This window comes from Camellia sinensis, unplaced genomic scaffold (assembly GCF_055761805.1).
Source record: "Camellia sinensis isolate YWXY unplaced genomic scaffold, ASM5576180v1 Unanchor3, whole genome shotgun sequence".
Taxonomy (NCBI): Eukaryota; Viridiplantae; Streptophyta; class Magnoliopsida; order Ericales; family Theaceae; genus Camellia; species Camellia sinensis.
Genome location: NW_028129178.1, coordinates 19,064,508 through 19,136,596, shown reverse-complemented (window position 1 = coordinate 19,136,596; position 72,089 = coordinate 19,064,508). Strand labels below are relative to the sequence as shown.

The following is a 72,089-nucleotide window of genomic DNA, read 5'->3' as shown; positions in this document are numbered from 1 at the left end:
ATTTTGGCTCTCTAGAATGGGAGAGAACCGAATTTGAGAGAGAGAGTGTGGGAAATTGAAGGTTTGCTCAAGAAGCTTGAATAAATTGAAGACTAACTCAAGATTTGATCAAAAATTGGGAAGATTAAGGCTCCTAGATGAGTAATCAACTCTTGACTCATGAATTTTTGTTTGTAAATTGTAGATTCCAAGTTGAATGATGATAAGGAATATGAGTTAAGTTGGTTTTGTTGAATTGGAAGCCAATATGTACATGCATGTAACAAATTGCTTCGAATTTTCATATTTGAGCATAATATGTGTGATCCATGTTGAATTTTTGGTTTAAGTCCATGTATTTGATCATCTCTTCACTAATTAAGTTGAGAATAGTGAGTATCTCCCACATGCATATGCAAATCATGGAGGTGTGAGCTTGAATGTTTGAATTTAATGTGTGGGTGATGAGTTGGGTCAATTTGAGGCATGCATGTAAGTAATTCAAGGAATTAAGCTTCATTGTGTTGTAATTTGGTGTTTGTACCATGTTAGTACATGTTTATATGAAGTTTGAGCCATTATATGCAAGAAATGTGGGTTGGAATGTTGAATTTGAGCTCAAGAACCATTCTAGAAAACCCAGAATTTTTGATGTACGTTCGAGCGGGAAAACCGCCGCTCGAGCGGGAAAAAGGGCTCCCAGCATTTTTGCAGACATGGACGTCTGCTTGAGCACCAGAATTCGCGATCGAGCGTAAATATGGCATAACCAGTACTTTTGCAAGCCTTAAGGGTCCGCTCGAGCGGGGACCCTATTTTTGGAAATTTTGAAAGTGCGTTCAGTGTTTCGTTTTCCATTCTTTTTCACTTCTAAGTACTCTTAGGCATGCATTAAGCATTGTAAATGAATTAAAGGGATAAGAATAAAGCCTAAAAAGGAATATATGAATTAAAGAACGGATTGAATCATTTGTGACCCGTATGTGTTATGTGATGTGTAGGGTCAAGCTCCAGGGCAAACCAACCAACCGATCACTGTGAGCAGTATCTTAATAAAGATATATGGAATATGCTAATTGTCCAATTGCTTAGCTTCCTATAAGTCTATTAATTTGAATGGTGGACAAACGTTTGCTATGCCTAAAGAGCGAATGGTCCAAAGGCCAGTTCGATACGAAAATGTGAACGGGCCGAAGGCCAGTTTGACATGAATGAAAATATGAATGGGCCGAAGGCCGGTCTGACATGAATGATAAAGTGAATGGGCCAATGGCCAGTTTGACATGCATGACATGAATGAATAGGCCAAAGGCCAGTTTGACACGAATGAATGAGTGAATGGGCCAAAAGCCAGTTTGACATGTATGACATGAATGAATGGGCCAAAGGCCAGTTTGACATGAATGAATGAATGAATGGGCCAAAGGCCAGTTTGACATGACAGAATGAATGGGCCAGAGGCCAGTATGATCTGAATGGTAGAATGAATGGGCCAGAGGCCTGTATGATTTGAATGATAGAATGAATGGGCCAGAGGCCAGTATGATCTGAAAGATAGAATGAATGGGCCAAGGGCTAGTTTGACACTAATGAACACTAATGAAAGTATGAATGGGCCAAAGGTCAGTTCGACATGAATGGATTGGGCCCGACGCCGTCTTATAAGTTTGGAACTACAGTCACCTACCTATGTATACCTATATATATATATATTAGATAGAATATGAATTGGGCCCAAGGCCGTTTGTCGTATGTTGTTCTAATGTACCTTCTTTATTCGATATTGTTCACTGAGCTTTCGCTCACGCTCATTCATGTGTATGTAGGTGAGCCAAGAGCAGTCCAAACCCAGCCTCAGTGAAGTCTCTGTGGAACAACGAAGGTTTTGAGGAGTCAGCCCTTGCGTCTCACGCACGAGACACGTCTTCGCCTTTTTGCTATCTTGCGTCATTTTGTCATGTTGGCGAGGACTTTGGATACGTTGTATATAGTTTTGATTGGCTGACCTAGATTTGAATGATCCTGTCTGTACAGAACGTTATGTCACTGTATTTTGATGTGAGTTATTAATATGTACATGTATAGTCCGTTATGATGTGCCATGTAAGCACAGCTCTATGGACAAAGTTTTAAATTCTGCTTTCGTTTGGCCCCTCTACTCTGTTGAGTTATGTCTGACTTAGTTTGAGGCCGTAGGTAATCCCTCAATTACTAGCCGGTTATGTCCTCAACCCATGGGGGCGGGTTCGGGTCATGACAGTATCAGAGTTAGGTTAAAAACCTAGTAATTTTGTTTCACCGACGGGCAGCAGCCTGGCCTTGGCCGCCCACCGGACCTCAACTTATTCTGCTGTCATGTTTTCCTTTCAGTATCACTTCGTAGTGATCTCTTCCTCTATCTGCTGGTTTATTCCTACCCCAAATATCTTTATAATATATTTTTTTTTTACTCGTAATATATTTTTTTTCCTCCACTTTATCTTTTCATCTGCTTCAACCTCAAATTGGTTTTTATCTTCCAACCTATTTGAGTTTGAGGAGGGTATTATACTTATATCATGGTGAATATGGTTATACACCATGCAAACCCCCTAACCGCCTCCTTTGGCACACAATCCAAGCCGCACTCTCTGACACACAACCCAAACCGTCTCTCTCTGGTACACAATCCAAGCCGCTTCCTCTGACACACCACCAAACTCGCCCCTGGCATACCATCCAAGCCGCCTCCTAGCGCACTCAGTCATCTGTTGCCATCATCATTTAGCACCACATCATAAGTTATGTGTGTGCCATGCTTGCTGGTTCAATATCCAGTCTCTACAATGGTCCGGCATCACCTTGTAAACTGTCCTGATATTGATTCCGGTTAGCCAGTTTCTATATCGGTCCGGCACGACCTTAAGTTGTCCAGGCATTAGTTTCAGCCAGTTCCTACAATGGTCCGACACGACCATAAACTGTCTCCCGGCTTTAGTTCCGGCCTCTGATCTATTTCAAGTGCTCTTGTGCTCCCGTTCAAATTTTGCAATCTATTTGCTTTTTATTTATTTATTATTTTTTATCAGCAAAGAAAAAGGAAACTTCATTAATGAGAAGAGCAAAAACAAGCAACAACATATACTAATAAATGAGGGAAGTGCAAAAAATATCATAACTAACACTCTACAATCCCAACTAGGTTGGCATTAAGGAGGAAGCACAATCATCTACTAGCACTAAACCCACAGATTGGCAAGAAACCAATCCAAAACAGAGAAACAAAACGAAAAATAGAAAAAAGACTACCCAACCACACAGCAAGGGTAACCTTCCAAATCTGCCAACTCCTCTCCTAACAAACTCGAGCAATTTATAACCAATACACCAGCCAACTCCATAACCTTCCAGCCAAAACACTATCACAGGCCTTACACCAACAACAGACAGCAGCAGCAGCATTCTGCACGCAGCATACAACAGCAGATCAAAAGAACAGCATGCAGGTTTGCGACCATAGACCATTATACAGCAGCAGCAAACAGCATTGAGTAATTCATTCTTATAATATTTGGCTTAACCCAAGAGCAATTCTAACTTACACACCACAAAACACAAAAACATAGCAGAGCACCCACATCCAATTGTTTAGATTCTACTAAAGGCAGCAAGACAAAGCAATACTCATCTCCCCTGCCTAATACAATATTGAATCTTCCTTAGCACCTATTCACTCCACCTAGCTAACAGCAACTCACCAACATTTTATTTCATGTTTTAGTTTCTCACTCCAAACTCAAGATGTTTATTCTCCTTGCGTTTGAGGGGGGATGTTAATATATATATATATATATATATATATGGTATATATAACTACATATATTAGGCATTCATTTCCTAGCTATATTAGGTATGGCCATAATTAGATCTCTTAGAGGATAAGCTTTTTCTCATAATTAGATTTCTAGTACAATATTCTTTCTCAACCTATATATACAGGCCTTCTATTATATAAGACAATATTATTCAATACAATATATTCAATACAATACATATTATTTCTCTCTCTCTCTCTCTCTCTCTCTCTCTCTCTCTCTACTATTCTAACAATCCTTAATGCATTAAAATTTTATTGTGGGGAGAGGTTTGACAAAATTCCCGTATTTTTACCTATATGTTCAAACATATATGTCCTTATATTTGAACATATCTATTCAAATTATTTTAATAAATCTCTCCCAATATTTCTAATCTATTAGTTCAAATTATTTTAATATTTTCAACCTATCTATCCAAAATTTATCTATCTTAGAATTATTACTTATCTGTTCACATTATTTTTATCTATTTGCCCCCATAATTTGGACAGAAACTTACTCAATTTGGACAAACAGATACCATAAGCTTCAATATATATATATATATATATATAATTTATGAGGTTAAAACTTGAAAATATCATAATTTCACTGTAATATCCCAAAATAAGTAGATATACTACTCCATCATAATATCCTTTAAACATACAGAATCATAACTTCTCATGTAATTATCTGACATGCACACATGCGGTTCTTTTTGCTTAAAGAGAGTTTAACTACTTGTTTCATTACATTTCTTGAGTTTACAACATGAAACTAATTAACATAATGGAGTCAAATCTTTTCTTCATCTTTTTTTATGTTATTTATTTTTTATTTTTCCAAAAAAAGAGACAGAAATTACATAAACAAAAACAGTGTGTTTGGTAACGTTTACGTTTTCAGTTTATATTTACAAAAATTTTATAAATTGGTTTTTGTTTATTTTTTGTTTATTTTTAGAAAAACATAAACTACAAACGCGTTTGGTAATTAACAAAATGTTTAAAAAAATTTCAAAATATAAAAAAGAGTGAGAAATGGCAAGTGGTGGCAAGTGGCGGCGAAAGACGATGGTGGAAAGTGGTGACGGTGGGTGGTGGGTAGCTGGTGGTGATGGGTGGTGGCGGGTGGGTGGTGGTTGTGAGTGGGTGGGTGTGTAACGGTGGCAGGTGGTGGGTGGTAGCGAGTAGGTGGTGGTGGCAGGTGGTGGGTGGTAGCGAGTAGGTGGTGGTGGCAGGTGGCAGGTGGTGGGTGGTGGTGGCAGGTGGGTGGTGGGTGGTGGTGGTGGTGGTGGTGGTGGTGGTGGGTGGGTGACGGTGGCGGGTGGTGGGTAGTGGTGGTAGGTGGTGGGTGGCAGGTGGATGGTAAGTGGTGATGGTGGGTGGATGGGTGATGGTGGCGGGTGGTGGGTGGTAGCGAGTGGGTGGTGGTGGCGGTGGCAGATGACAGATGACCGGTGGTGGCGGGTGGTGGTGGTGGTGGTGGCGGTTAGGTAGGTGACAGTGGCAAGTGGCGAGTGGTAGGTGGTAGCGAGTGGGTGGTGGTGGTGGATGGTGGGTGGTGGTGGCAGGTGGATGGTGGGTGATGGTGGTGGTGGTGGTGGTGGCGGCGGATGAGTGGTAGGTGGCTGGTGGTGGTGGGTGGCTGGTGGTGGTAGGTGGTGGATGGTGGTGACAGGTGGCTAGTGAGTGGTAGTGGCAAGTAAGTGGTGGTGGTGGCAGGCGGTGGATGGTAGTGGTGGGTGGTGGCAAGTGGATGGCAGGTGGGTGGTGGTTGGTGGTGGTGGTGGTGGCGAGCGGTGGGTAGTGGTGGCGAGTAGGTGGCAGGTGGGTGGTGGGTGGTGGCGGCGGGTGGTGGGTGGTGAGTGGTGGTGGCAGGTGGTGAGTGATGGTGGCGGAAGACGGTGGTGGAATATGGAAGCGGGTGGTGGCTAGTGTTGGGTGGTACAAAAAAAAAAAACTGAAAACTCAAAATAAAAACACATTTTTTATATTTTCATTTTTTGGCCAAATTTATAAACTGAGACCACTGATTTACAAATTAAAAATTTTGCCAAACAAATTTTTATTTAAATTTTTAAAATTTTTATAAATATAAAGAGAAAATTAAAAACGTAAATATTACCAAACGACACCTCATAATTAATGGCGGTGGCAGATGACGGATGACCGGTGGTGGCGGGTGGTGGTGGTGGTGGTGGCGGTTAGGTAGGTGACAGTGGCAAGTGGCGAGTGGTAGGTGGTAGCGAGTGGGTGGTGGTGGTGGATGGTGGGTGGTGGTGGCAGGTGGATGGTGGGTGATGGTGGTGGTGGTGGTGGTGGTGGTGGTGGTGGTGGCGGATGAGTGGTAGGTGGCTGGTGGTGGTGGGTGGCTGGTGGTGGTAGGTGGTGGATGGTGGTGACAGGTGGCTAGTGAGTGGTAGTGGCAAGTAAGTGGTGGTGGTGGCAGGCGGTGGATGGTAGTGGCGGGTGGTGGGTGGTGGCAAGTGGATGGCAGGTGGGTGGTGGTTGGTGGTGGTGGTGGTGGCGAGCGGTGGGTAGTGGTGGCGAGTAGGTGGCAGGTGGGTGGTGGGTGGTGGCGGCGGGTGGTGGGTGGTGAGTGGTGGTGGCAGGTGGTGAGTGATGGTGGCGGAAGACGGTGGTGGAATATGGAGGCGGGTGGTGGCTAGTGTTGGGTGGTACAAAAAAAAAAAACTGAAAACTCAAAATAAAAACACATTTTTTATATTTTCATTTTTTGGCCAAATTTATAAACTGAGACCACTGATTTACAAATTAAAAATTTTGCCAAACAAATTTTTATTTAAATTTTTAAAATTTTTATAAATATAAAGAGAAAATTAAAAACGTAAATATTACCAAACGACACCTCATAATTAATATGTTTATATTCATTAACGAGGTAACAGCTTTACAACCACAGTGATCTAATGTAGACAACATGTAACATGATGATGATTAGATTAGGTGGTAAATTGAAACACATATATCACCCACGTACGCAGTAACCTAGAAAGCCCATCACATGACAACGCTACTACACCAAAAAGAAAAAAAAAGAAGAGGAAAAGAAGAGTCTAATAAATAGTGAATCCCCATCTGGAGGCATATTTGACGAGGTTGCTCATCTCGTCCTCAGTAATGAATCCGTCACCATTTCCATCAGCATGGTGAACAGCGCATCGAGCTCTCAAGCCGCTGAAACGCAAACCCAGTCTTCGGAAGGCTACCGTCAGCTCTTTCCTGCTGAGCTTGCCATCTCCGTTGGTATCATATCTCTTTAGGATACCCTTCAGCTGCTCCTCAGTCAGGGGAAGACTGATACCTTTTGGGTCATAGATAGGCATTTTCTGACTTGCTAGTTTCAGTGTTTGTGGATGGAGAGGTGGGTTTTGCTGTGTTGTGTTGTGTTGTGCAACTAGGAACCAAGAAAGAGTTGTGTTCTTATAGTGAAACAAAGTAGTGGGTGTGGGACAGATTGAAGCCAAAATCATTTTTACTTAAAAAATAAAAGTAAAATGAAGGGGGGTTTTACCCCTAAATCTTATTTGTAGTTGTATTCCGAGAATATGGTGTCGTGATATTCTGAAAGTATTTAATAATTTTTCCTTACATATATAGTAGATATTTTTTTATAGGTTTCAAATTTTAAAATTTTATAACTTTCGATGTACACATTTGTTTTTTATAAAAATTATATTTTAAAAAATTACCTAGCGATATCTATCAAATAAGATTTTAATTGAATATAAAATTATGCAAAATGAAAAATATATATCAAAACGTCACACTTTTTTGAATTTGAAAATGCGACTTTTGAAATTTCACATTTTTAGAAATGTTTTTAATATTACAAATAGTTTATGATTTGAAAAAATTTTAAATTTAAATTTCTAATGTCAAATTTCACATATTTGAAATGTAAAGAAATAAAAATAAATTTCACAGTTCCATATTAAATCCTAAAGATATTTCATAAATATAAAAAATCCTTAAATTATCTGAATTTTCACACTTGTTATGAATAAAACTAATGTGATTTTCACACTTGTTATGAATAAAACTAATGACATTTTTTTTTTTTTTAAAGTGTGGAAATTTATATCTTCAATGAATGAAAAAAATTAGAATATTTGAAAGATATGAATTTTTTTGAAAAGTGTGAATATTCATACCAATTTTTATTCTTTTTTAAAAAATCACAATATTTAATTTATTGAGAATATGAATATGAATATTTATAATAATTAAATATTTTCAAAAATTCACACTAAAGAGATTCCAATTATAATCTAACTATAGTGATTTATTTCTATTTTTATTTTTATTTTTTGAAAATGTAGAGTTTGATATAATATTATATATAACAGAAATAAATAAATCATATTGTAGAAGATAAATTAAATTTGCAATTCTAAAGAAATCTTCTCCTATAATTAAGTTGCATGATGGATCGGAATTTTTTATTGCCAAATTTAGAGACACATTAAAAAAAGATTTTTTTGCTCCTTTTGAAAGCTATGAAATTATAAATTATGAATAAGATCAAATGGGATACAACTTTAGTTATGAAATTTATATATAAAAATTCCAAGAAAAAAATGTGAAAGAGAAAAGTAATTAATTGGAGAAAAGAGGAGCTAACTTTGTTCGCTCTTTTTGGTGGACAAGTGCTCGATAGAACCACATCTCCCTACTCTAGTGTGAGCATCTTATGCAACTATGTGCTTAAGAGCATTGCTATTAAAATTTAAAATTTAAACTTATTTTTTAAATTTAATAATATGACAATTAATTAAAATATTTAAGACAGTACTCTCTATCATATTTTTTTTTAATTATTAACTAATTAATCATATTATTTAAACATCATTAAATTTAAAAAATGAATTTAGAAAATGAGCTTACATGTCATTTTCCTTATGGTTAAACTAAAGCAAAAAGCTAAAAAGAGATAAACTTGATTCAAAAAGTTGAAAGTTAATCTATTTAACAAACAATATCTTGAAGGATATAATCCGGTCAAAAGATGCAAATATAAAGATGATACTTTTGTAAGGATAATTATTTAATAGTGCCGAAGTCTATTAAATATAAAGATGCAAATATAAAGATGATACTTTTGTAAATATAAAGATGATACTTTTATAGGGACAATTATCTGCAAATATAAAGATGATACTTTTGTAGGGATAATTATTTAAAGATGATACTTTTGTGGTTTTATATTTATGGTATTTGCCGTAATTTCTCATTAAATAAATATATTATGTACACATAATATTTCGAGAGTATCAATTTTGTCTTTTCCTTTTCTAAAATGCAACTTTAGTGGTGCAACATGAATTGTGATCCTCTCTATTATAAAATTATAATGATAGATCTCCATTGTATTAAGGGTTTATAATGATTGTTTCTAAATTTAAAATAGTAACATATTAGCATGATTATTTCACAACCTAGGAACGATGTAATAGAAATCATCCATTACAATTATGTAATAGAAATGATCTTAATCTGCCTACACTGACAAAGTTTTTAATTTAGTTTTGTTAGAAATAATTTGTTTTGATGATTATTTATTCATTATTTTTATTTATTTTGTGAATTAATAATATATTGAAATGTTATAAATTGATTAATCTTTAAATGAATTTATTGAGATTCAATATAGCCAAAATAGAGCTTAAACAGATAAAGGATCAGCCCAAGAAGCAACAGAACAAAGCAGCAACAAAAGGAAGCCAAGCCACCCAAGGGGCGGTTGACTAGCCAGACGTCTGGGAGAACGAGCGGCAGTGGAATTTTTGCCTAGTTCGCTTCAATTTGCTCTAATTTTGCTTCGACTGTTAGATCAACAGTATACTCAACGATCGCGACTGTCATCCTTGACGACCGAGACTTGACCGGACGTCTAGGAGGACATGTAGGCAAACGTCTGGGCAGATGACCATCAAGGGTAAAACGTCATTTGGGACATCCGAGTAGATGACCACCCTGTTAAATCAGTTCTGCTACAACAGTTAAATTTCAAATTCAACTTCGCAATGATTATCTGATTCATGCCCATTCTTCAATGAACAAATCTCACATGGATAGAAAACATTCTCAGAGATATTCTTCATCGTTTATTATACCCACCGGTAGCAAGACAAGCGAGGAGCGGAGTACTGAACCCTGCTATATATTGAGCTGTAAAGAGAAGAACCAAAAAAAAAAAAAGAACAAGCACAACGAAACAGAGCTACACACTATCTTATTCTTCATCATTCTTCTATTTTTTGTTTTTATTCTCCTTTAGAAAACATATTCTGAGCTTAAGCTTTAGGCTTACCCACTTTTGAGAGTTTACACAAAAAAACACTAAGCTATACATTTTTGTATCTATCTGAGAGAGAGAGAGAGAGAGAGAGAGAGAGAGAGAGATTCACTTCAGCTTTCTTTGAAAGAAAACACATTCATCACTATCTTGTAAGAAGTCACTAGCTCTCTAGTAAAGTTAGGAAATTTGTGGAGGATTGCTTCATCTGTATGAGGTTGCTAGTATCCTTGTGAAGCTAGAACATTGAAGATTAGTGAAAAATTTCAAGTGAAGCTTGGAGAGTGGACATAGAATTTCTTTAAGCCGAACCACTATAAATCTTGTTTGCCTTCTCTTCCCTCATCTCTTTAACTATCATAGTTACTATGATATTTATTTGTGTTAATTATCTGGTAAATTAGTTGTTAATTTTTATTAGGTAATTATTATTTTTAATTTATAGAAACCCAATTCATCCCTCCATCCTCTTGGGTTGCCTTTTGGGTAACAAGTTTGTACAATTTTAAATTTAACTTGGAATTTAACTAAATTTTGTAAATTTAAATTAAAGTCAATTTGAGATTCAACAAAACTTTTCACAACAATCTAAATTCTATTATTAAATTATACATTTAAAAATTTAAAATCCTCTGAGATTGTGATTTCTAATTAGGATTCAATTTTAACAATGAACAACAATTCCCAAGCAATTAAATATAGAACTAATCTAATTAAGAGAGAATTGAATTAGATCTACTAACAAGTAACAACGAATGGACACAATGATATAATGTGGAAAAATCACAATTGGTTACTCCAATTGTGATAAAAACCTATGGGCCAAAACCACAAAACAATCCACCAAGAAGACAATGAATTAGACAAGAGAACTCTCAATTACCTAGCGAATCCATGCCCAAAATGAACCTAACTTATTGTGCCTCTTCCAACACTATCTTTCATCTAGGAATTGCTTTGCCCAATGTTGAATCCACAATATCTCGAATCCATGACAAAGAGTCACTTCAGAATCCACAAAAACTTCTAAGCTAAAGTTCTCTAAAATCTACCGATGAACATCTCTCTAGAACATCTCCTCCTTCTGATTGGTGATGGCAATGATTTTAGCATTGGCTGTCACTAAACAAGATCACTGACTTTTCGCAGACGGCCTAAACGAGTCCACTGAACCTAGGGAATGCCAGATCTATCTGAAACAATGGTGCTAAACCTTCTAGCAAAAGGAAAGAACAAAGATCCCTCAATCAGACAGCGACTTTGTAGAAACTCACTAAAACTAGAACTCTGTATTCAAACAACATCCCCAAATTGATCTAACAAACCTCTGTACTCAAAAAGAACCTTTGTACCTATCCTTGTATATAACACATAGCAGGTAAATGAAAACACCCCCATCGGGAAAGTTACCATGTCCTAGAGAGAGTATCATGTCTTAATTTTGAAAGGTTCTATAGCTCACTATATGCAAGGGTAGGATAAAGTCAAAAAGGGTACCTTGGCATGATCACCTAAATGCCTCTTAACGCATTTGTTGAGTAGTAAAAGGAGGATCAAATAACAGGCGATGATCAAGATCTAAGGGTTTACATTCCCATCCTGACAAAGCCCATGTCCGACAAGCCATCCTATACAACAAGTCGTCTACGAGTGACAGGTGACGAATGCAAGGGATTTAAGTGAACCAATACAGATGCAAATGTAATAAACATATCATAAAGTTAGTAAATCTAATATCAAAACTTTTGAGTCAAACTCTCTTAGTTTTCCCAATGGAGTCGCAAGAAACTATGTGACCTCCTCGGAGGGCATCCAGTCGTGCTCGATTGTTCAAAATGCCCGGTCTGGTTTCACGAGTGCAGCCTAAAATAGAATGAGAATCCAAATCCAACAAGTTTAGAACAATCCACTAATTCACAAGAAATGCCAAAAATGGAATACATCACCAAACTTGAAGTTGCTACCTAATCTTTTGGGAAAACTATGAAACCCATGACTCGTGCCAAAAGCTATAGTCCGTCATAACCAAAATGTCTCAGCTTGGGAGTTTAGGTATAGGGGGGAAGGTCATGAATTGAGCACCCCTACTCACCATATCAAAGGTCGGCTTTTACTAGTCCTTGATATGAGAATTGTTATCATGATATGATTATATAACCCAATTATTATTGTTATCCTTCTTACTACATGAAGTAGACAATTATAGGCTAAATCACTTACTTTGGGATGTTCTAATCTCTAGCCATTTGAAAAGCTTTGAAAGCGAAAATCTCATGAAAATTTGAGATAACCACCATGCGAAGAGATTAGAGCAAGTCCAACTTAGTCAATAAGGCCTCCATACAATGCAACGATGGAGCTGTATCACATAAGCACTTAGCCTCTTGGTAGTATACTAGACATAATAGGAAACAATTACACACTCAGGATGCAAAGATGAAAGAGGCTCACCGAGTACTCCTCCGCACCATGCCATGAGCATAAAGGGTTAGAAATCAATGCATGATCCTAGATGCCAGACTAAATGATGTGTAAAGGAAGATAAAAGAAGACTTACTGAGTACTCCAGCCAAACATAACAAAAACAACCAATTAAGAATATGCATGATCCTAGATATGGTAGCTAATATAAGATTCGCACACAATGAGTCCTAGGAGCTCGGATACTAGTAAGATGACATGTGCATCATTGAAACTACATAACACGTAAATACCAAAATATAACGATCCGAGCCCAAATGCATGATTATAGACTAAGCATGTGAATGGTTCCAGGACTACCTAGCAAAAGAGAGAACAGGACTACCTAGCAAAAGAGAGAACAGACAGCACCTCAGCCTGATTTCACCAAAACAGATATGAGCACTAGGATAACTGTGCCCTCTACTGAATTCTGCCCCAAAATTTTGCCTATAAACCGATACCCTCAGGTAAACTGAATCCCAAAATACTGAACTGGTGCCCGCAGGACTGATGCCCAAACTTGCAAACTGATACACGCATTCCCTGTAGAGACGCACTCTAAAGCACATAGCAGATAAGTGAGAGCCAAAAACACCCCTATGTTGGGGTAGGGTTTCCCTGTCCTATTTTGTTAGGAGCTAGGGTTTCACTACGCACGCAGCGGTTTCAAACAACTTAGCATCGGGTAAGCAACCTGTTCTAGTTTGGAATGGTCACTATGGATTCCGAATATGCACTAGGTCGAATGGTCAAAAAGGGTGCCCCGGTAAAACCGGGGTCTGTGTTCCCACACTGTCAGAGCCCACAACCGGTCAGCCTTATGGTCATGCCTTGACAAGACAAGCCTCCAGAAACCGTTCAGGAATGGCAGATGGCAGAAACTATGTTCCTAGGCGCACCAATGCACATGCAATGCAAAGAAACACATAAATGAAATCAAAACAGGATATCACGAGTTCGAGTCAAGCTCTTTAAATCCCCAGCAGAGTCGCCAGAAACTGTAACACGTCCGCGGGGGACCCCGCTACAGTTCGGACTTGATTCGTGTCACGATCCTTAGTCTGAACCAAAGAGTCCAAATCCGGCAAATCGTTTTGAGAAACAGATTTTTGAAAAGAAGTGCCAAACATGGACTGCTTTGCCAGATACAGAGTCGCCACCTAAATATTTTTATATGGGGGAATTTAGGAAACCCTGACTCGGTGCCAAAGGCCACGTGTCCATCATCACCAAAGTTGCCTCGGCTCGGGAGCTTGGGTACGATTGGGGAAGGTCAGCTATGAGCACCCCCTCTCGCCCGATCCGAAGATCGGCCTCTACTAATCGTGATATCTTGTTCTGAAAGCATTATGTGTTCTTATTCTAGTTATTAGCCTAGAATTACTATGTTATGCGCACAGCAAACAAGTATAGACCAAATCGCCTAAATTGGAACAAAACATTTCATGTTTGTTTTGAAAATGGTTTGCTACTCGCAAGTAGGCTAAAATGCAGGTTTTGCCACCCTCAAGTGGGCTTTTAGAAAAGATGGTTTTGCCACTATCTAGTGGGCTTAAAATTTACAGTTTTAATGCGTTATCCCAATTTAAGCAATTCGACCTCCATCCACAGGCATTCAAGCAGTTATATCACATAAGCAGCTAGCCTCATGGTAATCATGCAATTATGGCAACACTCACACGCATGCGGCATGCTAAAGCATAAAAGCTCACCTAATACTCCAAGCCAAAACAGAAACCAGTTAGTAATCACATGCATGATCCTAGTTCATATTTGAAATGGCTAATGCAACACATGCAAAGATGTAATCCAAACAGGCTCGATTATCCTAAACATGGCATGTGAAATGCTGCAACTAACAAATACTCAACTTGGAATTGAAATACGAGTGCAGTTAGCATGATGTACCGAGCCTGGTGCATGTAAGACAAATGTATGGATGCACGCATGCTAAGCATAAGGTATGCTAATTTAAATATGCCCTAGTCTACCATCATAAGCGGGTAAATAAAATGGAAGAAAGACGTGGGGTTGGAAGACATACACACACTCACGCACACTTATTACACAATTGCCCTCACTCGGAGGGTCCGAAAGAATAATACAGTCTGAATAACAAATCAACTATCCTAGCTAATTAATTATTACAGACCCTTAATTAATTAACAAAATAAATGCAGAAAGAAGGTGGCCGCAATCATGCCTCAAAATGCGCGAATGATGCATGTTTGACTCGTCTTGCCCAGAAACTCGCTGCCATAGCACTACTACCTCTGTTCACATTGCCCTAGCTCCTCTAAAGACTGCACAAGTCTTGGAATAGGTTCTCTACACACTTTGGAGCACCACCGGCCAGGAGGAATGGTCACCGGCCGCGGGGAATGGTCACCGGCCGCGGGGAATGATCACCGGCTGCATTTTGATATATCGGCTGCAAATTCCTGGCCGGTCGGCACTATATGTAGCCGACCGGCCAAAACTTCCTGCAGAACCTGCAATTGACAGCAGCAGAGGGCAAGCAGTGTATGGCATGGAATTTTCAAAGCAATGTATGCATGGCCACTCTCCTAATCATGTAATGGACTCAAGGGAGTATGCCCCTCGACCCTCGGGCCATCAATCATGCATTTTGATGCGTGATGGCCTAAGGAGCCAAGGTTGCGATTCAATGAAAATGCATGCAACACACGAATGAAGACCAAGACCCTATCATGTCAAGGTCAAGGGTCTCGGTGACTGAGAGTTAAGGCGTGTTACATCACTTGTAGTATGAACACTTCTTAACCCTCACACTTGGTTTGACACCCCAAACCAAGCAATGCAATGCATGTTATGCAAACATGGCTCGAAAATGCAACATATCACAAAAACAAAATGCAAGGCATGCCAAATGTAATGTAACATATCATGGCAAGCATACAATGTTCCTAATATACAATGCTACAATGCAACTCATCACGTAATGCTAATATGGTACAATGCACGCATGCAATTAGAGGCAACAAGTCAAACTTACAACCATGTCCAAGAAGGGACTTAGACTGAAATGGGAGGCCTCAAACACCCCCAAAAACAATGGCTAAAAGTGCCTCAAGTGATGGACAAAATGCACTACAAACATGCAAGCCAAAAGGGGGGCCAAAGCTAAGGCATAACAAAGGGCATTCTACCACCACTAACCCAAACAAACATGGCATGAACTATACAACCAAAAACAGAATTTTAGCATGCAAAAAGAGCTCCAAAACCCACACATATGGCATCCCAAATGAAACAAACACCTAGGCATACACAATGCACGTTTCAAGGCATAAGAGGGTACAACTTCAAAGCATGAGAGAAGCGATGAATGCAAATATACAAGCATGGTTTAGGGACTGAAATGATATGCTAAGTGATTCCAAATCACCAAAATAACCTAACCAATGCATGTCCATGACCCATACCCTTAAGGCTCTCAAGCTAAAATGCAAAGAGGTGACACCAAACATGGCAAGCATGACTGAAACAGTGGCCAACAGATCTTGAACATGGCAAAATGATGCTAATACCTTCATAATATTAGGCTAGATCATGCGAGAATCAAGGCCTTAATGTATGGCATACCTCTAGGCAACCTTGAGGAGATATAAAGTAAGTATAATATGCATGAAAGATACCAACAAACCCACATGATAAAGAGGTAAAACATGTTGTATAAACACCAAATAAGCTCTGAAATGAAGCTAAACAAGATTAGACATGCATGCTACCACATTGAGCCAAATATGCAAACAAGAGAGAGACCAAGGGAGAGGGGTGTCCCTTCCCTATGCAAGACCTCAAACCCTCTTCTTTACCACTGAAAATCCATTGGATTTCAGTGGTGAAAAGAGCCAAACACTCAAGCCAACAAATCCTAACAATGGAAGCACCAAAAGGGCCAAACAAGGCCTAAGAGGGTGAGTTCGACCCCAAACCCCAAAACACCCTTAATGAAAGTTCTTAAGCAGGAAAATATAAGACTTTTTTATGTTATACTCAAAGCTTGAATCAGCATGCAAGACAGGTCAAGAACCAATGCAAGATGGGGGATAATAAAGTGAAAGTCTTACCCTTGAAGAACACTTCAAGAACAGTTGGTCCAGCCACACTCTACTGAGCAAAATCAGTCCAAAATCTCAAAAAACAACCCTCAATGCCTCTCAATCTCGGAGCAAGGTGTAATGGTGTGTGTATTAGTGCAAAAGTAAGGTCAAAATGCACTTTAAGGCCAAGAAAACACACACAAGGGAGGAGAGAGAGGGAAATATAGAGAGAGAGTATGTATATATTAGATGTATATGTATATAAGCTCTAGTTTTTATGTTCAAAACTCCAACCTTTTACGATGGAAGAAGAGATGTGCTTAAATAGGCAAAGGGAAATGATTTAAGCTTCTCAAAGAAGCTAAGTGAAAGAGGCAAAGGGGGCAAAGGAGTCAAGGCTTCTTGAGGAAGCTAGGACAGCTGGCCAAGCTTGTTGAGGAAGCTTTGACAAAGGGTCAAGCTTCCTCAAGAAGCTTTGACCAAAAGGGGGCAAAAGGGGCAAAACAGCCACTTCATGCACGGGGAGGAGTGTTGGTGCATTCCAGCTGGCACAGCTGGCATGCACCAAGTCTGAAGGGTGCAAAAGGGCCACACCAGCCAGCAAAAAAAAGGTCACCGGCCAAATAAAGTGCCGGTCGACAAAATATAGTGCCGACCGGCCATTGGTTTTGAGAAACCACTGCCGGTGGCACCAATAAACGGCCGGTGATGTGAGGGGACAGCCAGTGGGGTGTGGGAATGGCCAACAAGCCATTCCCTACCTTTCAAGGCAAAAACACAAGTGTTTGGTGCAAAACCAGACACCGAAAAGTCGAGTCGAGAGATCCTGAGGCGAGGCGCGCAGCCGAGACCTCCAGGAACTCGAGAGGAACACAAGTACGGATGATCACCGAGTGTTCCAACGGTGACGTCCAAGTCTTGAGGACGGTCAAAAATGGGGTGTCTACAGTTACATACATATACATTTCAAGTTTGGTTTTGCACAATTGACATGCTTTTGGGCTTTGATTTTGCGAAATGGCTTCCAATTCATGAAGTCCTATGAGTTTACAAATGTTTTCTGGAGTTTTGGACCCAAATGATGTGCTTTGAAGCTTTAAATTCGAGTTTTGGAGCTGGAAGTGCAATCTGGAAATTCTAGAATTCGCACTCTTCGCTCGAGCGATGGAGTCTATGCTTGAGCGAAGAATTCAAGCTCCTAGTACTTTTGTAGAGTTTGGGAGTTGGCTCAAGTGGCAAAATCTGCGCTCAAGTGACCACCCTTATTTTTGATTCTCAGCTTAAGCGTAGGAAGTTGCGCTCGAGCGTAAAATGAGAGCTCCCAGAAGTTTTGCAGAGTTTTACAAACCGCTCAAGCGACTAAAGTTGCACTCAAGCGAAGACCCTTTTTTAGCAAATTTGACTAAGTGTTTCAAATTACATTTTGGCATCCTCATTGCATCTCAGGCATTTCTAAGCCCTAATTAAGACATAATAATGAGGATAAAGATTAGAAACACGCCAAGATAGAAAAGAAATAAGTTAAGTATTTTCCAAGCTAGTGTTTCAATGTCTATCCATTATGTGTTTGTGTAGGTCACACGCTATAGACTATCTGATCTGTCTGCTCTGTTTGTTCTGCTACAGGAGCTATCTGTGAGTAATAACTCTGTAAAGTTATGCTTAACTTAATTTATTTTCTGGTGATATGAAATGATCAGTTTTCTGAAATGTTATGTTTTGTATGAATGAATGATTGTCCAAGTTTCTGAAAGTATTCGTGGCATTCTTAGCGTCATGTGATATTTTACATCCCTTTATGGGTCATCAGGTCCCTTTATGGATCATCAGCTATGAACATTTTTGTGCACATGAGTCATCAAAACTGTCTCACATAATTATGGGTCATCAGATTTGTTAGCGTTAATGGATGTACCACATATGATCATTTGCAAAATATGGATATGAATATGAATCTTGTTCTAATCTGAATTCTGATTTCTGAATCTGTTATGGACATCATTCATGAAAATCCTTTACTCTGTTATTATTCATTGGGCTTCAGCTCATTGTATTATTTATGTATGTAGGTGATCAGGTGTGTGACTAGGCTCAATGATGATCGCCTCGAGGTCTGTTCCTATGCGCCTCCCAAGGAAGTTCCTGGAGTGCTTCTTGTGGTCAAATTCTGTGAACCAAGTTTATGACTTTACTATTACTTTTGTTTTTGTCTGAACAAGTTTTTGTATGGTCTATATATGTGGATATAGTGACATAAGACCAATGTGAATATTACGTCACGTATATGTATTTAAAGTTTTAAATTTTCTGTCCCATGTATGTCTGCATAGCTCTATGGACATTATATGTTTGTATTGGCTTCCGCTAGACTCTGTATTTTGTTTAATTTGTTCACAGGCCTTTGTTAATCCCAAGATTATTGGCCGGTTACGACGCTAAAGCTATAGGAGCAGGTTTGGGTCATGACAGAGTGGTATCAAAGCACTTGTTATACCGTACACATAGGTCCATATGAGCTATAGGATGTCCTAGAAAAGAATTAAGGACATTATATCTGCATGTGTGAGTATATGTGTGAATTATCTGGACATATCTAAACTAAAGTGAAATGACATGAACATATCTGAACTGAATGTGGCCATTGTGAAACTGTAAAGGTTATTTGCCTATGTTTATTATCGTCTTGTTTACCCATAGTAAATGGAAACTACAAGAAGTAATAATGCAACCGAATCCTCTGAGGCCTGAATAAATCACATGGAATGAATGTTAAAGGCCTTAACAGAATCAATGATGTAATAACAAAGACAACAACCTCTGCATCCTCCGCCCCCGGTAAACAATGACATTATCACATTGACTCAAAAGTTCAACAAAATGAAGCCACCGATTTTTCTGGGTCGTATTGACCCACTAAGGGTCGAGACTTGGATGTTAGAGACTGAAAAGCTGTTTGAAGTCTTTCCATGCACTGAAACTCAAAAAGTGCTACTCGTCACCTACACTTCAAAGGAAGAAGCTCACCGTTGGTGGATGCTTATCTAACATGGCAATGAAGCCATGATCTGGGATCAATTTAAAGAAATTTTCTACGAGAAACACTTCCCTTAGTGCTTCAAAGATAGAAAAGTGTCAGAATTCTAGCAATTGAAGCAAGGTAATATGTCTGTGGCTGGATATGAAGCCAAATTTACTGAATTAGCTCGATTTGCTCCACATATGATAGATTCAAACTACAAGAAGGCTTAAAAATTTGAAGGAGGCTTAACTTTATATGTGTTTGATAGGGTCAGTGTATTAAAAATGCCAAAATATGTGGATGTGCTAGATAGAGCTCTGATGACGGAAGCCAACCTAGTTGCAATGAAAGTGACGAAAGCTCTAGCAACTGAATGGAGAGGTAAGAGATCGGGATTAATTTTAGAAAGGGTCGGTCATTCTCAAAGAAGCAAAATACGGGATCCTATAGTAGCTTAAGTCAAAGTAGTGAATCTGCACCAACCTGCCCAAAATATGGTAGGAAACACAAGGGTGTTTGTTATCGAGCAACGGGTGCCTGTTTCAAGTGTGGTGAAGCTGGCCATATGATGAAAGATTGTCTATTGGGTCCGAAAATGTCAACAGTCTAGCAACAAGCTCAACCGGATTCGTTTATACATCAAGAGCGAATACGAGAGCTAACACTGGAAAAGAAGCCTTAAGGTAGGATCGAGTATTTGCACTTGTGCTCAGTGATGTGCAGAACACCGAATCGGTGGTCAGGTATACTCCCTAGTTGTGCCCAAAATGCATATGTTTTGATATATTTCGGATCTATGCACTCGTTTGTGTCGCATGCTTTTCACAAAAATTGACTCGACCTCTAGAATCTATGAATTATTTATTATCTATGTCTACACCTTCTGGGGGTTCTATGATGTGTGCATGTATATTTGGCATGTGATATTATGATTGGTGATGTGTTATTATATGTTGATTTGCTGCCTGTGAACATTGATCATTTCGATTGTATATTGGGTATGGATTGATTGACAAAGTATCATGTTATTGTGTTGCTAAATTTGTTATATTTCGGCCACCGGGGTAGCCCAAGTTTGTATTTTGTGAAAATGGCATGGTTCCTCTCCCGTACTTGATTTCTGCTATGAAAGTTGTCAACTTGCTTAGAAAGGGATGTAGGGGTTATCTGTGACACCCCTGTTCCGTAGTATGTTAATTGGTCCTTAACATGATGTGATTATGTATTTTGATATGATTTTGTGTTCCACTATGTGAAAATATGTGGTTTGAAATTTTATCTGTTCATCGTAGGAATATCTGTTTGAGTAGTCTGTTTTGGAAATTTAATTGAGGGCCTTATCGGCCACGGAACCCGAAATTGATTACGCCATTGTGGTTGGCATAATTTTTTAGGGCCTACGGTGAAATTTAATTGAAATTTGATTCTGGTCAATTTAAACTGATTAAATTGAGAAATTAAGTACCCCATTATTTTATATTAAAAAAATTTGTTAGTGGGGCTTGTTGTATATTTGTATTGCACTCTCCTTTAGCTCTCTTAAAACTCAAAATCTGAGTTAGACAATTGAGAGTGAGAGAGAGGCCGGCCATGGAGAGAAAAAGGGAGAGATTTGTGTAATTTGGGCTCAAGACTTGGGAATTTGAAGATCTAGCTCAAGATTTGGCTAGGGCTTGAGTGTTGAAGCTCTTAGGTAAGTGATTTCATGAACTCTTACTTGTAATTTGTAAGTTCAAGGGTTGTTTGTGATCAAGAACATGTAATGAGTTGATTTTTGTTGAGATTGAAGTCTTAGAACTCATGCATGTAAGAAATTACTTTGAATTTGCATGTTTGAGCTTGAAACACATGATTCATGTGGAGTTTTGGGTAAAGCTCATATTGTAGTCACCATTTGTACCATCTAAGTTGAGAATGATGAGCATCTCCCACATGCATGTACAAATCATGGGAGTATAAGTCTTGAATGTTGAATTTGAGCATGTTGATGATGGGTTTGAGACAATTTGGGACATGCATGTAGATAATTCATGTAATTGAGCTTCCTAATGTTGTAATCTGCATTAGTAGCATGTTAGCATGTGTAAATGTGTAATTTGAACCATTGCATGCAAGAAATGTAGATGGAAAACTGATTTGGAGCTCAAGAACACGATCTGGGAAACCCAGATTTTTGAGGTCCGCTCGAGCGGGGTAATGGCCGCTCGAGCGGGAAAATCGTGCTCCCAGCATTTTTGCAGAGTTGGATGCCCGCTCGAGCGGGACATTTCACGCTCGAGCGTGGATTTTTGTAGACGGACCTTCAGCTCGAGCGCATCTTTTGTGCAACCAGTACCTTGCAGGCCTTAAGGGTCCGCTCGAGCGGAGAATCTTACGCTCGAGCGGGGACCCTGTTTCCTGGAATTTTGTTCATGCATTCTGTGATTCGTTTTCCGTTCTCTTTCACTTGTAAGCACTCCTAGGCATGTGTTAAGCATTGTAAATGAGTTAATGAGATAAGAACAAAGCCTAAAGAGGAATATGTGAATTAAAGAACGGATTGAACTGTTAGTGACCCTTTTGTATTCATGAAATGTGTAGGGTCAAGCTCCAGGGCGCATCCACAAGCCGATCACTGTGAGTAATATCAATATCTGAAAACTTGTCAATGTCCAATTGTTATTCCCCTATAAATATTATGAGTTGTTAATTGGGATTGTGGACAAAAGTTCGACATGAATGAATGGGCCAAAGGCCGTTTGACATGAATGAATGGGCCAAAGGCCGTTTGACATGAATGAATGGGCCAAAGGCCGTTTGACATGAATGAATGGGCCAAAGGCCGTTTGACATGAAGGAATGGGCCAAAGGCCGTTTGACATGAACGAATGGGCCAAAGGCCGTTTGACATGAACGAATGGGCCAAAGGCCGTTTGACATGAACGAATGGGCCAAAGGCCGTTTGACATGAACGAATGGGCCAAAGGCCGTTTGACATGAATGAATGGGCCAAAGGCCGTTTGACATGAATGAATGGGCCAAAGGCCGTTTGACATGAACGAATGGGCCAAAGGCCGTTTGACATGAACGAATGGGCCAAAGGCCGTTTGACATGAATGAATGGGCCAAAGGCCGTTTGACATGAATGAATGGGCCAAAGGCCGTTTGACATGAATGAATGGGCCGAAGGCCGTTTTGCCATGAATGGAAACCCGGATGGGCCAAAGGCCAGAATGTTTGGAACTACAGTTACTTGACTTGCATTTCGTATAGTTATATATATATATATTTTGCTGTTAAACAGAAGTATGAATTGGGCCCAAGGCCGTTTGGAGCATGTTGTTCTACATATTGTTATGTAACTGTTATATTTGATATTATTCACTGGGCTATCGCTCACGCTCATTCATGTATTTGTAGGTGAGCCAAGGGAAGTCCAAACCCAGCCCCAGTGAAGTCTGCTAGGAACAACAGGAGTTTTGGGAGAGTCAGCCTTGTGCCTCGCGCATGAGACCATCCTTGCCCTTTTACTATGTACCTATGTTTTGTCTTGTTGGCAAGGACCCAGTGCATGTCTGTACATAGTCTGTTATAGGTTGACTCGTTTTGGACGATCCTGTCTGTAATGAATTTTGTGAAGCTGTACTTTTGATGTGAGTTATTAACGTATTTGAGTATGGTTTGTTTGATGTGCATATAAGCACGGCTCTATGGACAAAGTTTTTAATTTTGCTTCCGTTTGGCCCCCATTAACTCTGTTAAAATACGTTTAGAACAGTTTGAGGCCGTAGGTAATCTCATGATTACTGGCCGGTTACGTCCTTAACCCACGGGGGCGGGTTCGGGTCGTGACAGAGTGGTATCAGAGCACGAGTTAATAACTCACACACTTGTCCAAAAAGAGCAATAAGCGTCTAGATAAGATCTAGGATGCATTCATGTGATAAATACGAGTTTGGAAGCATTGATTATATGCTTAAATGTTTTGTTATGAATAATTATATGTGTAAGTTGTGAACTACTTGCATTACGAATTATCTGGAAATATGTGCTCCTTAGTGTATGTGTACTTGTGTACCTTTGGTATGGAATATAATGCAAGCTTAATTAGATGGTGAGAACCAGAGGTGATGAGTTAGAGGAATCCTCTGCTGCCAGACTGGACAAAATGGAAAGACTGATTCAGGAAATGGCAGAAGCTTTGAGACAGCAACAGGAGTGGCAACAACAGTGGCAGCAACCACATCCGCCACCTCCACCTCCGGCACCACCTGTGCCAGATAATCAAAATGATGATCGGATAATCGCCCTCACCAAGGAATTCAAGAAAATGAAACCACCACAGTTCCATGGTGGACTAGATCCCTTAAAAGCCGAAGCTTGGGTACTTGGGATTGAAAAACTGTTTGAGGTGTTTCCGTGCTCGGATACACAGAAAGTGCTTCTAGCCACCTTTATGCTAGAAGATGAAGCGAGAAGATGGTGGATGTTGATGAGGGAAAACTACAGAGATATTGATTGGGCGAAATTTTTGGAAATCTTCTATGACAAGTACTTCCCGCAGTGTGTCCGGGACAGGAAAGTGGCAGAGTTCATGGAACTCAAACAAGACAGTATGACTGTAGCTGAGTATGAGGCCAAATTTACTGAGTTGGCCAGGTTTGCACCACACGTAATTGACACTGATTATAAGAAGGCAAGGCATTTTGAGGGTGGGCTCCGGAGTGACATCCTAGAGCGGGTGAATGTCCTGAAATTGGAGACCTACATTGGAGTGCTTGACCGGGCCATCATATCAGAGGCTAATATAGCTAGACAAGCTAAGCCAACAACCGAATGGAGAGGCAACAAAAGACAAGGCTTCTTTTTGAAGAAGAAATTTCTGAAAAAGCAAAACACGGGCTCCTCAACTACCTCAAGTTCTTCCCGAGACACGACTCCCATGTGCAACACTTGTAGCAAAAGGCACCGTGGAGTTTGTTACCGTGCATCGGGAGCCTGTTTTAAGTGTGGGAAACAAGGGCATATAGCCCGAGATTGTAATCAGAATAGTGGGAAGATAGCTGCTAGCTCCACTGCATCGATCCCGAAGCCGGGAAACACTTTGAGATCTGCTACTACTGGGGATACAGTGAGACAAGGGAGAGTCTTTGCACTCGTTCCGGGCGATACACGGAATGCCAATGCCGTTGTCTCAGGTACTATCTCGATATGTAATCAGGATGCTTTTGTGTTAATTGATTCTGGATCAACGCATTCATTTGTGACATATGCATTTGCATCTAGACTGAAAAGACCCCTAGAATTGTTGCCATATTTGTTATGTGTGTCTGCTCCATCGGGGGAATCTGTGTTATGTGACTATATATATCGGTTTTGTGACATGCATATTGAGGATGCTACCCTGTATGTAGATTTGTTGCCCTTAAACTTTAGACACTTTGATGTAATTTTGGGCATGGATTGGTTGACCAAATACTGTGCCACTATAGATTGTGTGACAAAGAGGGTTGTATTTAAACCACCAGAACAGAAAGAAATTGTGTTTGTGGGAAATGGGGTGGTACCTCCACCATATTTGATATCTGCAATGAAAGCATGTAAATTGATCAGGAAGGGATGCCAGGGTTATTTGTGTTATGTATTGACTGAACAATCCGTGGATGTTGAATTGAATGATATTCCCATCGTTAGAGAATTCCCAGATGTGTTTCCAAATGAATTACCAGGGGAATTGGTAGACAGGGAGATAGAGTTTACTATTGAAACTGTGCCAGGCACCCAACCTATTTCTAAAACTCCCTACAGGATGGCTACAGCCGAAATGAAAGAATTAAAAGAACAGTTGCAAGACCTTCTTGATAAAGGGTTTATCCGGCCCAGTACTTCGCCTTGGGGCGCACCAGTGTTATTTGTAAAGAAAAAGGATGGTACCTTACGCCTATGTATTGATTACCGGGAATTGAACAAGGTAACGATAAAGAATAAATATCCCTTACCCCGTATTGATGACTTATTTGACCAGTTGCAGGGATCACAGGTGTTTTCTAAGATTGATTTGAGATCCGGGTATCATCAGCTGAAGGTTAAGGCAGAAGATGTTGAGAAAACCGCATTCAGAACGAGGTATGGTCATTTTGAGTTTCTTGTTATGCCATTTGGAGTGACTAATGCTCCGGCAGCATTTATGGACTTAATGAATAGAGTTTTTAAAACCTACCTTGATGAGTTTGTTGTTGTCTTCATCGATGATATTTTAATATACTCTAAAGATAGACTTGAACACGAACATCATTTGAGGACTGTTTTACAAATACTTCGGGAAAGAAAACTATTTGCTAAGTTAAAGAAATGTGAGTTTTGGTTGGATGAGGTTATTTTCTTAGGGCACGTGGTCAACAAGGAAGGAATTTCAGTGGACCCGCAGAAAATAGAAGCAATTGTGAATTGGCCTACACCAACTAATGTGACAGAAGTTCGCAGTTTCATGGGCTTAGCTGGGTACTACAGAAGGTTTGTAAAGGACTTTTCGAAGTTAGCTGTGCCTCTTACCCAATTGACACGTAAAGGACAACCATTTGAGTGGAATAGTGAAAGAGAATCAGCCTTTCATGAATTGAAGACAAGATTGACCACTGCACCAATTTTGACACTACCTTCAGGTACGGAAAATTTTGTGATTTTCAGTGACGCATCTTATAAGGGTTTGGGTTGTGTGTTAATGCAGAACGGAAAGGTTATTGCTTACGCCTCCCGACAGTTGAGGCCACATGAGAAGAATTATCCAACACATGACCTAGAATTAGCCGCAGTTGTTTTTGCTTTGAAAATCTGGCGGCATTATTTGTATGGGGCAAAGTGTGAAGTCTACACAGATCATAAAAGCCTAAAATACTTCTTCACGCAGAAAGAGTTGAATATGCGTCAGAGAAGATGGCTAGAATTGATAAAAGATTACGACCTAGAAATTCAGTATCACCCCGGAAAAGCTAATACAGTGGCTGATGCCTTGAGCAGGAAATCAACAGGGAGTATGGCTTGCTTGCTTACTGAACAAAGGGAGATTTTGCAAGACTTTGAAAAGTCTGAAATTGAAGTGGTAGTGTGTGAACAGGGCGGATTGATAGCCGCTATTACAGCCGAGCCGGCAATTGTTGATGAAATCAAGCAAAAACAGAAAGAGGATGAGTTCCTCAGAAAGGTAATTGATGAATTTGAAGTCAGCCCAAAAGCAGAGTTCAGTATCGAGAATGGAATGTTGAAGTTTCGAAACCGAATATGTGTTCCAGTTATTCCGGAGCTAAAGAAGAGGGTCTTAGATGAAGCCCACAGATCCGTATTTGCTATGCATCCGGGTAACAATAAAATGTATCGGGATTTGAAACAAACCTATTGGTGGCCTAAAATGAAGAAAGAGATTGCAGAACATGTGTCCAAGTGCCTTCAGTGTCAGCAAGTTAAGGCTGAACATCAGAAACCAGGCGGTCTACTTCAACCTCTCCCCATTCCTGAGTGGAAGTGGGAACATGTGACCATGGATTTCGTTGTTGGCCTACCTCGGACTTCCCGCGGTATGGATTCTGTTTGGGTTGTAGTTGATAGACTGACTAAATCTGCACATTTTCTGCCTGCCAAAACTACATTTACTGCTTACAGGTTGGCTACTATTTATGTTGATGAAATTGTCCGCTTACATGGAGTTCCAGTATCCATTGTGTCGGATAGAGATCCGAAGTTTGTATCTAGATTGTGGAAGAGTTTGCAGGAAGCTATGGGAACAGAACTAAGGTTCAGCACTGCATTCCACCCACAGACAGATGGGCAGTCAGAACGAACAATACAGACTTTGGAAGATATGCTTCGCATGTGTGCTTTGGATTTTCAGGGGAGTTGGGGAGATTACCTGCCACTTGCAGAATTTGCCTATAATAATAGCTTCCACTCCAGCATCGGTATGGCACCATACGAGGCTTTGTATGGTAGGAGGTGTAGATCACCTATTTGTTGGACAGAGGTCGGGGACAGAGCTTTGCTCGGGCCTGAAATTGTACAAGACACCTCTGAAAAGATCAAAACTATTCGGCAAAGGCTCAAAACAGCTCAAGACCGACAGAAGAGTTATGCAGATGTCCGGAGAAGACCTCTTGAGTATGAGGTCGGCGACCATGTGTTCATCCGTGTTTCTCCAATGAAAGGCCAAGTCAGGTTTGGGAAAAAGGGCAAGTTGACGCCCCGTTATATTGGGCCGTTTCAAATTTTGGAGAAACTTGGTCCAGTTGCTTATAGAGTTGCTTTGCCACCGGGATTTGAGCAAATCCACAATGTGTTTCATGTGTCAATGTTGAGGGGTTACCTCCGAGACCCGTTGCATGTGATTGATTATCACCGGATTGCTATTGATGAAAATATGGAATATGCTGAATGGCCGGAAAGAATATTTGACCGACAAGTGAAAGAATTGAGAAACAAATCCATTCCAATGGTGAAAGTGGAATGGAAGGAACACTATGGGACAGATGCTACATGGGAAAAAGAGGAGGAAATGCGTCTACGCTATCCACATTTGTTTCCCGACGAAGGTAAGTTAAGTTTGGAGGACCAAACTTCCTAAAGGGGGGAAGACTGTGACACCCCTGTTCCGTAGTATGTTAATTGGTCCTTAACATGATGTGATTATGTATTTTGATATGATTTTGTGTTCCACTATGTGAAAATATGTGGTTTGAAATTTTATCTGTTCATCGTAGGAATATCTGTTTGAGTAGTCTGTTTTGGAAATTTAATTGAGGGCCTTATCGGCCACGGAACCCGAAATTGATTACGCCATTGTGGTTGGCATAATTTTTTAGGGCCTACGGTGAAATTTAATTGAAATTTGATTCTGGTCAATTTAAACTGATTAAATTGAGAAATTAAGTACCCCATTATTTTATATTAAAAAAATTTGTTAGTGGGGCTTGTTGTATATTTGTATTGCACTCTCCTTTAGCTCTCTTAAAACTCAAAATCTGAGTTAGACAATTGAGAGTGAGAGAGAGGCCGGCCATGGAGAGAAAAAGGGAGAGATTTGTGTAATTTGGGCTCAAGACTTGGGAATTTGAAGATCTAGCTCAAGATTTGGCTAGGGCTTGAGTGTTGAAGCTCTTAGGTAAGTGATTTCATGAACTCTTACTTGTAATTTGTAAGTTCAAGGGTTGTTTGTGATCAAGAACATGTAATGAGTTGATTTTTGTTGAGATTGAAGTCTTAGAACTCATGCATGTAAGAAATTACTTTGAATTTGCATGTTTGAGCTTGAAACACATGATTCATGTGGAGTTTTGGGTAAAGCTCATATTGTAGTCACCATTTGTACCATCTAAGTTGAGAATGATGAGCATCTCCCACATGCATGTACAAATCATGGGAGTATAAGTCTTGAATGTTGAATTTGAGCATGTTGATGATGGGTTTGAGACAATTTGGGACATGCATGTAGATAATTCATGTAATTGAGCTTCCTAATGTTGTAATCTGCATTAGTAGCATGTTAGCATGTGTAAATGTGTAATTTGAACCATTGCATGCAAGAAATGTAGATGGAAAACTGATTTGGAGCTCAAGAACACGATCTGGGAAACCCAGATTTTTGAGGTCCGCTCGAGCGGGGTAATGGCCGCTCGAGCGGGAAAATCGTGCTCCCAGCATTTTTGCAGAGTTGGATGCCCGCTCGAGCGGGACATTTCACGCTCGAGCGTGGATTTTTGTAGACGGACCTTCAGCTCGAGCGCATCTTTTGTGCAACCAGTACCTTGCAGGCCTTAAGGGTCCGCTCGAGCGGAGAATCTTACGCTCGAGCGGGGACCCTGTTTCCTGGAATTTTGTTCATGCATTCTGTGATTCGTTTTCCGTTCTCTTTCACTTGTAAGCACTCCTAGGCATGTGTTAAGCATTGTAAATGAGTTAATGAGATAAGAACAAAGCCTAAAGAGGAATATGTGAATTAAAGAACGGATTGAACTGTTAGTGACCCTTTTGTATTCATGAAATGTGTAGGGTCAAGCTCCAGGGCGCATCCACAAGCCGATCACTGTGAGTAATATCAATATCTGAAAACTTGTCAATGTCCAATTGTTATTCCCCTATAAATATTATGAGTTGTTAATTGGGATTGTGGACAAAAGTTCGACATGAATGAATGGGCCAAAGGCCGTTTGACATGAATGAATGGGCCAAAGGCCGTTTGACATGAATGAATGGGCCAAAGGCCGTTTGACATGAATGAATGGGCCAAAGGCCGTTTGACATGAACGAATGGGCCAAAGGCCGTTTGACATGAACGAATGGGCCAAAGGCCGTTTGACATGAACGAATGGGCCAAAGGCCGTTTGACATGAACGAATGGGCCAAAGGCCGTTTGACATGAACGAATGGGCCAAAGGCCGTTTGACATGAATGAATGGGCCAAAGGCCGTTTGACATGAATGAATGGGCCAAAGGCCGTTTGACATGAACGAATGGGCCAAAGGCCGTTTGACATGAACGAATGGGCCAAAGGCCGTTTGACATGAATGAATGGGCCAAAGGCCGTTTGACATGAATGAATGGGCCAAAGGCCGTTTGACATGAATGAATGGGCCGAAGGCCGTTTTGCCATGAATGGAAACCCGGATGGGCCAAAGGCCAGAATGTTTGGAACTACAGTTACTTGACTTGCATTTCGTATAGTTATATATATATATATTTTGCTGTTAAACAGAAGTATGAATTGGGCCCAAGGCCGTTTGGAGCATGTTGTTCTACATATTGTTATGTAACTGTTATATTTGATATTATTCACTGGGCTATCGCTCACGCTCATTCATGTATTTGTAGGTGAGCCAAGGGAAGTCCAAACCCAGCCCCAGTGAAGTCTGCTAGGAACAACAGGAGTTTTGGGAGAGTCAGCCTTGTGCCTCGCGCATGAGACCATCCTTGCCCTTTTACTATGTACCTATGTTTTGTCTTGTTGGCAAGGACCCAGTGCATGTCTGTACATAGTCTGTTATAGGTTGACTCGTTTTGGACGATCCTGTCTGTAATGAATTTTGTGAAGCTGTACTTTTGATGTGAGTTATTAACGTATTTGAGTATGGTTTGTTTGATGTGCATATAAGCACGGCTCTATGGACAAAGTTTTTAATTTTGCTTCCGTTTGGCCCCCATTAACTCTGTTAAAATACGTTTAGAACAGTTTGAGGCCGTAGGTAATCTCATGATTACTGGCCGGTTACGTCCTTAACCCACGGGGGCGGGTTCGGGTCGTGACATTATCTGTGTTGTGTCTTGAACGTGACTACTGTTAGTCTTGATGTAGACAATATCCCTGTAGTGAATGAATTTCCTGATGTCTTTCCAAATGAACTACCAGGTGATTTGATTGATAAAGAAATTGAATTTACCATTGATGTAGTACCTGGGACACAACTTATTTCCAAAACCCCATACAGAATGTCGATCTCTGAACTGAAAGAATTAAAAATTCAGCTTCAAGAACAGTTGGATAAGAAGTTCATTCGTTCGAGCACTTCATCTTGGGTGCTCCAGTTTTGTTTGTTAAGAAAAAAGACGGAACGTTGAGATTGTGCACAGACTACCGAGAATTGAACAAAGTGACCGTAAAAAATAAATACCCACTACCCATAATAGATGATTTGTTTGATCAACTCCAGGGAGCCCAAGTATTCTCTAAAATTGACCTTAGATCCGAGTATCACCAATTAAAAGTTAAGGCAGAAGACATAGAGAAAATTGCATTCCGAACTAAATATGGACATTATGAATTTTTAGTAATGCTGTTTGGGGTAACCAATGCAGCTGCTGCCTTCATGGACCTCATGAATAGGGTTTTCAAGTCATATCTGGATGAATTTGTTATTGTGTTTATTGATGATATATTGATATATTCTAAAAGCAGGAAAGAGCATGAACATTATTTGAGAACTTTGTTACAAACTCAGAGAGAAAAAAAATTGTATGCAAAACTGTCCAAATGTGAGTTCTAGCCTGACAGTGTAACATTTTGGGGGCATGTAATTAATAGAGATGGCATATTAGTTAATCCACAGAAAATCGAAGCCATTGTAAACTAGCCGAGACCGACAAATATGCCAGAAGTTAGAAGTTTTTTGGGGCTCATTGGCTATTACAGAAGATCTGTAAAAGACTTCTCCAAACTTGCAATACCATTGACACAATTGACATAGAAAAATGTACCGTTTAATTGAAATGATTAAAGAGAGTCCGCTTTTCAAGAATTGAAGACTAGATTGATGACTGCACCAATTTTAACTTTGCCTAATGGTATTGATGCGTTCCAAATCTACAGTGATGCTTCGTACAAAGGCTTGGGATGTGTGCTAATGCAAAATGGAAAGGTATTGTCTATGCTTCTCGATAGCTCCGCCCACACAAAAAGAATTATCCAACGCATGACCTAGAGCTTGCAACTATAGTGTTTGCTTTAAAATTTTGGCGCCATTACTTGTATGGGGCAACTTGTGAAGTTTATACTGACTATAAAAGCCTGAAATACTTCTTCACTCAGAAAGAACTGAACATGAGACAAAGAACTGAACTTGTTTATTTGCTTATATCGTTAAGCATTGATTTGTTATCAATCTCAAGACAAAGTTTATCCTAAATCCATGATTATCACTATTTTCTAATTTTTCTAAAAATTTAGGATGACTCCCTCAAGATTTTCATATTCTTCTTTTATTTTTATTTTTATGAATACCACAATAATTTAATATTTGTAGAACTATCAAAAGGAAATAAAATCTAAAAGAGTATACTTACATAAAACCTTATGTTGCTATGAAACTCTTCACCAAGTTTGTTACTTAGGCTCTGATACCAAATACTTAGTAGATATATTTTCTAACTAATTGTGGAAGTAGTAATATGAGTTGTAAGCAAATGATGAGAGAGTTTTTGAGAATTTACAATGATACATTATGTTGGCTTCAATGCCAATTTATAGAATACAACTTGTAGATATAACAAAAGTCTAAAAAAACAAAAAGTCTTCAAGTCTAACTGTAGGCTTCATTGTTTTTATTACATATACAGTCTCCCTCCCTCATTTTTGAAAAAGAAATACTGTTGCGGATAAGATCTGGACTAGAACATAGTAATATTTTTGGAATAATATTACATAATCTTCAAATTGATAAGTATTACATAGTTCTAGTTTGGCTAGAGCAAAATTTGCATCTTCTTGCAAATTAATTTATCCCGGATAGCCACACATATTTTATTTAATTATAGTGACAAAATCACTCAACATTTTATCAAAACTTAAAAAGTTTAAGAAAAGAGCAGTTTTCTGTTTTTTTTTCCAAAATCAGATTTTTCCCATTGTCTTAGCCATTGCAAACAATTTCCTTGCTACAATATAAGCTAAGAATCTTCCCTTATTTCATGTTGACTTATAATTTTTTATTAAAATAGACATGGATTGTGCTCAATCATCAATTGTTTTTAATTGAGCTTTAAAAGCAACATGTGTTAAATCCAGATAAATACCATGTTGGGTTACTAGATTTTTGTTTAAATCATCTTTTCTTTGGTAAGATGGTTTAGGGTCACTAGGTTTAGTTTCACTAGTGGATGTGTCTGGTACTATTTGTTTGGTAGTTTTTATGAACTCATAAAATTCCGGTTTTGCTTCAAATTCTTTTAGATCTAATGGTTCATCCATTCTTCTTTTACCTTTACCTGTAGTTGTGGGTATGGTTTCTTCATCAGAAATTTTAGAGTTTGAAGTTGTAGATTCTAAAGTATGTTCGTCTTTGATCACCACGTTGGTTGTGTTGATGAAATGGGAAGATGAATCATCATCTATAGTAAAAACTTGAACCCAAAATGAGTACACAAATTTTCATTTTCTAGAGTAATCAACATGTTGTGTTCTTCAACAGTTGATGTTGAAACCACACATTTTCCATTCCTTTCTTTGTGCGTATCATCCACACAAAAAAATTAAGTCAATTCGATAATCGTAGTCTATTCAATTTATCGCATTTGTCTAAACGAAAATATACATGTGTAGACGTCCCCAAACGTCCCGGGAGGGAATCCCCCCCCCCCCTCCCCCGTTTTGTTCATTAGGCTCACTACAGTTCAGGACTCAAAGTCACGGTCCAGTATCTAATCTCGCAGAGTGCAATGCAAGACCGATGAATCATCAAAGAGTCCAAATCTGACAAATCGTTTTTGAAAACAGATTTTTTTGAAAGAAGTGCCAAACATGGACTGCTTTGCCAGATACAGAGTCGCCACCTAAATATTTTATTTTGAGAAATTTAGGAAACCCTGACTCGTTGCCTAAGGCCACGCATCCGTCATCACCAAAGTTGCCTCGGCTCGGGAACTTGGGTACGATTGGGGAACGTCACTTCGTGAGCACCCCCGCTCGCCCGATCAAAGATCGGCCTCTACTAACCATGATATCTAGTTTTGAAAATATTATGCGTTCTTATCCCGATTATTAGCCTAGATTTACTACGTGATGCGCACAGCATACAAGTATAGACTGGGTCGCCTGAATTGGAACAAAACATTTCATGTTTGTTTATTTGAAAATGGTTTGCTACTCGCAAGTAGGCTAACATGTGGATTTGCCACCCTCGGGTGGGCTTAGAAAACAAGATGATTTGCCACTATCTAGTGGGTTTAAAGCTCACAATTAATGAATTGTTCTAATTCAAATAACCCAACCTTCACCCACAGGCATTTAGGCAGGTATATCATATAAGCAATTAGCCTCATGGTAAGCATTCTATCATGGCAGTCACTCACACGCATGCAAGGATGCTAAAGCATAAAACCTACCAAGTACTCCAAGCCAAAACAAAAGCTATGTTAGAAATTCATGCGTGATCCTAACTATACAGAAATGCCTAATGCAACACATGCAAAATGCAACTAAGATAGGCCCGGCTATTCTAAAGATGGCATATGAAATGCTACAACTAACAAGTATTCAACTTGGAATTGAAATACAAATGCAGTTAGTATGATGCGCCGAGCCCGGTGCATGCAATATAGATGAATGATGCAAACATGCTATCATACTGTATACTAATTGAAACATGCCCTAATCTAACCATCATATGCTGGTAAATAAAAGGGAGAAAGACGTGGGGTTGGAAAACATACATCACACACACGCACACTTATTACAATCGTACCCTCACTCGGAGGGTCCGAAAGAATAATATAGTCCGAATGAATAGTACAGTCTGAATAAATAATTAAATATTACAAAACCCGAATTAATTAACAAATTAACTAGGAAAGCGATAAATCAGCATGCAAGCCTATGGACTGCCTCAGCTCTGTTCCGAATGATGGAAGATGCATGCTTGAGTTGTCTGGCGCGGAAATCCATTGCTATGCCCCGATTCGCCTCTGTTTGCAATTGTTTTCGGAATGCTGTGTAAGGCTTCGGAAAGCTGCTGATTTCTGATTTGCTGCAACAAAGAGCAACAAAGGGGCATGGCAAAGTATTTCACATATGTATGCATGACTACTCTTCAGGGAGTGTAGTCCTCGATCCTCGTGCCACCAATCACGCATATCGATGCATGATAGCCGAGGAGTCGAATTGCACGGCTCAATATGAAATGAATGCACATGAAACACAACAAGACCTAAACTCCATCATGGGTAATCCGGAGTGTCAGCGACAGGGAATTGAGACACGTTCCGTCACTCGGAGTACGAAACATCCCTCGTTTCCCGTGCTTGGGCTAACTCCTATCCCAAACACAATGCAAATGAGATGGCATACACAATGCGAGCAACATACAACTTAGCATACGCAATGCTATGAGATGGAATACACGATGCTTGATGTAACATGGCATACACAATGCACTAACACGCAACCTAGCATACACAATGCTATGAATTGAAAGGCATACACAATGCATAATGGACTTACACCAATCATGAGTGGACCTTATCCACACTCACATCAGTGGCCATAAGATGAAAATGAGATGACCGAAATGCGTGCACACATGCACGCAAATCGAGGACCGAACCTAAGGCATTGAATGCCACTCTACCAAAACATGGCAAGGATGAAGCATGGTATTCAAACATGTAATTTTCAGCACTAAAACATAATGCTAAATGGTCCCGAATCATGCAAACATGGCACCCGATGCATGGAGTAAGCCCCGAAATTCAAAACTAGGCACATGTATTGACTTGTAGCTATACAAAGCATGCATTATTTGACCATGAAGCACAAAGACAGAGCCAAGGCAGTCCTAAAACATGAACATTTCTAGTTCAAAGCATGACCAAAAGATGCTAGCATGATGGACTAAAATAGCATGCAATTTTGACTAGCAAACATGGTTTACATGGCATGCATATGAAGCATATGAAATCTCACCAAACCAGCAAAAATCAGTGAATTAAATATGCCAAAATATGCCTAGATAATCATTGAAATGCAGCCAATGCATGCAAAAATGAGGGGCTTCTTTGGAAGGGCATACAAGGGGTAATTAAGCACATGCACCAAGGACAGTTAGCATGGCACAACCAACTCTGGAAATCAAATATGACAGCCCTAAAACTCACTAAATTGATCCTGAAATTGGTCTAGGGAACATGCAAAGAAAGGCCTCTTTGAAGGGCCTTGAATGGGATTGGTCGACACATGCAACATAGACCTAAAATATGGTTAAAAGGGCCTTGGACAGACCTAAGGCAGACCCTAAAACTCATATAATGAGGTCTGTAAAGTGACTTCGATGCATGAAAAATGGGGTCCCTTTGGGAGGCCCAAAAAATCCCCAAACAAAACATACAGAGAGGGGTCACCCCCCTCTAATTTTGGCCCTCAAAAATGCATCAAAGCCACTGAAAATCCACTGGATTTCAGTGGCTAAGAGGCCAAACCATGGCCAATGCAAGTGCTCTAATGCATAGCCTTAATCATGAAGGAATGAAGCATGCATAGGGGAAGATGATCCCAAACAGAGAATAGACCTTAATCAAACATAAAGATGATATCAAAACAAGATTTTTTTCAGTTTAGGTCGAGGTCTAAAATGGCTCACAAATAAGGCTAATGTATCATGCAAAAACAGCCCTAAAAGAGAGATTGAACAAACAGGGTAGTAAAAGGCCTCAAACAACAAAGAGCCCTTCAACAAAGTTGAAGAGGGGCTAAAAAAAAGATACTTTACAGTTTATGAAAAATCTCGAATATGCTCACAAGTAAGGCTAAAACATGATGCAAAAATAGCTCTAAAAGAGAGATAAAGGGAAAGGGGCAGTAGATGGCCTCAAATAGTAAAGATCCCTTCAACAAAGTTGAAGAGGGGCTCAAAAAAAGATACTTTACAGTTTGGCTCGAAGCCCAGAAATGCTCAAAAATAGGGCTAATATATCATGCAAAGTAAGCCCCAAAAGAGGGATAAAGCACAAAGGGGGAGTAGAAGACTTTAAACAGAGAAAATTCCTTAATCAAACATGAAGATAAGCTCAAAATAAGACTTTTTCTAGTTCAGGACGAAGCCCAAAAAAGTAAGCAAAAGGGGCTAAGATATAGAACAAAATAGTGCAAAAATGGGGAAAATAGGAGCTTACCCTTGTAGCCTAACTTTCCAGCAGCCTTTGGTCTAAGGAAATGAGCTTTCAACCTCTGCAAATGACTTCCAAGGGGCTGGAATGGATGATGGTGGCGTGGTGCTATGGGTTGTAGTGTAAATGGACCAAGGAAGTTAGGGTTTTAGAGCTTGGAATGGTAGCAATGGAGGGAGAGGTGTATAAGCCTTGGTCAAAAGTGTCTAACCTTTTGATACAAAGAGGAGGGCCTCTCTTATAAAGAAGAGAGGCCAAAGCTTCCCTTAGAAGCTTGAAAGATCCTCCATACAGTGTATGGAGGATGCCCCAAATGATCTCCAGCTGGCACAGCTGGATTACACTCAAAGAGAGGAAAAGCAATAAGCAAGCCGGTCAGTTCAAGTGGCCGGCCGGCCACTCCCCCTGGTCGGCCGACCAGGGGTCAAAAGGTTCAAGAACAATTGCTGGTCGACCTACCCAGAAAGGTGGCCTCCCGATGAGTAGAACACAGCCCTGTGGAGAAAAACCAGAAAATGTGACCCAAGAGAGAGAAAAGCTAGCTTTTTAACAAGGTTCAAAAGGGTCAAGAAGAATTACTGGTCGGCCTACCCATATTGGTGGCCTCCCAGATGAGTAGATCACCATGGTGGTATGAAAAGCCAGAAAATGTGGCTCAAAAGTGGGAAAAACCAGCTTTCTGTCAGAAAAATCGGGTTTTGGAGAGAGAAAAAGAGAAAACTGGCTTTTCAGGGAAATAGATGGCCGGCCACCATCCTACCACTTCCCTAACAGTGAGAATAGGGTCTCTACCAAAAATGGACCAAAACGGATGCAAAACGAAGGTTCGGGGGCCAAAACGCGCGGTCTGAGGCCCCGAAAACAAGCTGTTAGGCACCGGAAGTGGCGTATGACCACGAAGGTGGTCTCTTGGGCCACAGTGTCCCTCTAAAGGGAGAAAATAAGGTGTGTGCCAAAAATCAGAGCAAACGGGGGTAGTTAAGCGATCCCGAACCGAGGCACACGGCCGACGGCTCCGAAAACCGAAAACCGGGCTCCAAACAGGAAAAATGGCCTACGACCACAAGACGTAGCCTACGGCCACTGAGAGATGGTCTACGAGACCTCTCCCTCCCTTCGGGAAGAGAAAACAAAGAAAACAGGACCTAGTTCGCAAACCGAGGCAAGGCACAAAAAGAGCCCCGAAGTCTGGAGGCAAGGCTCGCAGCCTAGACTCTGAAACCTCAGGTCGAGTACAAAATGCAACATCACCGAGCGCTCAACTGGTGACGTCTAAGTCTTAAGGTCGGTCAAAAATGGGGTGTCTACAACATGCATTTTTAAAAATTGACCATCAACTTTTTTAGTGAAAAACGAGATAAACTGAATAGGCTATAAATATCAAATCAATCTAATTTTTTGTGTGAATAATGTACACGAAAGACTTTATAAAATAAACAATTCAGATTACCTTAACAGAATTTGTGATGAACCTCACAAATCTAAATAGCACCCTTTAAGCTAAATCATAAACTAGAGGGTGGTCCTTTTTCTTTTTATCCGAGAGAGAGAGAGAGGGGTTGGTTACATTTCCATTAATTTATGTATATAAAAGGAATTTAAACCCCAAAACACACATGCACATGCCAAATAAAAATAAGGGTGGGCTGGACTGGATGGTATTATTCAGATCCATAAAGCAATACTCCGTTTTGATAATTTAAATTATTTATTTTTTAGGGCATTTGTGTATATCACCCAAAAAAATCAATTTGATTCGTTGAGTTCTTTTATCCAAAAAAATAAATTGTTTATTTTTAAAAATACATTTGTTGTCTATTTTTTTTTTTTTTTAGAAACAAATGCAATAAATTGAATATGCTACCATTATCAAATTGATATAATTTTTTTTAGAACAATATAATTAAGAACCATACAATATAAACTATTCGAATCATTAAAATGGAGCCCATAGTGAGCTCCATAGGCCCGAATAACACATTCCAATTTAGATCTTGAACCAAAGGAAACCACAACCCAAAAAACAAAAACAAAAACAAAAACAAAACGAAGGACAATAACAGTGGCAGTTATTTACTAATAAAAGGCTTGAAAAAATATAAAGTTTAGTCAATGGTGAATCCCCATCTTGAAGCATATGTGACGAGCTGGTTGAGCGCCTCTTCTTCATTGATAAATCTATCTCCATTATCATCAGCATTAGTGTCACGACCCAAACCCGGCCCTATGGGTTTAGCACCGTAACCGGCCAGTAATCCGAGATTACCGAAGGCCTGCTTAACAGTAATACAGTAAAACAGAGTACAGGGCCTGGCGGAAGCCAATACAGTAATTAAACAATGTCCAATGAGCTGTGACAGTCTGTATGCCAAAAAGATTTTTCATGCATTAATACATAAACAGTACAGAACAGTATGCACAATATTTACATTCATTCAAACTAGGGACTCTACCCTAGATAGCGGTACAGTGGACAGTCAGTCTATACAAAACAGTACGGTCTATACAGAATTTACAGTCACTCAGTACAGGGACCTAATCCCTTTATAACAGTACAGTAGTCCAAACAGTATGGAAACAGACGGGGGAAAACAAACAAACACCCCCAAGCCATAGCATGGCAACTCGGAACCTCGCAGTGAGGCACATAGGCTGGCTTGACAAAACTGGAGTTACCCTGACGCTCCTAGCTCCGATCTGGTGCCTGCACACCTACATATATATATAAGCAGTGAGCTAAAGCCCAGTGAATAACATAATGCGTAAAGGGGTTTAGAATGAATGTCCTTACAGTGATGAAAACAGTTCAATTCAATCAGTATTTCAGTTGTTCAGTACAGTAAACAGTCATATGTGGTACATCCATTAGCATAACAGTAACAGTAGGTCTTAAAAGACCGAACAGTAATGATGGCCATCAGTCAGTAAACAGTAGTGGTTCCACGAGGGAACCGACAGAGAATTCTGTCGCAGTAACAGTAACAGTAAACAGTAAGTACTAAGGATGCCACAGTACAGTTCAGAAATAAAGGACATACATTCATTCAGTAAATAATACCAGTTCAGTAAACAGTTCAGTTCAGTATTCAAAAGATAATCAGTTGAACATATCTTTACACAATTGTTACTCACAGAGTTCTGGGCTACAGTATGCTAGAGCGTGTCTCCCCAGTTGCCAACCCTACACAGTTAACAGATTGAACACACACTAAGCTACACAGTTGGGAAATATCATAACTTAATCCCTAATTTGCCTTGGTGTGTTCTACAACGATATCCTCATCTAAATGCCTTAAACTAGGCCTAAGAATACCTAGGATGGGATGAGGATGCAAAAATGCACATTTAAAAGCATTTTCAGGATTTTCAGAAAAACAGAGTCCCGCTCGAGCTCAGGTTTCCCCGCTCGAGCGTACAGGCAAACAAAGGTACTCGCTCGAGCGCAAACTTTCCCGCTCGAGCGTACTGTAAAGGTACTGGATGGGTGAAATCCCCGCTCGACGCCCGCTCGAGCTTGAGACATGACTCCGCTCGAGCGCCCAATCCTCCGCTCGAGCGGACTGTAAAACAGTGCAAGATGCTGGAAGCTCGATTTTCCCGCTCGAGCGGCACTTCCCCCGCTCGAGCGGACGACGGAAATCTGGAAATCCCAGATTCGAGCTCCAGGTCCAAAACCAAGCTCAAAAGCATCAAAACCAACCCTCTTGGGCCCATTTTCTGGAAAACATTTATAAACACATAGGATATCATGTTTCAAAGCTCAATTTTAAGAAATCAAAGCCCAAGGGTGTTTAATTCAAACCCAATTTAAACCATTTTTCAAGCACAAGATGAACATGCAAACATGCATGAATTCAAACCATTTTGAAGCTTCAATTTGATGCTCTCAGGAGCCAATTCTTTTCAAAACATGGTGAAATCATGGACTTAAACATGATTATGAACATGCATGTAACCCTTTGCCATGAAAACAACTCAAACATCTACAATACAAACATGCATGCATGAAATGAGCTTCAAATCAACAACAATGAACCAAAATATGACTTAGTTCTACAATGAAGCATGACTCATGCAAGAACTAGCTCAAACACATCAATAAAGGTTGAGTTCCCTTACCTAGAGCCTCAATTCCAAGTGTAGGACCACAAAGCAACAATCAACCTTCAATTCTCTTCAAATTCTAAGCAATATTGAAATGAACTCAAGACTCTCACTTCCTCTCTCTCTAAATTCGGCTAGAACAAGAAGAAATGGCTGAGCAAATGTGTTTGGCTCAAGTATAATGAGCTCAAAGTGTAGAGGTAGTGGCCCACTCAAGGGCAAAACGGTAATTAAGTCCAACTCTTTAATTAGCATATTTTAATCTAATTTAATCATACCTAATCAGTTTTCAGGTAAATACACCACAAAATCACATAAATTATGATGATCATTAAACATCAATCAGTTTCTAATTCGGTCGCCGATACGGCCTTCAATTAGCAGTTTAAACATATAAGCATGAACAGATAATCATACAGTCAAACAGATAGAATAAAATTTAACTAACATATACTCAATCAATTCGGTTTCCAATTTCAGTCAGTCAGTTCAGTACTTTTAATCAGTTCAATTATCAGTCAGTTATCAGTCATTATCAGTCTCGTTTAACAGTAATCGGTAATCAATCGGTCATTAATCAGTAAACAGTATGAGGGTTGTTACAATTAGCATGGTGTAGGGCACGTCTTGCTCTCCAACCACTGTTGTTCAACCCCAAGTCTCAAAAGGCTAACTTTAGCTCCTTCTTGCTTAGCCTTTCATCTCCATCGGTATCTATGGGAACCGAAATTAAGTAGCCCAACACAATTTAGCCCAATTGGAGGTCGGCCCATTGTGCAGATCTATTGGGCCCAATTAGAGTCGAGTAAAGTGGGATACAACAAATCGACAAATAATGGGCCCCAAGCCTTGGTAGTCGAGCCGAGTAGTTCAGGCAAGTTGGCGTATCGCCAGTTGCCAATTCCTCTCCATAAAGTGCAACGAGGGAATGGGCCCTGATGGGATGCATAATAGGAGATAAAAATTGAAAAGAGAAACTCTACAATGAAGGAGATGGCTTAGGAATGAGGTAGGTTCTAAATAGTTTACTTAAGAAAAAGAGTAATCAATATATTTGAGAGGTGAAAACTAACTAGATTGTCGGAGTGCTAATTCTGGCACCCCGATCAGAGTTGTTCTTCTTTTTCAAGTGACCATCAAAGGACTACTCCAGAATCTGCTTGGATAAAGGAGTATCCCAAATCCACTCCCCCGCAATTAGCGTCGTCTGTGGGAATACTCAAACTTATCCATAACAGACCTAGCGCAGGATCTTTCGCTTATTAAAGATAACATTCCACCAAGAATAGTATTGGGGCTAGAAGATACTCCTGCACGAAAAACTCTGAACTTCGACCTATTGACTCCTTCTTTACCTTCGTCCTCAGTAGAGAACGCCATACAAACCCTGATCAACCAAGCAAAATGAAATGAACAGCGAATGGAGGATATGGCGGCTGATAATGAGTGCTTACGCCAGGAACTGGCCAAATCCCAGCATGCGCCACAACGTGATTGGGGTAGGTCACTGAAGAAGAAAGCAACGCAACAAAGTTTCCTCCGAAGGCACGGCGAGGATAGTAGTGACTTAGGATCATTGGACAAGGAGCCAAAAAGTGGGGCCGCACAGACATCTTTGACTCATTTAACAATAGTCCATGGGTACGACACAAGCGTAACAAGAGGAATGATGACTCTGACAAGAAGGATAAGCATGACCTCTTCGTACGACGTATTGCCAAGGCCACTTTGCCTAAAAAGTTCAAAGCGCCATCGTTTACATTGTACGATAGGAAGTTAGACCTTACAGATCATGTTCGACACTACAAACAAGCGATGACATTGCACGCAGACGACGATTAACTTATGTGCAGAATATTCCCCAGTAGTTTGGGACCACTCCCTGTCAAATGGTACTACAAGCTTGAACCTAGATTGATCGGGAGTTTCCATCAACTCCAGAAATCCTTCATAGCCAGATTCATCACTAATGAAACTCAGCCAGAGCAAGCATATTCTCTTTAGGCAATGAAGATAAAATAGGAAGAAGCCTTGCGCGAGTATTCGGCATGTTATTAGGAATGCTTCAATCTCGTAGACGATGATTGCAACAATGCCATGGCAATTACAGCCTTCGAGATGGAACTGCATCTAGACAGCCTGCTCCGAAGCTCACTAACTTGGAGACCTCCTAAAACAGTCTAGTCCCTGATGAAAAAAAGTCAAAGAATATTGCAAAGTGAAAGATGATGCAATTAGGGTTAAAGCTAGCTTACAAGCCGAGGAATCGGCAACACCCGTCATAGCGCAACCGTTAAACTATGTCCCACCAAAAAGAACTCCACTGAGGAAGAGCCCAGACACAAGTGACTGATCTAGAAGGGAGAACCGTCAGGATTCGCAACGAAGTGAGGAATATCAACTAGAGAACAGGTGCCCAAAATTGCAAGATAAACAACACATAGAGTTCATTGAGCTTGTAAGCAAAATTCTGAGCAAAATTCAACATCATCCTTTCTTCAGATGGCCGAGTAAAATGTTCAGGCCGCCCGACAAGAGACAAAGAGATCAGAGATGTGAGTATCATAAAGATCACAAACACACGACTGACAAACATTATGTTCTAAAAGATCATCTGGAGGAGTTGGTACAATGAGGCAGACTAGCCAAATACATTCCAAAGATGGAAAAAGCACCTAGTGTGCTCACCGTACGTCCTGATTCACCACCTATTGGCGTAATCTATGTAATATACAACATATTCCCATCCAATGACGTACATTCGGTTCAGCTACAATCTTCTGGCCCCAACCTGGAGTCTGGCAAGTTAGTCAAATGACATCATCTGTCAAATGAGATCAGTTTTTCTAATGCTGATCTTGAGGTAGTCAACACGCTGCACGATGACACCCTCATAATCGAGTTGCGAGTTAACAAGTTTGATGTTGAACATGTCCTAATTGACCAAGGAAGCACTTCAAAGATTATGTATTACAAAACATTTCTCAAACTTTGCCTAAATGATGTAGACCTATTGCTAATCGAGTATCCTCTTTTTGGCTTTAACGTCAATCCGGAGTACCCTATCGGAAAAATCGTGTTACCAGTGCGTGCAGGCACCAAAACATTGTAGGTCGAGTTCTTGGTCATCAAACTCCCATCGCCTTATAACATAATCATGGGCCGAACATGGTTTCATGCAATGCAAGCTGTACCAAGCGCTTATCATTAGTTGCTTCGTTTTCCAACACAATATGGAATTGAGTAGGTCTGTGGCTCACAAGGGTCTTCGAAGGACTGCTACCTTTCAACCTCGATCAAGAAGCCCAAAGATTTGGAAGTGAACTCAATCGAAATCCTGAATCAAGAGAGTCTAGAAGATGTCGGAAAGACCTCGGCCGATAAAGTTACGGAGGACCTGGATCAGATAATGATCAATGGGGATCCTAACAAATTCTTTTTAATCAGCACATGCCTCGACGCCGCTGAACGGCAGGAGCTGATATCGTTTCTTCTCGGCTATATCGATATCCTTGCTTGGACGCCCTATGACATGTCAGGCATCGATTCAAAGGTCACAATGCATAACTTGAATGTCGACCCAAAGGCTAAACTAATTACCTAAAAACGTCACCACTCAAGCGCCGAACATGTCGCTTCCATAATCAATGAAGTTGACAAGTTACTGGAGACTGAGGCAATTTGGGAAGTCACTTATCCCATGTGGCTGTCTAATACTATTGCAGTGAAAAAGAAGACAGGCTTGTGGTGTGTCTGCATGGATTTTACAGATTTGAACAAAACTTGTCCAAAAGATTGCTTCCTATTGCCACAAATTGACCAACTCGTGGATGCGACCACCCAACATCAACGTATGAGTTTCTTGGATGCCTACAAGGGTTATCATCAAATTGCCATTAATCCTACCGGTCAAGACAAGACGGCGTTCCTCACACCAAGAGGAACCTATTACTACAAGGTCATGCCTTTTAGATTGAATAATGCTGGGGCAACTTATCAAAGATTAGTCACAAGCATGTTCAAAGACCAACTCGGTAGGACTATGAAAGTCTACATCGACGACATGGTAGCGAAGTCCAAAGCAAAGAGGACCATTTAATTGATCTTGCCATGACATTTGATATTTTTCACAAATACAAAATGAAACTCAACGCATCCAAGTGCGCATTCGACATTAGATCAGGAAAGTTTCTCGGCTACATAGTGAATCATTGGGGGATAGAGGCAAACTCAAAACAAATTAAGGCTATCTTAGAACTCGGTTCAAAGAAGTTCAAAAGCTCATAGGAATGGTCGTAGCTCTCAATAGATTCATCAATCGGTCTTCAAATCGATGTAGACCGAGCATCCATGTCCCCGAGCCTCCTACTATAAATGTCATCCAAAGAAGTCTGAGTTAGATGGACCCTATTGCGGCATTGCTCTCTGTAGAACAACTGCCGGAGGATAAGAAATCTCTCACAAGCTACACAATAAGGCCTTGAGGTATTATCTGGATCCCTAAGGAAAACTCTATAAGAAATCTCTCTCCAGGCCCTACCTGGAATGCATCCATCCAGACAAAATTAAAGACTTTTCGGCCGAAATCCACAAAGGCAATTGTGGCATTTATTCGGGAGGAAGATCATTGGCTCATCAAGCCATCACTCAGGGCTGTTGGTGGTCGACTATGTGAATCGATGCCGAGGAGTATGTGAAGAAATGTGGGCAATGCCAAAAATTCTCCCCTCTAACACATCTATTCCCCGATGCATTAAATTCTATGAGTAGTCCATGGTTTTTCGCTCAATGGGGGCTAGACATCGTCAGGCCATTGCTAAAAGCTCTTGGTAACAAATGAATCCTGCTAGTCGCTACTAACTACTTCATAAAATGGATGGACGTCGAACCATTGACACACATCAAGGACATCAATATCAAATGTTTTGTATGGAAGAACATTATCACCCTCTTCGGCATACCCAGGGCACTTATCTCCAACAATGGCACTCAATTTGATTGTGGAGTCTATCGAGAGTTATGCAATATGTATGGAATTCGGTCCTACTTTTTGTCACTCACTTACCCCCAAAGTAACGGCCAGGCCGAAGCCTCCAATATGGTAGTCCTGGACAGTATCAAAAAGCGCTTGGAGAAAGCTAAAGGCAAATGGGTTGAAGAGCTCCCAACTGTGTTGTGGGCCTACTATACTACACCACGAAGGTCTACAGGCGAAACGCCATTCGCTCTGTGTTTTGGTAACGAGGCCATTATCCCTCTTGAAATCGGTTTGCCAACTCTTCGCTCAAGGGCTTTCGATACTGGTTGTAACGATATGATGCTGGCTCTGGATATAGACTTGCTTGAAAAGTGTTGGGATCAAATTGTTGTCGCTATGGCATGTTATCAACAACAGCTGGCCAAGTCATACAATCAACGAGTACATCCGTGCTGCTAGGTTCCTGGTGAACTAGTGCTTAAAAAAGTCCTACCCGTTACCAAGACTCTGTCTGACAGGAAGCTCGGCCCAAATTGGAACGGTCTATATCAAATTAATTCCATTGCTGGGACAGGGACAGGGCATACCGACTCTCCGATATGAGCAGCAGGAAGTTATCTCGGCCTTGGAACTCAACCCATCTTCACAAGTTTTATCACTAATTTTTGCCGAATATGGCTCTTTTTGCACTTACGATGTAATGACAGTGTTCTGTTCGTATCTATTTACCCTTTACTCATCTTTTGCCGCCACAACGAAAGTCTCTGAATTCGGAGCGCCCTTCGTACTCGGCATGCATGCATATTCTGCACGAGGGGCCAACAAAAGTCTTCAAATTCAAAGTGCCTTTCATGCTTAGCATGCATATATGTTCCGCACAAGGGGCCAACAAAAGTTTTCAATTTCGGAGCGTTCTTCCTACTCGGCATGCATGCATGTTCTGCACAAGGGGCCAACAAAAGTCTCTGAATTTGGAGCGCCCTTCGTGCTCGGCATACATGCATGTTTGGTGCGAGAAGCCAATTAAATCATGATTCCGACGAGTGATTCTTGGTACAAATAGAAAGGAGTTGGATTATGGGATCGTAATCAAATTTGATCAGAATACAAGAAACTAAACTTGACATTCTGTTTACAAAAAAAAATTTTGCTAATTAAAGTAGAAACAACGACGCCGACTAAGTCTTCTCCGGACTACCAACCTTTTCCTCATTGTCAGTCTTCTCGGTGTCGTAGGCTTCAAGCGGCATTGTGTATCCTTGATACAATAAGGATGTCGAATTTACCCCTGCCACTTGCAACGCCTTGAGCCATCCGTGTTTAAAGCCACGGTTCACGTAATAACACACGTCATCAGCTAGCTTCTCCATTGTCTTATCAATGTCGACCTTCCGCCCTTAAAAAAAACCCTTTATTATAAGCCCAAGTTTCAATGGCCTCGCGCGCAAAAATAGCTGCAATATCTCTATCAGCTATGGCGTGATCCAAAAGGCATTATGTGAGTGCATCTTTTGAAGGGTGAGCTGCATCGCCGTTTTGAGTTCGACAATCTTTGCCTTCCAAGCTTCATTCTCGGCTTTCTATCCTGCCTCTTTTAGTCGGTACTCTAGGTTTCGTATACGACCATCCTTATGATTGATTTCTTTACGAGCAGTTCGAAGACGCATGCCGATCTCATAGAAACTGTACAGTCCCTTAATAGCTCCATGAATGCCCTCTCTAAACACCTCATAATCAGCATAAGTCGCCACTAGCTGGTGAACTTCGGGAGGAAACATTTGCCGAGTAAATTCAAATGTCCCGTTTGGATCATGGACAATTGAATCAGCTTCGATCATTGGTTTGTTTCCAATAAAAACTGAAAAACTTAGAGGACGAGACGACCTACTGGGCTCATTGCGGATTGCAGATTGGGTTCTTGTGGCTTTTACACTTCCCCTCAGTTGCATCTAGGGAGATCTGTTGCGTTCATCTCTCCTAGGAGAGTTATTTCGTCCTCCAAGCAACTTACACCTGTCCTTTCCCCCCTTCAGCTCCTGCGCCATCACCATCCCTGGGAGATTCTTGGTTCATCTCGACGTCAAGATTTGCTAAAGTTCTCCCCTCTCCTCTGCTGTTGTCGAAAATTATGCCCGACATAGGCGCCCTTGACCACTTTGGAGAAGAAATTACTTTTTGAACAATTATTCCTTTTCGTAGGACGCTACAGCTCATTTAAGATACTTACGGATGGTTGCAGACACCGCATGGCATTAACTATATGCGCACCACACCCAATGCCCTATTAATAATGCCACACACACAAGGGTAGGCATACTCAGCTTTGACTCCGCATGCTCCACCTACGGTATATTCGGCGTATCATGTAATCAACTAGGGCAGGGCAGATATATGAATCTATTCAACATTACATCCATTTGGGAAGCACATGTTGCCGAATTAATATGCATCACCCGACTTGAGCATTGATTACTTGGTTCCAAATTATCATGTGATGTTGTTGCCGATCTGACATATAGTGCCCCACTTGAGCGCTTATGTGGTCGCTGCGCCGACTCCACATATCCCCCAGCCTTGTATTAGTCAAACTATCATGTAGTCAACTGGGGCAAGGGCAGATATATGAATCTAATCGATATTATATTTGTTCAGCATTATATCTATTTAGGAAGCAGTACATCTATTTGGAAAGAAAATGCTGCCGAATTGGCATGCAATGCCCCATTAGCGCAAATTATGTGATGCTGGCCAAATAAGTTAAGCCATTTATACCACTTAGCATCATTTTCTAATTAGCATGTAATAGTTCCTTTTAGAATAATTTAATTCATGGTTATGCAAGTAGAACATTTTGGTGCGCGGCAAGCTGTTTTCATTAATAAACTAATTCAGTATATCTATTTCACTTTATACATGAAAATGACCCACTTACATTAAAACAACAACAAAACAAATCAAAACAAAACAAACACTAGCAAAACGCATAATGATTACAAATCAATTAAACTAACTATTCTAATCGGACCACTGAAGACTCCACACTGCCGACAAACGGGCTTCAGATTTCCTCATGGTCTAACTCCAGAGGCACCACTTCTTCTTGCTCGTAGGGAATCGACATTTCAAGCGTGACTTTCACAGCCGCTAAGGCTTTAAGCCAGCCGTGCTTGAAATTTCTATTTTCGAACTTCAAGGCCTCATCGGTGTTCAATTCTCTGACGGCCAATTCCCCAGCTTCCAAGGCTTTGGTGGCAACCGATTTCACTTCTTCAGTTGCCGAATTAGCCTTCTAGAGTTCAACCCTGAGTTTCTCCAAATTTGCTTGCGCCATCTTCAAAGTAGAATCCATAAGGTTTCCCTGCTCTTCGGCAGCACGATGTAATAGATCCACATGCCTCACCTTCTCTTCCTCTGCAACGACTCTCGCGCACTTCTCTTCGACTTTTCTTGCCTCGGTTTCAGCCTTATGAGTTGAGATCGCCAGATCGGCTATAATCGATTTAGATTTTCTCTGTTCGGTCACCACCTCAGCCCTTAATGAACTGATTAACTCCACGGTGTCAAGTTGGTGACGGTTAATTTCGGCGATACACTCGATAGCCTGAAGTAAACAAGGCGGTAAGCCAAGACAACCACAAGTAACAAGTAGAAACAAAAATGCGTATAAAATAATACTTACCAAAATGGCTGATACCACAGCCAAAGTAACCAAAACCATATCCGGTTTGGCGCAAAACATAGCCTTGTCAACAGAAAGGGCAATTGCTGCAGCTACACCCAATACGACTGCAGGATCCTTCACTGCAGAGGCGCCAGTTAGAATTCACGAACGGCGCCGCAAAGTCAAGAGAGCTAGAAGGCCTCGACCTTTTTTCGATCGGTTGCTCAACTACCTCAACAGATTCAGCAGGACGTTTTTTGCCCCTCTGTTCGGCCGCCAGTTCTTCCATTATCGACTTAAGGATGGGTTGCGCCAAATCCACCAGTTCAGCTTAAGCGATTTCAATCACCAGTGGAGGGACTTCTTGACTTCCCTCTGCGCTAGCCTGTTTCTTACGCGCTGCCATCTTCCCGGCGTTTCTTCTCTTGGGAAACTACGCAAGGGATCACTCGCCATATCTCCGAGACGACTCCAGACAAGTCATCTAAGGCTATGAAAATATCTTCTTCTTGGGGGCTTCCGATGTCAACTCGCTCTCTGGAGCTGACTTGTTCGAAGTCCAAAAGCAGTTCCCTAGTTTCTTCGGCTTGAGAAAAGTTCAACTCGACACTTTCGTATGTAACTTGTTCGGCGTTAGCGACTTGTTTTATTCCGGCATTTTGGTCAACACCCTGATCGGCCCTTTGGTCACCGTTGCGAGCCTGTTTACTGGCCGACAATTCCCCAATGCCGATATCTCTTAGATTGGTGAAACTGGGGAACACGAGAGCCGTAAGTTGCTGTTCGCCTCTCGGAATGAGGATGTGATCAGCCACTGAAAAAGTTGAATAGAATGGGTCATATTGAAGTAATATATGCGCAGCCTGACCTTGTCCTTGTAAATTCAGCCGACTGACAAAATCAATGAAGTCTTCACGTAGGCAAACACAAGTTCGTCTGTGGAGGTGAGGGACCTTTTGAGATTGTTTCCTGCACAAGAGAGAAATAGTTAGAATAAGTGAATACCGAATAAAAATAGAAATCAGTGTGAAATAATCGGCGACCTGGTTCGCCCTTGCGTTTAGGCATAGGAGTTTGGCGATCTTCCCCCTCGCCGAACTCCTAATTGCCACGAAATGGCCACCATTACGTCATCCACTCTTTTGCCAGAATTGGCAAGCATGGTGACCAGATGGTGATTAGTGTCTTTTTCTCTAAGGAAATATCGCCTTTGCCGACCAGAAGAATTGGCAAGGACGTAACAGTGTCAAATGGCCGAAACCCTTAGGTCAAGACGTAGGTGATGGTTTGACTTTATGACACCCATTACGATTCAGTAAAAATTAACTTTTGGTTGGGATGGAATCAAACCCCAATGACGTAATACAGACCTAAGGGTGGGGTGAAGGGGTAAACGGACGCCTCCTTCGACAATCGCCAAGAGGGTAAAAACAATGGTGTTTTCATCAGTCCTCTCCATGTTGACTTCACCATCCCCGATTAAAGATAGTTGAACATTATTAAGAATAGAAAAGTGATTACTAAAGGCTGCGACTCTGTCTTCAGAATGAAGAGCCTTTAGGTGATTTGCCATGGGAGAATCGGAGTGAAAGGTGAAAAGCAGAGGAAATACGAGGGACTAAAAGCACAAAAATAAAAGAGAATGGAGCTCAGAAAACTTACAGACAAAAATGAAAAGGTCGCAAGCAAGAAGGTTGTGGAGGAGGTCCTAAAGGTAGAAAATCACAGGTCTTAAACAACAATGAAGTCCCATACGAAATGAAAAGGTGGACAGATTTCAAATCGCATTACATAAGAGAAGAGTACGAGGAGGCAGGACGCAAAAATCATTCTTCATCACGTCTTTTCTGGCACGATAGTATTGAAAAGGTGCGTCCGCTGCATTCCCAAATTCCAATTCACTTCAAAATGTCAAACTGACCCTTCGGTGACCAAGTATGCTGACTACACGGAACTGCGCATAGCTGAATAGTCAGGGGGCAATTATGGGAGCTGAAATTAAGTAGCCCAAAACAATTGAACCCAATTGGAGGTGGGCCCATTGGGCAAATCTATTGTGATAACCCTGCTTTCGTATTATGCTAATCAATCTTAATTAAGATTGTGCTTATGTGTTTGATATGATTTTTAGTGCCATTTATATGAATATATATGTGGTTTTGAATTTCTATCTATTCATCGTAGGAAAATCTGTTTCTATTCACCGTAGGAAAATCTGTTTGACTTTCTACTTTGAAATTTAAATTGAAGGCCTTATCGGCCACGGAAACCGAAATTGACTACGCCATAGTGATTGGCGTAATTTTTAGAGCCTACGGTGAAATTTAATTGAAAATTTATTCAAATCAGATTAAATAGATTAAATTAATGAATTATTTAATATTAAAGAATTGTGATTAGAGGAGCTTATTTAAATGGGGCATTTCCACTCAATACCTCTCTTTGTATTCATTTGGCTGAGATTACCTCAAGGAAAGAGGGAGAGGGTCGGTGTAGATGTCCCCGAGTGTCCCGGGAAAATCTCATTTTGTTTATTGGGCTCACTACAGTTCAGACTCGATGTCACGGTTCTGAATCTAATCTCGCAAATTACAACGCAAGATCGATAAATCACCAAAGAGTCCAAATCCGGCAAATCGTTTTGAAAATTTGATTTTAGAAAGAAGTGCCAAACATGGACTGCTTTGCCAAATACAGAGTCGCCACCTAAATATTTTATTTTGGGGGAATTTAAGAAATCCTGACTCATGCCTAAGGCCACGTGTCTGTCATCACCAAAGTTGCCTCGGCTTGGAAACTTGGGTACGATTGGGGAAGGTCATTTCATGAGCACCCCCGCTCGCCCGATCAAAGATCAACCACTACTAAGCATGATATCTTGTTTTTTGAAAATACATGTGCTCTTATTCTGGTTATTAACCTAGAATTACTATGTGATGCGCACAGCATACAAGTATAGACTAGATTGCCTAAGTTGGAACAAAGCATCACATATCCCTTTGTTTTGAAAATGGATTGAAGTTTACTACTCGCAAGTAGGCTAAAACACGGGTTTCGACGAATTATTCCAATTCAAGCAACCCAACCTTCACCCACAGGCATTCAGGCAGTTATATCCACATAAGCACATAGCCTCATGGTAAGCATGCTATCATGGCAGTCACTCACACGCATGCAAGAATGCTAAAGCATAAACACTTACCGAGTACTCCGAGCCAAAGAAAGAAGCTAATTAGAAAACATGCATAAATCCTAACTATACTGAGATGCCTAATGCAACACATGCAAGAATACAACTAAGATAGGCTCGGCTATTCTAAGATGGCATATGAGATGCTACAGGTAACATATATTCAACTTGGAATTGAAATACGATGCAGTTAGTATGATGCGCCGAGCCCGGTGCATGCAAAACAGATGAATGGATGCAAACATACGAGCATAAGGATGCTAATTGAAACGTGCCCTAAAACTAACCATCATAAGCTGGTAAATGAAAAGGAGAAAGACGTGGGGTTGGAAGACATACATCACACACACGCACACTTATTACAACTTTGCCCTCCTCGGAGGGGCCTAATGAATAATACACAACCAACTAGCTAATCTAAGGTAATTAAACTAATTATTACATAACCCAAATGAATAACGAATTACAGCTAATTATTACACAACACTAGCTAATTAACAAATTTAACTAGGGAAGCAAATAAACTAGCATGCAAGCTACATGAAATGGATTGCCTCAGCTCTGCCTTGAATGATAAAGGATGCATGCATGCCCGAGTCGCCTTGTCAGGAAATCCATCGCGATGCCTCGACTCGCCTTTGTTTGCAATTGATTTTAGAAAGTTGCACGAGGCTCCAGAGAGATGAAACTTCACCCAGGGAAGCTGTGGGAAGGCTGTCGACTAGCTATGGGCAAAGGGAGACCACCTGCCGACCACTCTTGGTGGTGAAGACTAGAAAAGGTGATCGGCCTGCCAGAAAACCTGGTCGGCCGACCAGTTCATTCTCTTGGTTTCTGTTTCTTCTGCAACAAAGGCAAGAGAGAGAGAAGGCAAGGTATTTTCAACATATGTGTGCCCGACCATACTCCACATCATTGCATAAGCTCTAGGGAGTGTAGTCCTCGATCTTCGAGCCACCAATCATGCATTCCGATGCATGATGGCCGAGGAGTCGAATTGCACGACTCAATGGGACATGAATGCACATATAAGCAACTAAAACCAACAACTCCATCATGGATGGTCAAGAGTGTCGGCGATCGGGAATCGAGGCAACGTTTCGTCACTTGAAGTATGAAACGTTCCTCGTTTCCCGTGTTTGGACTAACTCCTATTCCAAACACAATGCAACAAGTAGAACGGCATGGCATGTACAAATGCAACTCTAGTATGTAATCCTAAATGTAATGCGACTAAGTGATGCGAACATGCAAAGGATGACATGCAAGCATGCAACTAGCATACACAATGCTATGGACTAATCGAGGGCATACTCAATGCACGTGGATTATATGGCATGCATACACAATGCACTAACATACGCAATGTTATGAACAAGGCATACGCAATGCAATGATCGAACATGCGATAACATGGACTATATGGCATACACAATGCAAGATGGACTTAAACCAAGATGGATGGACCTCAGCCGCACCCAAATCAGTGGCCAAACATGATGAAAACAAGGCAATGACACACACACAAGCATGCACAATGCAAGGGATCAAAGCCTAAGGTACGAGATACAACTCTACAAAAACATTGAAAGGATGAAATATGGCATACAATGGCACAAGTTCCAGCTCTGAAATATCATGCAACATGGTCCCGAATCACGCAAACAACTCACACAATGCATATTGGGAGGCTCAAATACCAAAACTAGTGAAGCACATTACACTAGAGGTATGCAAAGCGATGCTCAAATGACCAAACCAACCCCAAATAGTCCCTATGTAGGCCCAAAATAGTAGCAAAATGGACTAAGATGATGGCTTGAAAGGTACAAAAATGAAGCTCATACAATGGTTAATAAATGAGGCATACAAGCACAACTCTCAAACGCATTTAAAGAGTGATAAACATGGGAATATAGAAACCTTATACGCTCTGAAATATCATGCTCAATGATGCCAAAACATAGGAACACCTCAAGTTAAGCATGCAAGGGGGTTTAAAACTCAAGGCTAGGCAAGGGTATTGCACTACAACCATGCATGGAAAGCATCATTCGACCAAGAGGCCTAAAAATAGAGCTGAGGCAGCCAAAAATATGAACAAAATCACTTTAGAGCATGGCCAAAATGTGCTAGAATCAAGGGCCAAAACCACATGCAATGTAAGCTAGTGAGCATGGTTTACACTACAAGAATGTGAAGCATTCAAGAGGCCACTAAACCAACAAAAAATAGAGGTATGACATGCCAAATAATAACCAAAAACCCACTGAAACATGACCAATGCATGTAAGAATGACATGCTCCTTTGATAAGCTATGAAGAGGGTTATTCTACACATGCAAGAGGCGAACCCTAGATGACAACACCAACTCTGGACAGAGCCTAGGCAAGCCCTAAAAGTCACCAAAAGGGGCCTGAACCAAGGCTTGGAAGTGTGAAAACAAACGCTCCTTCGTAAGGCCAAAAATGCTAGTAGACAAGACAAGGAGAGAGAGGGTCACCCCTCTCTGATTTTGGCCCTCAAAACCACATACCAACTACTGAAAATCCGCTGGATTTCAGAGGCTAAAGGGCCAAGCAAAGGTCAACACAAAGGCCCTAAGGCATGGCTCAAAACAAGGCAAAATAGAGCATGCAAGGGGGGGCAGATGACCCCCAACAACAAAATGGCCTTAAACAAACATGAAAAACACTTAAAAATGAAGCTTTTCTCAGTTGACAACAAAGCCTAAATATGCATGCAAATAAGGCTAAGAGAAGGATCAAAATAAAGCTTAAAAATGGAGAAAATGAGTTACCCTTGAAGCTCAACAAAAACCAGCAACTTCTGGACCCAAAACACAGCTCCTTAACCTCCGAAAATGGCCTCCAAGAACCTTAGGTTGATGGTGGAAGTGTTAGGCTATGAGGTGGTGTGCAAAGGGCCAAGAATCACACACTTTGGAGCTCAAAATAGTGAGATATAGAGAAGGATATATTCTTTTGCCTTCACCAAAATCTGAAACCTCACAAAGAGGGGGAGGCCTTCCTTTATAGACAAGGAGGCCAAAGCTTCTCAAAGAAGCTAAAAAACAAGGCCAAAGATCCTCCATACACGTGTATGGAGGATGCAGTCTGTGCCTTCCAGTTGGCATAGCTGGCAACAACTCACAGAGACAAAACTGGAAGGAGCAGGCCGACCAGTTAAGGTGGTCGGCCGACCACTTCCCCTGGTCGGCCGACCAGGGTGAGTGGTCTCCCTCAAGGCAAAGTGGTCGGCCAGTCCATTTGATGGTCTCCCAACTAAATGCAAGCTAGTGGTATGGCAGGAGACCAGCAAATGTGGCTCAAAAATCAAGGAGACTAGTTTCCAAATAAGAAAATTGGCTGGCGGAGAGAGAAGTGGTCTCCAAGAGAAAAGGTGGTCTCCCACCCTTGTACCACCTTCCAAACAATGAAAACAAGGTTCATGCCAAAAATGAACCAACACTAATGCAAAACGAGGGTTCGGGGGGCAAAACGCGCGGCCGGGTGCCCCAAAAACAGGCTGTTAAGCACCAAAAGTGGCGTGCGACCACAAAGGTGGTCTCTCGGGCCGCAGTGTCCCTCTAGACAGAGGAAACAAGGTGTGTGCCAAAAACCGTGCCAAACGGAGAATGTTAAGCAGTCCCGGACTGAGGCGTGCGGCCGACGGCTCTGAAAATCGAAAACTGGTCTCCAAACGGGAATAGTGGCCTGTGACCACGAAAAGTAGCCTACAGCCACTGAGAGATGGTCTACGAGACCTCTCCCTTCCTTCGGGAAGAGAAAGTAAGACCTGGTCCGCAAACTGAGGCAAAGCATAAAAGGGTCCCGAGGTCCAGGGGTAAGGACCTCAGCCGAAACTCCGAAACCTCAGAACGAGCACAACATGCGCAATCACCGAGCGCTCAATCGATGACGTCTGAGTCTTAAGGTCGGTCAAAAATGGGGTGTCTATAGTCGGCTAGAGAGGGAAAGAGGAGGAATTGTATAGTTTGGCTCAAGGTTTATGAGATTTGAAAGCTAGGCTCAAGAGTTAACTTCATTTGTAAAGATTAAAGCTCTTAGGTGAGTAAATTCATGAGTTTGAACTTGTGATTTTTTGAATTCAAGTGATTTGGTAGCTCATGGCAAAGATTTAGTTGAAAATGAAGTTAGAATGTACATGCATGCATAGAATTATCATAAATTAGCAAGGATTGTATAATCTATCATGTAGCTTGTTAATCATGAAAGATTGAGTTGTTGGATCATACATGCAAGCATGATTTGGATGAATTTCATGTGTGTAAGCATCACTTGACCCATTTGAAATGGAATTGGAGTTAAAAGATTGCATGCATGTTTGATTATTGAAGATATGGAGCTCATATGAGGTTTGAAAGCATGAACCATGATTGTACAAAAAAAAATTTTGATTGATTTTGAAGAACTGAACCATGATTTAGAGCAATTGGCCTCATATTGTTTGTGTACTCATCATATATGATGTATTTCCCTATTTTGGTACCTTAATTCGAGCCTTGGAGCCTTTGAATGTCAAGTTTGAGCCTCAAGAACAGTTCTGGATTTTCCAGAATTTGGCATGTCTGCTCGAGCGAAGAAGGCGCCGCTCGAGCGAGATATACGAGCTCCCAGGAATTTTTACAGACATGGATGTCCGCTCGAGCGGGGTGCCATGTAGTGAGACTTTCAGCTCGAGTGCCTGACTTCACGCTCGAGCGTAAAAGTCAGGTAACCAGTACTTTTGTAGACTTAATGGGTCCGCTCGAATGGGGGAGTCTACGCTTGAGCGGGGGAGTCTACACTCGAGCGGGGACCCCTGTTTTTGAAATTTTGAAAATATGTTATGTATCTCATTTTCCATTCTCTTTCACTTCTAAGTACTCTTAGGCAAGCATTGAGCATTATGAATGAATTAAAAGAATAAGAAAGAAGCCTAAGAGGAATATGTGAATTAAGAACGGATTAAATTATTTATGACCCACTTTGTTCGTGGAATGTGTAGGGTCGAGCTCCAGGGCAAATCATCCAGCCGATCACTGTGAGTAATATTTTAATAAAGATATCTGAAGTATGTCGTTTGTCCAATTGCTTACTTCTATGTAAGTCTTATAAGTTTGTTAAATTGAATGGTGGACAAATGTTTGCTATGCCAAATGAATGGGCCAAAGGCCAGTTTGATATAAATGAAAGAATGGTTGGGCCAAAGGCCAGTCTGACATGAATGAAAGAATGAATAGGCTAGAGGCCAGTCTGGCATGAATGATAAAATGGTTGGGCCAAAGGCCAGTCTGACATGAATGAAAGAATGAATAAGCCAGAGGCCAGTCTGACATGAATGATAGAATGGTTGGGCCAAAGGCCAGTCTGACATGAATGATAGAATGGTTGGGCCAAAGGCCAGTCTGACATGAATGAAAGAATGAATGAGCCAGAGGCCAGTCTGACATGAATGATAGAATGGTTGGGCCAAAGGCCAGTCTGACATGAAGGGATTGGGCCCGAGGCCGTTTGTTGTGTTTGGAACCGCAGTTACCTGATCTATATATATATATATATATATATGTATGTATGTACTAGATAGAAATATGAATTGGGCCCAAAGCTGTTTTGTGCATGTCGTTCTAAATACTGTTCGTGTATCTTCCTTATTTGATATTATTCACTGGGCTTTCGCTCACGCTCATTCATGTGTCTGTAGGTGAGCCGAGGGAGGTCCAAACCTAGCCTCAGTGAAGTTTGCCAGAAACAGTCAAGGTTTTGAAGAGTCCGCCCATATGTCTCACGCACGAGACTTGTTTTCGCCCTTTTGCTAGTTTACTATATTTTGTCATGTTGGCGAGAACCTCGGTTTACAGTTGTAAATAAGTTTTGGTTAGGCTGACTAAGACTTGTACGATCCTGTTATGTAAAGTATATGTATATATAGACTTCCTTTTGATGTGAGTTATTAACAAATATTTTTTGTGAAAAGATATGACGTGCCAGGTAAGCACAGCTCTATGGACAAAAGTTTGAAATTGCTTTCCTTTGGCCCTCTTTACTCTGATGAGTTATGTCTGGTTTGGTTCAAGGCCATAGGTAATCTCGTGATTACTGGCCGGTTATGTCCATAACCCATGGGGGCGGGTTTGGGTCATGACTGAGTGGTATCAGAGCACGAGTTAATAACTCACACACTTGTCCAAATGAGCAATAAGCATCTGGAAAAGATCTAGGATGCATTCATGTGACAAATATGAATTTGAAAGCATCAAGAATACGCTTAAATGTCTTAATGTGAACGATTATGAGTTATAAGTTGTGATTTGCTTGCATTGCAAATTATCTGAATATGTATGCTCTTTAATATATGCATGCCTGTGAATCTTCTGTATAAAGTATAATGCAAGCTTAATCAGATGGTGAGAACAAGAGGTGATGAGATAAAGGAGTCTTCTACTGCCAGAATGGAAAGATTGATTCAGGAAATGGCAGAAACATTGAGGCAACAACAAGAGTGGCGACAACAGTGGCGACAACCACATCCTCCACCTCCGGCGCCACCCGTGCCAAATAATCAGAATGATGACCGAATAATAGCTCTCACCAAGGAGTTTAAGAAAATGAAACCGCCACAGTTTCATGGGGGATAAGATTCGTTGAAAGCCGAAGCATGGGTCCTCGATATCGAAAAGCTATTTGAAGTGTTTCCTTATTTGGAGACACAGAAGGTACTTCTAGCCACCTTTATGCTAGAAGATGAGGTAAGAAGATAGTGGATGTTAATGTGTGAGAATCACAAAGATGTTGATTGGACCAAATTTCTAGAAATTTTGTATGATAAGTACTTCCCTCAGTGTGTCTGGGACAGGAAAGTATCAGAGTTCATGGAACTAAAACAAGACAGCATGACAGTGGCTGAGTATGAGGCCAAATTCACTGAATTGGCCAGGTTTGCACCACATATGATTGATACTGATTATAAGAAAGTGAGGCATTTTGAAGGTGGACTTCGAAGCGACATTTTAGAAAGGATGAATGTCTTGAAGCTGGAAACCTATATCGGGGTGCTCAACCGAGCCATAATATCAGAGGCTAACATAGCTAGACAGGCTAAGTCAACAACTGATTGGAAAGGCAACAAAAGGCAAGGCTTCTTTTCAAAGAAGAAATTTTCGAAAAAGCAAAACACGAGCTCCTCAAGTACTTCGAATTCTTCCCGAGATACATCTCCTATGTGCAATATTTGTAGTAAAAGGCATCATGGGGTTTGTTACCGTGTGTCGAGAGCCTATTTTAAATGTGGTAAACAAGGGCATATGGCCCGAGATTGTAATCAAAACAGAGGAAAGCTAGCTGCTAGCTCAACTGCATCAATCCCGAAGCCGGGAAATACTATTAGATCCACTACCACCGGAGATACCGTGAGACAAATGAGAGTTTTTGCGCTTGTTCTGGGCGATACACGGAATGCCAACGCAGTTGTCTCAGGTACTATTTCTATATGTAATCAGGATGCTTTTATGTTAATTGACTCCGAATCAACACACTCTTTCGTAACATGTGCATTTGCATCTAGGCTGAGTCGACTTCTAGAATTATTGCCATATTTGCTATGTGTATCTGCTCCATCCGGGGAATCTGTATTGTGTGAATCTGTGTATCGTTTTTGTGACATGCGTGTTGGGAATGCCATTCTATATGTGAATTTGTTGCCCTTGAACTTTAGGCACTTTGATGTAAGTCTGGGCATGGATTGGTTAGCTAAATATTATGCCACCATTGATTGTGTGACAAAACGAGTTGTGTTTAGACCACCAGAACAGGAAGAAATTGTGTTTGTGAGTAACGGGGTAGTACCTCCACCTTATTTAACATCCTGCAATGAAGGCATATAAACTAATCAGGAAGGGGTGCCAGGGTTATTTGTGTTATGTGTTGTCTGAACAATCTGTAAATGTTGAATTGAATAGTATCCCTATTGTTAGAGAATTCCCAGATGTGTTTCCAAATGAATTACCAGGGGAATTGGTAGACAGAGAGATAGAGTTTACAATTGAGACTATGCCAGGCACCCAGCCTATTTCCAAAACTCCCTACAGAATGGCTACTACTGAAATGAAAGAATTGAAGGAACAGTTGCAAGACCTACTTGACAAAGGGTTTATCCAACCTAGTATTTCACCATGGGGTGCACCGGTGTTATTTGTGAAAAAGAAAGATGGAACCTTGCGTTTGTGCATCGACTACCAAGAATTGAACAAGGTAACAATAAAGAATAAATACCCCCTACCCCGTATTGATGACCTGTTTGACCAGTTACAGGGATCACAAGTATTTTCCAAAATTGATTTAAGGTCCGGGTACCACCAGTTGAAAGGGAAGGTAGAAGATGTCGAGAAAATCGCATTTAGAACGAGGTATGGTCATTTTGAATTTCTTGTTATGCCATTTGGAGTGACTAATGCTCCGGCAGCGTTTATGGACTTAATGAACCGAATTTTTAAAACCTACCTTGATGAATTTGTTGTGGTTTTTATTGATGACATTTTGATATACTCCAAGAATAGACTTGAACATGAACATCATTTGAGAACTGTCCAGCAAATACTTAGGGAAAAGAAATTATTTGCTAACCTAAAGAAATGTGAGTTTTCGTTGGATGAAGTTGTTTTCTTAGGGCATGTTATCAACAAAGAGGGGATTTCAGTGGACCCACAGAAAATAGAGGCAATTGTGAATTGGCCTACACCGACAAATGTAACAAAGGTCCGCAGTTTCATGGGCTTAGCTGGGTATTACAGAAGGTTTGTGAAAATCTTTTCAAGAATAGTTGTGCCTCTTACCCAGTTGACACGCAAGGGGCAATCATTTGAGTGGAACGACGAAAGAGAATCTGCCTTTCATGAACTGAAAACGAGATTGACCACTGCACCAGTATTGACATTGCCCACAGGTACGGAAAACTTTGTAATTTTCAATGATGCATCTTATAAAGGTTTGGGTTGTGTACTAATGTAGAATGGAAGGGTAATTGCCTACGCCTCTTGATAGTTGAGGCCACATGAGAAGAACTACCCAACACATGCTTTAGAACAGAAAGAGATCTTGCAAGATTTTGAGAAGTCTAATATTGAAGTGGTGTTGTGTGAACAGGGCGGATTGATAGCCGCTATTTCAGCTGAACCGACAATCATTGATGAAATTAAACAGAAACAAAAAGATGATGAATTCCTCAAGAAAGTGATTGATGAATTTGAGACCAGTCCAAAAGCAGAGTTCAGCATTGAAGGCGAAATGTTGAGATTTCGGAACCGAATGTGTATCCTAGATATTCCGGAACTAAAGAAAAGGGTTTTAGATGAAGCCCACAAATCAGTGTTTGCTATGCATCCGGGTAACAATAAAATGTATCGGGATTTGAAGCAAAGCTATTGGTGGCCTAAAATGAAGAAAGAGATTGCAGAATATGTGTCCAAATGTCTTCAATGTCAGCAAGTTAAAGCTAAACATCAAAAATTGGGTGGTCTACTTCAACCTCTCCCTATTCCTGAATGGAAGTGGAGCATGTGACTATGGATTTTGTTGTTGGTCTACCTCGGACTCCTCGAAGTATGGATTCTATTTGGGTTGTAGTCAATAGACTGACTAAGTCTGCCCATTTTCTACCAGTTAGAACTACATTTAATGCTTATAGACTGGCTACAACATATGTTGATGAGATTGTCCCACAGAGTTCCAGTATCTATTGTGTCGGATAGAGATCCGAAATTTGTATCAAGATTATAGAAGAGTTTGCAGGAAGCTATAGGGGTAGAACTTAGAATCTAAGTATTACATTCCATCCACAGACAAATGGGCAATCAGAACGGACCATACAGACATTAGAAGATATGCTAAAGATGTGTGCCTTGGATTTTCAAGGGAGTTGGGAAGACTATTTGCCACTTGCAGAGTTTGCATACAATAACAACTTCCACTCCAGCATCAGTATGGCACCATACAAGGCTTTGTATGGTAGAAGGTGTAGATCACCAATTTGTTGGACAGAAGTCGGGGACAGAGCTTTATTTGGGCCTGAAATTGTACAAGACACTTCTGAAAAGATTAAAACTATTCAGCAAAGGCTCAAAATAGCTCAGGACCGACAAAAGAATTATACAGATGTTCGAAGAAGGCCTTTTGAGTATGAGGTTGGTGACCATGTGTTTATCCGTGTGACTCCAATGAAAGGCCAAGTCAGGTTTGGAAAGAATGGCAAGTTGTCACCCCGTTACATTGGGCCGTTTCAAATTCTGGAGAGGCGTGGTCCAGTTGCTTATAGAGTTGCTTTGCCACCCGAATTCGAGCAGATCCATAATGTGTTTCATGTGTTGATGTTGAGGGGGTATTTTCGGGATCCGTTTCATGTGATTGACTATCACCGGGTGGCTCTTGATGAAAATATGGAGTACGTCGAATGGTCGGAACGAATCATTGACCGGCAAGTGAAACAATTGAGAAGTAAGTCCATCCCAATGGTGAAAGTGAAATGGCAAGAACACTATGGGACGGATGCCACATGGGAAAAAGAGGATGAAATGCAACTACGCTATCCACATTTGTTTCCCAACGAAGGTAAAATAAGTTTGGAGGACCAAGCTTCCTAAAGGGGGGAAGACTGTGATAACCCTGCTTCGTATTATGCTAATTAATTTTAATTATGATTGTGCTTATGTGTTTGATGTGATTTTGAATTGCTATGTGGTTTATATGAATATATATGTGGTTTTGAATTTCTATCTGTTCACCGTGGGAAAATCTGTTTGACTTTCTACTTTGAAATTTAAATTAAAGGCCTTGTCGGCCACAGAAACCGAAATTGACTACGCCATTGTGATTGGCGTAATTTTTAGAGCCTATAGTGAAATTTAATTAAAAATTGATTCGGATCAGATTAAATAGATTAAATTAATGAAATTGTGCTCAATTATTTAATATTAAAGAATTGTGATTAGAGGAGCTTATTTAAATGGGCCACTTCCACTCAATACCTCTCTTTGTATTCATTTGGCTGAGATTACCTCAAGGAAAGAAGGAGAGGGTCGGCTAGAGAGGGAAAGAGGAGGAATTGTATAGTTTGGCTCAAGGTTTATGAGATTTGAAAGCTAGGCTCAAGAGTTAACTTCATTTGTGAAGATTAAACCTCCTAGGTGAGTAAATTCATGAGTTTGAACTTGTGATTTTTTAAATTCAAGTGATTTGGTAGCTCATGGCAAAGATTTAGTTGAAAATGAAGTTAGAATGTACATGCATGCATAGAATTATCATAAATTAGCAAGGATTGTATAATCTATCATGTAGCTTGTTAATCATGAAAGATTGAGTTGTTGGATCATACATGCAAGCATGATTTGGATGAATTTCATGCGTGTAAGCATCACTTGACCCATTTGAAATGGAATGGAGTTAAAAGATTGCATGCATGTTTGATTATTGAAGATATGGAGCTCATATGAGGTTTGAAAGCATGAGCCATGATTGTACAAAAAAAAATGTTGATTGATTTTGAAGAACTGAACCATGATTTAGAGCAATTGGCCTCATATTGTTTGTGTACTCATGATATATGATGTATTTCCCTATTTTGGTACCATAATTCGAGCCTTGGAGCCTTTGAATATCAAGTTTGAGCCTCAAGAACAGTTCTGGATTTTCCAGAATTTGGCATGTCCGCTCAAGCGGGGAAGGCGCCACTCGAGCGGGAAATACGAGCTCCCAGGACTTTTTGCAAACATGGATGTCCGCTCGAGCGGGGAAGTTCACGCTCGAGCACGAAGCCATGTAGTGAGACTTTCAGCTCGAGCGCCCAACTTCATGCTCGAGTGTAAAAGTGTGGTAACCAGTACTTTTGCAGACCTAATGGGTCCGCTCAAGCTGGGGAGTCCACGCTCGAGCGGGGACCCCTGTTTTTGAAACTTTGAAAATGTGTTCTGTGTCTCATTTTCCATTCTCTTTCACTTCTAAGTACTCTTAGGCATGCATTGAGCATTATGAATGAATTAAAAGAATAAGAAAGAAGCCTAAGAGGAATATGTGAATTAAGAGCGGATTGAATTGTTTGTGACTCACTGTGTTCGTGGAATGTGTAGGGTCGAGCTCCAGGGCAAATCATCGAGCCGATCACTATGAGTAATATTTTAATAAAGATATCTGAAGTATGTCGTTTGTCCAATTGCTTACTTCTATGTAAGTCTTATAAGTTTGTTAAATTGAATGGTGGACAAATGTTTGTTATGCCAAATGAATAGGCCAAAGGCCAGTTTGACATGAATGAAAGAATGGTTGGGCTAAAGGCCAGTCTGACATGAATGAAAGAATGAATAGGCTAGAGGCCAGTCTGACATGAATGATAGAATGGTTGGGCCAAAGGCCAGTCTGACATGAATGAAAGAATGAATGAGCCAGAGGCCAGTCTGACATGAATGATAGAATGGTTGGGCCAAAGGCCAGTCTGACATGAAGGGATTGGGCCTGAGGCTGTTTGATGTGTTTGGAACCGCAGTTACCTGATCTATATATATATATATATATATATATATATATGTATGTACTAGATAGAAATATGAATTGGGCCCAAGGCTGTTTTGTGCATGTCGTTCTAAATACTGTTCGTGTATCTTCTTTATTTGATATTATTCACTGGGCTTTCGCTCACGCTCATTCATGTATCTGTAGGTGAGCCAAGGGAGGTCCAAACCCAGCCTCAGTGAAGTTTTCCAAAAACAGTCAAGGTTTTGAAGAGTCAGCCCATTCGTCTCACGCACGAGACTTGTTTTCGCCCTTTTGCTAGTTTGCTATATTTTGTCATATTGGCGAGAACCTCGGTTTACAGTTGTAAATAAGTTTTGGTTAGGCTAACTAAGACTTGTACGATCCTGTTATGTAAGGTATATGTATATATAGACTTCCTTTTGATGTGAGTTAATAACGAATATTTTTGTGAAAAGATATGACGTGCCAGGTAAGCACAGCTATGTGGACAAAAGTTTGAAATTGCTTCCCTTTGGCCCCCTTTACTCTGATGAGTTATGTCTGGTTTGGTTCAAGGCCATAAGTAATCTCGTGATTACTAGCCGGTTATGTCCTTAACCCATGGGGGCGGGTTCGGGTCATGACATCTATTGGGCCCAATTAGAGCCGAGTAAAGTGGGATACATCAAATCACCGAATAACGGGCCCCAGGGCTCAGGAATGAGGTAGGTTCTAAATAATTTGCTTAAGAAAAAGTGCAATCAATATATTTGGGAGGTGAAAACCAACTAGATCGTCAGAGTGCTAATTTCAACACCCCCCCCCCCACCGGAGTTGTTCTTATGTTTCAGGTGACTATCAAAGGACTACTCCAGGATCTACTTGGATAAAAGAGTATCCCAAGTCCACTCCCCTCTCTTTAGAACACCCTTCAGTTGATCTTCTGACAGTGGAATACTTCCACACCTACACCTACACTTACACCTACAAAATCCCATTTTTATTTTCTTATTACAATTGATATTCTGACAATTGATACTCTCTCTCTCTCCCTCCTTGCATTGTATGTATAGATAGGATTTTTTCGTTTGTGGTGGGAGAGGTGGGCTTGTCAACTACAAACTCTGAACTAAGTGAGACCATTTTCTATTATGAACCAAGTGGTGAGGATGACTGGTAAATGATACCATTTATGGTAGTGGTTATCACTTTTTTTTCTGTTCTTTTCTTCTTTTGGATGGATAATGTTGAAATAAGGATATACTCTTCCCAACAAGTAGGCATAAATCACATGAGTAATATTACATCTACTTAAACTCTTACTAATGATTTTATTAAAATAATAAATGTCCAAATATCAATGGATGTTTAAATATCATTGCTTTTTGATAGCCTTTCACATTTTGTCCTCTTATATTTTTAATAAAATTTTTAGTAAGATTGTTAGCTCTTATATTTTTAATAAAATTTTTAGTAAGATTGTTAGTATGTGTATAACCCACATTCCTAACTGAGTGCGAGGATCAGAAAATTGTGCTTTCTCTAGTAATATATATTATAAAGATGAAAATGAGTAAAAGTTTCCTCCAGCAAATGGATAAACAACACAAAGCATGGGTCAAGAGAACTAAAAGAAATAAGATCTCTCTTTTCTATGATGCTCTATTATTTAACCATGTATGTCATTTATTGAAATCCCTTATACAAACTAGCTTGGGAAGTACAGATTAGCAGAAGTGTCAATTAGAGCTAGGTAGGAAGCATCTTTGAAAAAGCACATTCAAAGAGGACATTGGCCGGCAGATGCTCCAAGATATAGGCATCTCCATTATTAAATCCTCATGTTCTTCTTTATATATAACAATAAGATATGGGGAGGAGCAGTATTAAAGTAAATATCTTCCCTCTGTCTCTTTTGATGGATCCCACAAATGTCATTTGTCATTTTTTTATTTTTGAAAAAAAAAAAATCAAAGAAACAACATTTGCCCTTTAGAAGAGACATTTTGATACTATGACATGCCAAAATTTGACTTTGGCATATCATTTTGCAATTCAACATTAGCGATGTTCTAATTTGACAATCATGCTGTAATGGTATAAATTTTATTTTTTTAATTTTTTTCTTCATAAATGCAAATGAAATATTATTTGTAAGTGCCTATCATAAAAGAAGTAGAGAGAAATAGCTTTGCTAAATTTTGACAATTCTATAATTTAGCAAGAAGAATGACAAACTATTTGAGACGGTTTTTTGAAAGGTCTGGTTAAATTTCTACTTTAACCATTGGAGATGGTTTTTAGAAAGGCCTTGCTAAATATTTTACCTTACCATATTAAAGATGCTCTAGTACATCATCCACAATTTGGCATCCACACTCATTATAAATAGTGTGGTACTCTGTGTTTGCTTTTGATTATTGGAATGTTTCATGATCATGATAAGAAGAATTTTTATCTCTTAAATTATCTTCTCCTTCCCACGCTCTTCCCAGAGAAAGATGGAAAAGGAAAATAGAGGCTAATCTTGATGCCTTTTTTATGTGTCTTTGAAAATGCATGTAACTAGTATAATGCTCAGCATGCAATCATGTGTTTATTTAATAATAGAAGGCAATCAAAATCCAACGATATGTTATTATTCCTTGTTTTTTTGATTTCAAGTAGCATAAAAGAGTCCATCATTGTTCTCAAATTTAAATAGATGCCAAGAAAAGAAAATAAAATTGTAATTTTATGCAATTTTAATTGTGTGATAGAAATGAGGCTTGAGATAAAGTAACTGAAAATTCTGTCTCACTCCAAATAGATGAAATGTGTATGATGGTGATGATGATTTAGGAAAGAAAGAAAAAAGAAAAAAGAAAAAAAAAGAAAAGAAAAAAGAAAAGACATGACACAAAAACTTTAAGGCCATGTTTGTTTGGGCGGACTGAATTAGCATTTCCATGACTAATAGTCCTAGGACTACGAATCCGTTGGATTATGTATTCTATCTTGACTAATAGTTAAGTTTAAAATAATTAGTTTGTACTTCAATTGTTTAACCAAAGATCGGATTAATAATTTTATTGGACTATTAGTCCAATCCCAAGCTCATGTCCACCCAAACAAACATGACCTAAGTTAACAATGACTAGATTTATTGTACATTTGTACCATTTTTTCTTCTTGTAGCATGAGATGTGTGTGTGTGTGTGTGTGTTACTTTTAACCAAACTATATTCTAATATTTTGTTTAGTGTTATTTTATTTTATTTTACTTCGATATGTGAAAGAAACTTATACTGGTGCAAATCAAAAGTACAAGATATACAAAACAACTTACATCAATAAAAGAAAAGACTCAAGCAAAAGGTATCATTGCTTAAAAAGCACATTTCCCAACTAGATTGACACATGCTTCAAGCTACTCATGTGTTGTGCCAAGGCCTTGCAAAATTGGTTGGCTGCCAGCAAAGGAAATCCTAACAAGAAGAGCAAAGCCCCCAAAACCATCAAAACAACATTGTAAATTCTCCAAATTTCCAAATCCAAACAGACCAAACATAAGGAAGTCAAAATGAGTATCAAGATGTAGCCAAAGCAGGTGCACAATAAAGATGAAACAAATCATCCTAGTTCATAACTCTAGTACTTGAATGAAGCAGCCTAAGGTCCTCCCTTTGTACAAACCACCAGTTATTGCCAACGTAACACACACACACACAAAGATTTAAGAAGTTCAATCAAGAATGTCATTTAGTTTTTGATGAGATTCTTCAATTTTACTTCAATGCTTCAAATAAAGTCAAAAGCTAGCTAGTCTGTATTATTGTTTAGAGTTTTTACTAACTTAGCCAACCTAAACTTGATCAAGTATGTCAAATCATCAAAGAAAAATTCAATACTAGTAAAGCAACATAATTTCTTTCTTTCCAAAGAGAACATATCACAATATAAACCCGAGTTTCCCATATTCTTTTCTCAAAATCACAATAAGGATTTGAGAACCACCACCAATTTAAACATGTAGACTAGATTTTTGAGGCAAAACTACAGTGAAAAAACGTGTGAACGGTTGTTCATCTTTGACAGAAGGGGCAAGAAACATATTTTTTATTAGTGGAATGATATTTCTTTGAAAAAATTCTTCCCTAGTTGCAATTTTGTATTGTATAGCTTGCCAACAAAAAATCACCATCCAAAATTAACTAAAGTTCTTCCAAAATTTAGAAAGGATGTTTGAATTAGAGAGGTTCCCCTCAAACAACAATTCACACTTTCTAAAAACTGATTTAATAGAAAAAAAATCCCTTAGATTTCCTATCTCCATGTCATCATATCATCTCTTCCTCTTACTAAAGACATTTAGTTACTTATCAAATTTATTAGCTGATCCATTTTCCCATACAAAGAGGCTTCTTCTAAATTTTAAGTCCCATTCTTGATTGCTATTTAGATTAAAAAATAAAAATAAAAATTCACCCGCAACACAAACACCCGTTTGACAGAATAACAAAAATAAACTTGGATACTTGAGTTTCAAAACTGTATCTCCTGCCGATCATCATGCCAAAGTCTTGTTGAAGCACAAGCTCTTCTAAGAGCAAACCCTTCATTAAGTCCTTTGAACAACATAATTGTAATTGCGTACGACGACTAGGTCCCCTTAAACTTTTGAGAACTAACCATGAGTGATTTCATTAGGCAACCAACAACATCCAAAATTTTCATATTTCCCAAATCACAATTCTTTTTCATAGAGAATTCTTTCAAATCCAATACACCACCACCATGTAGACAATAGTGCAATGTTTCTCACAAAGAAGCTAAATTTTTGCTTCTCTTTGGGCTAGGAAAATGACAAGAAAATGAATAGGCATTTCATAAAAATCCTTTATGTTATTATATACCCAAGAAATCAAACATAAAAGAAGGGGAAAAAAAGTGTGTTCTACCTAATACAAATGTAATAACAACTGAAAAAAAATATCAAGATGCAATAGATAGGTAATCCTAAAAGTTATTGATTATGTGAAGGTAAAAAATTTTAGCAACGTATAACGGGAAAACATTGATTTTGCTTTCTTTTGTTTTTGAAATTGCGTCATATTCCGCCAGCATATGATCTTTTTATCATTCAAATATTTTCGTCTTAATTGATCAAACCTTGTTCCATGGTATTTATATGAGGTTTCTCTTTCTTATTCTTAAGCTAGTCCTCTCCAAACTATCTTATAAATATGATCTTTTTATCATTCAAATAATTTTTGTCTTAACTGAATTTTATGGGTAAATATGAAAACTCGTGCACAAATTTTGTAGCTTACTTCAGTTTTCAGTATCCTAATAATACATTTAAGACTCATGAATATTCTTGAAATCTTTTTATTATTTTAGTACACATGAGAATCTATTTAATAATGAAACCAAACTAGTTAATTACACGTCACTCCCTTTAACTATCACTAACTATTATTATTACCTTTCCTTCCTCTATTTTAAAATCATATATTTAAATAACTCAATTATTAAAATTGCTTCACGTTCACTCCTTTAAATTGTGTCTTCGTATGGTTTTTGATAATTAAGTGATCAATGTATAGATGATTACAAAATTGAGAGAGATAAGGTAATAATTAATGATAGTTAGGGAATAAATGTGTAATTAATGCAAAATGAAAAGAGGGAAAATGCTATGGTGTGCACCCCTAAAGAGGTGCAGACCAACTGCATCTTACTACAAAAATGTGTAAGGCTTCGTTTGGCAAGTTGGGTTGGGGTTTTTTTGGCTATTTTAGCCATAAAAGACAAAATAGGCTATTTTAGCCACAAAAAATAAAACATCACATACAACCTATAATCATTACACTCTTCTCTCACAAAAAAAGTCAAAAAAGTCAAAAAGCCATAAAACCCTTCCCAAACCAAGCTTTTTAGCCCGGGCTAAAATAGCCAAAAAAGCCAACCCACTTCCCAAACCAAGCCTAACTTTATTGTAAAATTTGCGTAACATCAATCATAAAATGCGTAACATCGCTACAAAATTGAACAAAAAATGTCATAACCAAATCACCAATTTTTACAATATCAAAATCACAAAATTTTGAATATTCTTGTTACGTCAATTTATAGCGAGGTTAAACATTTTATGGTTGATATTACGAAATTTTAAAGTAAAATTATATATTTTTTATGATAAGATGCATATAATATACACTCCTAAAATAGGATTTCCTAAAAAGATTGAGAGTAAGAAGTGTTAAGGCTAGAAATAGTATGATGCAAGATCAATAAATAATTATTTTAGGCCCATATGGAAATGATGAGTTGGGCTCCAACCAAACTAAGCCATAGCAATGAACGGTGGGTCCA

At 40.0% G+C, this 72,089-nt stretch overlaps 1 protein-coding gene across 1 annotated transcript; it reads left to right on the top strand.

Annotated features, from left to right (window-relative positions):
- Positions 1-46,500: 46,500 nt before the first annotated feature.
- On the top strand, positions 46,501-46,839 carry LOC145816118 (uncharacterized). The gene has a single exon (XM_082912365.1). It carries the CDS (start codon positions 46,501-46,503, stop codon positions 46,837-46,839), a length of 339 nt encoding a protein of 112 aa, XP_082768491.1.
- Positions 46,840-72,089: the final 25,250 nt, after the last annotated feature.

Coding starts and splice junctions, on each gene's coding strand:
- LOC145816118 (XM_082912365.1), top strand. CDS start 46,501: ATGGTAGTCCTGGACAGTATCAAAAAGCGCTTGGAGAAAGCTAAAGGC.